Raw genomic sequence first — 69448 nt, forward strand, 5'->3', positions numbered from 1 at the left:
TGAGCCCACAGAGAAACAAACAAAGCCAAGAGCCTCCTTTGAGTCTTCTCCTTTGCAATATCCCTGAGAGCAGCTTCAGGAGAAGAGCTGAGCCTTCAGGCACTGCCCCGAGCAGATCCCCTTTTATGCTGGAGATGCTGGTACAGAGCCGGCTGTGCTAGAGAAGTGCCCCTGGCCTGTCCCTGCCTGTGGACACAGGACTGCCCCACAGCAGCACGGAGAGCAAGCGGTAAGAGCAATCAGTCCTCACAGCAACACAAGGGCTCCAAAGGAGAGCATGGGTGGTGAAGTAAAGCAGATCGGGACAGACCAATCCCTGGGACTCCCTGGCAGTGCTGCTGTGCCAGGACTCTTCTCTCCTTCCATCTCTGCACACAGCCAAGTGCCCCTGCAATTCCACCACAGGTCTCCAAGGAAGGATCTCAGGCAAGCAAGTCACTGCATGGTCCTTCCCTTTATTTAAATACACAGAAAGCCTGGCCCATGATATATACAAAGACCTGGTTTCAAAGAAAACAGGTACATAAAAAGAAGGAAGGGGATGAACAATTATATTTCTTTGTGGAAAACACTAAGGGAAGTAAAGCAAAGTAAAATGAAACAAATAAATAAATTAATAAGGAAAAAAAAGAAAAACAAACAAACAAACGTTTCTAGGTCTCTGCTGAGTAACATTAAGAATGCATTCAGTTTATTGCTTCTGAAAAACCTCCAGTCATCAGTTTCCAAACTGCATCCTTCAGCTCCTGGTTCCTCATGCTGTAGATGAGGGCTTCACTGTGGGAGGCACCACCGAGTACAGAAGTGCCAGCAAAAGATTCAGGGATGAGGAAGAGATGGAGGGGGGCTTCAGGTAGGTAAATGTGGCAGTACTAAGAAACAGGGAGACCACAACCAGGTGAGGGAGGCACGTGGAAAAGGCTTTGTGCCGTCCATGCACGGAGGAGATCCTCAGCACAACCCTGAAGATCTGCACATAGGACACCACAAGTAAAACAAAACAACCAAAGGATAAAGAGACACTAACCACAAGAAGCCCGACCTCTCTGAGGTAGGCATCTGAGCAGGAGAGCTTAAGGATCTGTGGAACTTCACAGAAGAACTGCTCCAGGGCACTGCCATGGCAGAGAGGGAGGGAAGTGGTATTGGCAGTGTGCAGCACAGCATAGAGAAAAGTACTGCCCCAGGCAGCTGCTGCCATGTTGACACAAGTCCTGCTGTTCATTATTGTCCCATAGTGCAGGGGTTTGCAGATGGCAATGTAGCGGTCATAAGCCATGATTATTAGAAGAAAAAACTCTGCTGAAAGGAAAAAGAAAAAGAAAAAAATCTGAGCAGCACATTCCAAGTAGGAGATGATTCTTGTGTCCCAGAGGGAATTGGCCATGGCTTTGGGAACAGTGGTGGTAATAGTGCCCAGGTCAAGGAGGGCGAGGTTGAGGAGGAAGAAGTACATGGGGGTGTGGAGGCGGTGGTCGCAGGCTACGGCTGTGAGGATGAGGCCGTTGCCCAGGAGGGCAGCCAGGTAGATGCCCAGGAAGAGCCCAAAGTGCAGGAGCTGCAGCTCGCGTGTGTCTGCGAATGGCAGGAGGAGGAACTCTGTGGGGAAGGTGCTGTTGGACATTTGCAGCCTCAGGGCATGGTTGCCTGTCCATGGAGGAAAAACACAAAGACAGTGAGGACAGGGTCTCTGAGCAGAATCCACTCCGTTTCTCATCTGGGCACCAGCAGGACCCTGCCCTGCCCCGCCCTGAGTGGGGGGGCTCCTTCCACCCACAGCTTCTCCCTGCAGCACCCTGGGCAGCTCCCTGGGCAGGCTGAGTGCTGAGCCTGGCAGGCGGCAGAGGCCCTGCCCTGGCACACAGCCCCTGGGGCACAGCAGGGACCCTGCTCTGCACCACAGCCCTGGCCACCCCTGCCTGCACCCCGGCTGCACAGCCTGCAGCCAGCCCTGTGAGAAGGAACCCTCATCTCCTGTAACTCTGACAGCTTTGGCTGATAATCCCTGCTCTGAAACTTGTATTTGCCTCTTATTCAAAAAAAAATGAGAGTTCTCCTGAAAGCTCCCAAAGGCTGTGGGATTTGCCAGCAAATCTGGAGATGGCACCAGGAACAACAGCTGTGCTGCCCTGCAGCCAGACACTTACCCTGTTCAGGGCTGGGAAGATTTCTCCCGCAGTGAGCTCTCAGCAGCCCCCATCCACACTGCCTTTAACATCTCCCTCCCTTCTCTCAGCCGCCCTTGTCCCCTGCAGGCAGTGCCCCCAGCCCTGCTGCGCTGTGCAGAGGAGCTGCTCCTGGGCAGAGCTGTCTCTCTGCAGTGCTGCCTGCTTGCCAGGAGCTCCCCTTGGGCCCAGGAGCCCAGCCCAGCTCAGCAGCACAGCTCCAGCTCAACACCTCTCTGTCTCTCCCCTCTCTCGTGTCCCTTGAGATGGCCCTGGTCCTCCAGGGGAACCAATTTTGAAACACACTGAATTAATCACTGATGTTCCTTCCCTCAACTGCTGAAGGAATCTCATTTCCAGCTCTGTCCTTCCTCATTTCAGAAAATGGATGAGGTCCAAGGATCACCTTTCCATGCCCTGTTTTTCGGCAGGACACTCATGCAAGGACAGGAAGGGATCTTCGTTCCTCCTGCTGAAGGAAGGGTTTCAACTGAGTCAACTAAGGCATCTCCTTCTTTGTTTGCTGTCCAGAGGCTAGAAGGGGGCTCAGCTCTCTCCCATGCCTCCCACAACCCACAGGAGTTGGGATTCCTCTTGCTTTGGCTCAGGTTGGCACAAACCAGGCTTCTGCATGTCAGCTGTTTGTGTCATCTCCCAAAAACTTGAATGGAGACAGAGGCCAGGAGAGAGCTGCTCAGATGCAGACACCTTTTGACACTGGAGGTGTAAGACTTGTTCAAAGACATTTCAGGTATCTGCATACTCTGTTGGATTAATTGTGGGAGTCAAGGAATATCTGGGGGCATCATTTTTAAGCGTAGGGAGATTTTATCTCAGAAACGGAAACGAGAGCAGATGCCTACATTTACAGATTCACAGATTCACAGATTTCTCTAGGTTGGAAGAGACCTCAAGATCATCGAGTCCAACCTCCGACCTAACACTAAGTACTCCACTAAACCATATCCCTAAGCTCTACATCTAAACGTCTTTTAAAGACCTCCAGGGATGGTGACTCCACCACCTCCCTGGGCAGCCCGTTCCAATGCTTAATAACCCTTTCGGTAAAGAAGTACTTCCTAACATCCAACCTAAAACTCCCCTGTCGCAACTTTAGCCCATTCCCCCTCGTCCTGTCACCAGGCACGTGGGAGAATAGCCCAACCCCCACCTCTCTACAGCTTCCTTTCAGGTAACTGTAGAGAGCGATGAGGTCGCCCCTGAGCCTCCTCTTCTCCAGGCTGAACAAGCCCAGCTCCCTCAGCCGCTCCTCGTAAGACTTGTTCTCCAGACCCCTCACAAGCTTGGTCGCCCTTCTCTGGACTCGCTCGAGCACGTCCATGTCCTTCCTGTAGCGAGGGGCCCAAAACTGAACACAGTACTCGAGGTGCGGCCTCACCAGAGCCGAGTACAGGGGCACAATCACTTCCCTCGACCTGCTGGCCACACTGCTTCTTATACAGGCCAGGATGCCATTGGCCTTCTTGGCCACCTGGGCACACTGCTGGCTCATATTCAGCCGACTATCCACCAATACTCCCAGGTCCTTCTCGGCCAGGCAGCTTTCCAGCCACTCATCTCCCAGCCTGTAGCTCTGCTTGGGGTTGTTGCAGCCCAGGTGCAGGACCCGGCACTTGGCCTTGTTGAACTTCATGCAGTTGACCTCAGCCCATCGCTCCAGCCTATCCAGATCCTCCTGCAGAGCCTTCCTGCCCTCGAGCAGATCGACACACGCACTTAGCTTGGTGTCATCTGCAAACTTACTGAGGGTGCACTGGACGCCCTCATCCAGATCATCAATAAAGATATTAAAGAGGACCGGCCCCAGTACCGAGCCCTGGGGGACTCCACTAGTGACCGGCCTCCAACCAGATTTGACTCCATTCACCACAACTCTCTGGGCCCGGCCATCCAGCCAGTTTCTAACCCAGCGAAGCGTACGCCAGTCCAAGCCCCGAGCAGCCAGTTTCTTGAGGAGAATGTTGTGGGGAACGGTGTCAAAAGCCTTACTGAGGTCAAGGTAGACCACGTCCACAGCCTTTCCCTCATCCACCAAGCGCGTCACTTGGTCATAGAAGGAGATCAGGTTCGTCAAGCAGGACCTGCCTTTCATAAACCCATGCTGACTGGGCCTGATCGCCTGCTTGCCCTGCAAGTGCCGCGTGATGACCCTCAAGATAATCTGCTCCATGAGCTTCCCCGGCACTGAGGTCAAACTGACAGGCCTATAGTTCCCCGGGTCTGCCCTGCGGCCCTTCTTATAGATAGGCGTCACATTGGCTAGCCGCCAGTCAACCGGGACCTCCCCCGATAGCCAGGACTGCCGATAAATGATGGAAAGCGGCTCAGTCAGCTCCTCCGCCAGTTCTCTCAGTACCCTTGGGTGGATCCCATCCGGCCCCATCGACTTGCGCACATCCAAGCTCCGTAGCAGGTCGCCAACCATTTCCTCATGGATAGCGAAGGCCACATCCAGCTCCCCATCCCCTTCCACCAGCTCAGGGCACTGGGTGTCCGGAGAACAACCGGTATTGCCGCTAAAGACTGAGGCAAAGGCGGCATTAAGCACCTCAGCCTTTTCCTCATCCTTAGTAACTAGGTTTCCCCTCGCATCCAGTAAAGGATGGAGATTCTCCCTAGTCCTCCGTTTCGCGTTGATGTATTTGTAAAAGGATTTTTTGTTGTCTTTAACGGCAGTAGCCAGATTGAGCTCCAGATGAGCTTTGGCCTTTCTAATTTTCTCCCTGCACAGCCTCGCTACATCCTTGTAGTCCTCCTCAGTGGCCCGCCCTTTTTTCCAAAGATTATAAACCCTCTTTTTTCTGCTAAGCTCCAGCCGCAACTCTCTGTTGAGCCAGGCCGGTCTTCTTCCACGCCGGCTCATCTTTGGGCACGTGGGGACGGACCGCTCCTGTGCCATCACGATTTCCTTCTTGAGGAGCGCCCAGCCTTCCTGGACTCCTCTGCCCTTCAGAACCGCCTCCCAAGGGACTCGGCCAACCAGCGTCCTGAGCAGCTCAAAGTCAGCCCTCCGGAAGTCCAAGACAGCAGTTTTACTGGTCCCCTTCCTGGCCTCGCCAAGAATAGAGAAGGACCACTGAATCTTTTTACTGGCCATTAGTATTTTCTGAGAAGCCCACACTGCTTGCACTGGAAAAAAAAAAAAAAAAGGAAAGAAAAAAAAGTGAAAAAAAGTTGAATCATGTACCATAAGGACAGCTCTCTTCTCTGTCAGCTGTGTTTACAATATCTCCATTACTGCTTAATGGCAGTGGCCTCGTGGATGTCTCCACATTGCCTAATCCAATTCAGGGCAGGTTCTGGATTTTGTTATGGCCAAATACAGGCCTGGAGTGCTACATCAGATGCCAGGACTCTCACACATGACTACCTGTGGCTGGTAGGGCCACACTGGTCCCGGGCAGGAAAACCATCCCCATCCAGAGTGAATGTGTGGCAGAAACCCAACACAGGAATTGCAGGCAGAGTCAAAGACTTTGTGCAAATGAGTGAGTGCTGTCCCTACGGTGAGGCAAGGTCTGTTCCTTCTCTACCCAGTAGGTGCAGGCAGCCCATGAAGAGGAAGCACATCACACTAGAGTCCCCACTTATGTGCCTACATTCTCAGCTGCTGTTTGTTCCCTCCCCCCAACTTTTACTCAACCCCTTGATGTCAAGGAACAAGCCAACAATTTTCACAGAGTGCCTGTCAGCAGCACCTGGGTGTTCCTGGAGATCAGTTTCACCTTTGCCAGAGGCCTTCAGGGGCTGCAGAGACACACCTGGCAGCAAACCTTTTTTCCTGCCAGGCCTGCCCAGGGCATCCCAGCTCTGATTCTCTCTGTCCTTGGGGACAGCAGGGTTTGCTCTCTCTGTTGTCATCTCGTTTCTTCCGTATATTTCCACCTGCTGTCCATTCTACCAAGTCTTTGGCTTCAAACAAAGCCTTTGCACATGCAGGGTCTTAGACATTTGTTACATGGCTTCCCAAAGGAAAAGTCACAGCTTGCCCTGGTGCCACAACTGTGGTGCTACAACACAAAGGTGCACCAATGCCCTCAGCCACAGACCAGAAGGAGCTGTTGCCTGTGCTTTTCAACAAAGGTGTCAAGACAGGAACACTCTTCACCACCGGTGAAAGGTCATGAAGGTGGCGTGGACTCCTTGAGCACTGGATAAAAGCAAAAATTACATGCAGCTTTCCAGAAGGTCCACGAGATCAGCTGGGGAGCTAAAGCTTGCTTAGCATTACTTTGGTAGAGGAGCCTGTTCCAGAGCGTGTCCTCTTGGATCTCATTGCTGGCAGTCTGAAGAAGGTGACTAAAAGTGAGGGTAGATCATAGCTGACCACCCTCATTATTTCCTAGGATGAAATGACCACATCTGTGGGTGAAACTAGAGCAGTGAATCTCATTTACCAGGATTCCAGCAAGGTTTTCAATACAATCCCCCACAGCAATCTCTTTTCCTATAAGAAGCAGGTTGGAGGGATAGGCCAATTGAAACTCTGTGATATCCAACAAGGATAAATCCGAAGTTGTGCCTCTGAGGTGGACAAGTTCCCTACAGTGACACAGGTAAGGGCTTGTATAGCGTTATATTATAGAATCTAAATGGATCATGACAAATTCAATCAAATGGTGTAGAATAGTTCATTTGTAAGGGATCTTCAAAAGTCATCCAGTTCAACTGCCTGACCTTTTCAGGGCTAATCAAAAGTTAGAAACTATGTATGAGAGTATTGTCCAAATGCCTGTTCAACACTGACAGGCCTGGGACATCAACCAAGTCTCTAGGAAAGCCTGTTCCTGTGTTTGATCAACCTCACAGAAGAGAAATGTTTCCTAATGTCCAGTGTGATCCTCCCCTGCTGCAGCTTTGTACCATTCCCATTCATCCTGTCATCAGTTTTCATGGAAAAGAGACTGGCACCTCCCTTTCCACTTCCCCTTCTCAGGAAGTTGTCAAGAGCAATGAGGCCTTCTGTCTGCCTTTTTTTCTCCAGACTACACAACCCAGGTGTCCTCAGGCTCTCCTCACAGGACATGCCTTCCAGCCTTTTGACCAGCTTTGTTGTCGTCCTCTGGATGCTTTCAACTCCACGTCTTTCTTCTGTTGTGGAGCCCAGAACTGTGTACATGATTCAAGGGGAGGCCTCACCAATGCTGAATATAGCAGAAGACTCAACTCTTTGACCATCTGGCTGTGCTGTGCTTAATGCATCCCAAGATGTGTTTTGCCCTCTTGGCTGCCAGGGCACCCTGCTGGCTGATGTTGAGCCTGCTGTCAGCCAGCACCCCCAGAGCCCTTTCTGCTGAGCTGCTCTCCAGCCACTTGTCTCCCAGCCTGTGCTGGACCTGTGTCCAGCACTACTCAATAATTCTTTGACTCTCTGAGGCGATCAGCTCCAGGAGGACATGTTCCACAGCACAGCAGGGGATTAGGGCCTACAAGAGGATTTCCTGAGCTTGGGCAGCCCCAGGGGCATGTAGAGACCTGCCTGGAGGTGGCAGCTCTTGCCAGAGTGGCTGACAAAGCATGGGAAGGGCCAGCATTGATGGTGGCCACCCCCCACCTCCACGAGTGCCAGTGACCAGGAGCATGGCCAGCAATGTAGGGAAACAGAATGGGCCTGGCCTCGTGCTGCCATTGGTGCAGCCATTGGCTCGGGAGGAGCAGGGAGGGCACCCAGTGAGGGAGGACCATCCCACAGCAAAGGGTGGGAGGCACCAGGTACACCTGCACCATGCACCTGGGCCTGCGCAGGATAAAGGCATGCACCCCACAGATCCTCAAGGCAGGACGGTGGCCACTCATCTCTGGGCAGAGGCTGCAGCTCCAACTGGGCCATCAGCACTGCCTGCCCCAGCAGTGGCCGATGCCTCCACCCAGACAGAGCTGCCGAGGTGTGAGGCTGCCATGCAGATCTCCGTCTGCTGGAAGTGCCCAGGCCTTTCCCCTGTGGCAGGGGCAGGCAGCAGACCTGCCTGCCAAAGGTGTGCCCAGCTGGAGGACCTCCTGCAGCAGGGGGCCGAGCTGCAGGAGGCAGGGAGAAGGCTGTGTAGCAGCAAGGAGGCTGATGAGGAGTTGGACAGCTGGATCCTGCACAGTCTGCAGGGCACCAACAGCCCACAGCCAAACAGCCCAAAACTCCCTCACTGCACTCACAGAAGGGAGGGGGGGCCAGTATCACCAGAGGATGGAAGGTGGCAACGACAAGGGAAGAAGAGTCTTCCCCCAAAGCCTGAGGTGCCCTTACAGAACGCGTCACCCGTCTGTTGATGGAAAAGGAAAGACCTGTGGCAGGGGGTTGGAGGTGGGTTAGACACACCGGTCTGTTCCCCACATAATGGTTGGGGCAATCCTAAGTACAAACACAGGCCGGAAAGAATGGATTGAGAGCAGCCCTGAGGAGAAGGACCTGGGGGTGCTGGTTGAGGAGAAGCTCAACATGAGACTGTAATGTCCACTTGGAGCCCAAAAAGCCTACAATATCCTGGGCTGCATCAAAAGCAGAGTGACCAGCAGGCTGAGGGAGGTGATTCTCCCTCTCTACTCTGCTCTTGTGAGACCCAACCTGGATTTCTGCATCCAGCTCCGGGGCCCCAGCACAATAGACATACAAGATTTCGGACATAGGACTTACAGAGTGGGACCAGAGCAGAGCCACAGAAATAATCAGTGGAGTGGAACACCTCTCATGTCAAGGCAGGCTGAGCCAGTTGGGTTTGCTGAGCCTAGAGAACAGAAGGCTCTGGGGGGAACTTTCTTCTTGCCTTCCAATACTTAAAGGGAACTTACAAGAAAGATGGGGAGAGACTCTTTCCAACTCCAACTAATTTGTGATTCAGTCTTTCTGTAATGTCTTGCAATGTTTCTGAGAACTTTTCTGTAGTATCATTGCACCAGCTGTGCTCCAGGTTCCCAAGGGGAGAGACTCATTTTGAGAATTACCCCACTCACCAGGTAACCTTGAGGACCATGGATTACAAGCACCAGCAAGGCCTCAAAACACACGATTGTCATGCATTCTAACTCCACAGTCCAGCCCCTTCTTTCCTGAGTCAGAAGGGATCTCTGGAGGTGTCCACTACCACCATCTTCTCTGAGCAGTGATAGCTCTACAGGTAGATCAGGTTAGTCAGTGCTTTCTGCAGCTGGGTTTTGAAAATCTCTGGGCCCATGACCCAGTGTTGATCCATTGTCTTGGTGGCTGTTCCCCCAGTACAGACACTGATGCCAGCAAAAGGATGGAGCTGGTCAAATTTCAAAGATCAGCTCCCCTTGGGCAGTGGGGAAAGACCATCTCTGTGATCCCCACAAGCTGTCCCCAAGCTGGTGGTGCTGTTGTGCAGAACAAACATGCTGTGGTGCTGTGCCAGACGGAGGTACTTCACAAAAGGGGAAATGAATCACTCCCCAGCTTCCCTCCCCTCTGCCCCCTGGGTGTCCACTCTCTTCTCTGAGATTGCAGAGTCACAGGTTCCCTGTGAATACCTGGCTTTAGTTCTTTCCCTGTGGCTGAGCCCACAGTGGGAGATCTCTCACATTCATGGGGGATGCAGTCACTGCCCACCCCAGGCTCAGCTATCCCTGGAGGTACCCTGGGCTGTGCAGGTAGCTCCAGATTCCCCTCCTGAAGGACATCATCTATGGGTCACATGTGGGAACAGCCCTGGCTATGTAATGCAGTGACCATTCGCTGTCTCTGCTGTGAGCAGACACCCATGGGTGAGTGTTAAATCTAGCCCTTGGTCTCTGACAAGTCACAATGCAACAATGAGCCATTCCCTTCTGAACTGAAGGAGGAACAGACCCTTGTGGAGAGCAATTCTTTGGGCCTATTCTTGACACTGTTTTTTGGGGGGAATGAAATCCCAACCTTCAGGCATTGCACTGGGGTAATGCCATTTTATTACAGAGATGCTAGTAGAGATTCTTCACCGACTCACAGTGTTAAATGCACATTTATACAGCCTCCATATGGGACAGAAGAAGTTCATTCATTCACAGCAGTGGGGGGAATCCAAATATTTATGTACAAATGCAAGGAACAGGAGCAGTAATAATGACAAAAAAAAAAAAAAGGAAAAAAATATATATAATAATAATGAGAACAAACAAAACAGAAGCTTGGAAAGCGATGTACTTAGATTCATTACTGGATAGTGAAGGGATATTTATAAGTACTGAAAAACATCCCCCAAATCTGTCTCCTAACTGCAGCCTTGAGCTCCCTGTTTTGCATGCTGTAGATGAGGGGGTTCACTGCTGGGGGCACCACCGAGTACAAAACTGCTAGCAAAAGGTTGAGGGATGGAGAAGAGATGGAGGGGGGCTTCAGGTAGGCAAACATGCCAGTGCTGATGAACAGGGAGACCACGGCCAGGTGAGGGAGGCATGTGGAAAAGGCTTTGTGCCGGCCCTGCATCGAGGGGATCCTCAGCACAGCCCTGAAGATCTGCACATAGGACAGCACAAGGAAAACAAAACACCCAAATAATAAACAGACACTAACCACAAGAAGCCCAACTTCTCTGAGGTAGGCATCTGAGCAGGAGAGCTTGAGAATCTGGGGAAGTTCACAGAAGAACTGATCCAGGGCATTGCCTTGGCAGAGAGGAAGTGAAAATGTATTGGCAGTGTGCAGCACAGCATAGAGAAAAGAACTGCCCCAGGTAGCTGCTATCATGTTGACACAAGTTCTGTTGGCCATTATTGTCCCTTAGTGCAGGGTTTTGCAGATGGCAATGTAGCGGTCATAGGCCATGATGGTGAGAAGATAAAACTCTGCTGCGACAAAGAGAACAAAGAAAAAGACCTGGGTAGCACAGCCTGCATAGGAAATGGTAGTGGTATCCCAGAGAGAACTGGCCATGGCTTTGGGAACAGTGGTGGTAATAGTGCCCACGTCCAGGAGGGTGAGGTTGAGGAGGAAGAAGTACATGGGGGTGTGGAGGTGGTGGTCGCAGGCTACGGCTGTGAGGATGAGGCCATTGCCCAGGAGGGCAGCCAGGTAGATGCCCTGGAAGAGCCCGAAGTGCAGGAGCTGCAGCTCCCGTGTGTCTGCGAATGGCAGGAGGAGGAACTCATTGGGGAAGGTGCTGTTGGACATTTGCTGCCTCTGGGCAGGGTTGCCTGTCCATGGAGGAAAAAAACAGAGACAAGTTATAGAGACTATTTTCAGCAAAATTCATGTTTTCTCCCACAGAATTTACCCTTCCCTGAGAAGAATGAGGAATGAGTGAGCTCTTTCTTCAACTCTCCCAACTGGATGACAGTGTGCCTGACAGTTTAATATGAAGCTCGGGCACCTTATTCCCAGGAAGACACCCTCAGGGCAGGGCCCCAACAGACTCTATCAGAACAGAAGCTTACACCCACCTGCACCCTAGACAAAGAGAGTAGGAGAACCACACACAGGTGGAGAAATAAGAAAGAATACCAAAATTCTGCAAACAGCTGACAGAGAGAAAGGCTGATGGGCATGCAGGGAAGCCTTCAGGTTACCAAGCTTGCATGCCACCTATGGAAGTGACACTGCAGGGCAGGGACTCTTACAATACTGATCACTGGGTATCACCTTGCAGGACACAGGCTCCTCTCCTCTTCTGGAGGTCCAGCTGAGGAGGAGGTGGCTCATGCCCTAAAGCCCCTGAGGGCAGAAGCTGTGCTGGGTGGCAGAGGAGGGCAGGGGTTTGCTGCAGAGAAGGTGCCTGCACTGCAGACCTGGCAGGCAGTACCTGTATCCCCCCTTCCTTGGTGTTTCAAGCAGCAGCCCCCTCTCCCTCCCTGCCCACGTCTCTGCTGCCTGGAGCTGCCTCTGCTGGCAGCTGCTTCCCTATCCCCACATCTCCTCCCTGCCATTGCTCACAGACCCCGTCCCACCCGCTGTGTGCTCAGCTCTGCCCTGCAGATACCTCTTGTCCGAGAGCACTTTTCAGGGACAACTCCCCATGTTCAGTGGCTAAGGAGCAGCTCTGACCTAACAGGAGGTAACTAGAACTGGTGACACAGGGCCTTTATAATAATATAGAAATAAATTCCCATCTCCTACTGCCATCCAGCAAAGCAAGAGGAGAGATCGCAAAGCATAAAATGCTTCCCTTCAGGTATCCCTTGCTCTGACCTCTAAGTTGAGGAGTCCACTCCGAGATGTTCTGGGGGTGCTGTAGATCTATGAGCAGCCTGCCCCAGGCAGCAGCCTCTGGGCACCAGGAGAACCCTGCCTTGCCCTGTCCTGCCTTGCTCCAGGGACTTCTTCCACCCACAGCTTCTCCCCACAGCGCCCTGGGCAGCTCCCTGGGCAGGCTGAGTGTTGAGCCTGGCAGGCGGCAAAGGCCCTGCCCCAGCACACAGCCCCTGGGGCACAGCAGGGACCCTGCTCTGAACCACAGCCCTGGGCACCCCTGCCTGCACCCCGGCTGCACAGCCTGCAGCCAGCCCCACGAGAAGAAACCCTCATCTCCTGTCCTTCTGTCGGCTTGGGCAGGTAATCCCTGCTCTGGAACTTGTATTCTCCTCTTATTGAAAAAAACTCTGACAGTTCTCCTGAAAGCTGCCATAGGCTGTGGGATTTGCCTGCAAATCTGGAGATGGCAACAGGCATTAGAGCTGCCTTGCCCTGCAGCCAGGCACTTACCCCGTTCAGGGCTGGGAAGATTTCTCCGTCAGTGAGCTCTCAGCAGCCCCCCTCCACACTGCCTTTAACATCTCCCTCCCTTCTCTCTGCCGCCCTTGTCCCCTGCAGGCAGTGCCCCCAGCCCTGCTGCGCTGTGCAGAGGAGCTGCTCCTGGGCAGAGCTGTCTCTCTGCAGCGCTGCCCGCTTGCCAGGAGCTCCCCTTGGGCCCAGGAGCCCGGCCCAGCTCAGCAGTACAGGGAACTGTTGACGAATTCCCGGGACTCTAGAGGAAACAACTTTTAAACAAACTGATTGACATCTTTCTCCTATTTTTCTTCCCCTGTTCTGTTAAGAATGGGGAGGGAGAGAGCTTCTGTGAGGTGCTTGGCTACCTCCTGGGGATAAAGCACAACACAGCCAGGGACACAAACCTGACCGACAAGTGCTAAAGGAAACAGTGAGGGAGCCAGTCCTGGTCAGTCACACTGACTGGTGGGAGCACGGGAGACAGAGAAAACATTTCTTCCAGCAAGGTTATCTGACCAGGAACCTTGTCAGTTGGGAAACCAAGGGAAAGGGGGGAATACTGGTAACAGGGGATGTCCTATGAGAGGCCTAGGACACTTTGGGTTGTCTAGTCTGGAGAAAAGAAGGCTGAGGGGTGACCTCATTGCTCTCAGCAACTTCATGAGGAGGGCAAGTGGAGAGGGAGGTGATGATCTTTTCTCCCTGGTAACTGATCACAGAATGTGTGGGAATGGAACATAGCTGTACCAGGGAATATTCAGAGTGGACAGCACGAAACATTTCCTGTACTGTGAGGGTGGTCAAACACTGGAACAGACTTCCTTGAGACCTAGTTCTTGTTCCAGGCCTGTCAGTGTTCAAGAAGCATTTGGACATTGCCCTCATTAATATGCTGTAACTTTTGTTTAGCCCTGGAGAGATCAGGCAGTTGGACTAGATGATCTTTGAAGGTCCCTTCCAAATGAACTCTCCTCTCCTCTCCTCTCCTCTCCTCTCCTCTCCTCTCCTCTCCTCTCCTCTCCTCTCCTCTCCTCTCCTCTCCTCTCCTCTCCTCTCCTCTCCTCTCCTCTCCTCTCCTCTCCTCTCCTCTCCTCTCCTCTCCTCTCCTCTCCTCTCCTCTCCTCTCCTCTCCTCTCCTCTCCTCTCCTCTCCTCTCCTCTCCTCTCCTCTCCTCTCCTCTCCTCTCCTCTTACTACACACATGGGCAGGTCCCATTTATGTACTGGAAGGCTACAATAATTTCTCATGGAGTCTTGTCTTCTCGATACTAAGCAATCCCAACTCTCTCAGCCACTCTTCACAGGAGGTGTGCTTGGTGTGCATGGCATGCTTTTGGTAGTGGGGTGGTAGGCTGCACAGGGTGCTGGATGGTGAGGAATATCAATTTGATCACTTTGGGTCAGCTCTTCTGGCTGTGTCCCATCACAATGTCTTGCACTCTCTCAACCCACATGTCACGGGGGGCAGTATGAGAAATAGAAACCCTTGTGTCCTGGTTCCAGTTAGGACAGAGTTAATTTTCCCTCCTAGTAGCTGGTAGGGTGCTATGTTTTGGATTAGGATGAGAAGAGCGCTGATAACATGCTGATGTTTTAATTGTTGCAGAGCAGTGTTTACACCAGGCCAAGGACTTTTCAGCTTCTCGCTCTGTCCTGCCAGCGAGCAGGCTGGGGGTGCAGCAGGAGCTGGGAGGGGACAGACCCAGGACAGCTGACCCCAACTGGCCAAAGGGGTATTCCATACCATCTGACGTCATGCTAAACAATATATAGGGGTGGCTGGCCGGGGTGGGGGGCCGGCTGCTCGGGGATAGGCTGGGCATCGGTCAGCGGGTGGTGAGCAATTGCATTGTACATCACTTGTTTTCTTACACATTATTATTGTTAATACTATTATCATTATCACTATTATTATTATTATTGTTATTATTATATTCCTGTCTTAATAAACTGTCTTTATCTCAACTCACCGGCTTCACTTTCCCGTTTCTCTCCCCCATCCCAGAGAGGGAGGGGGGAGGGTGAGCGAACGGCTGTGTGGTGTTTAGCTGCCAGCCGGGTTAAACCACAACAGTCCTTTTGGTGCCCAACGTGGGGCCCGAAGGGTTGAGATATCGACAAATCTGACCAGAGTGTGTTAAACTAAAATTGGTATAAGTATTGGACCTGCTTAATAGTTGCTAGTCACGATGTTGATTGCCTTAATCTCCAGTCTGCTGTACCTGTATTCCAAATTGAGTTTTATGGTGCGTTACTTTCTGTATGTGCTCCCTGTTGCACTGTTTATCCTTTCCGGGCCCTGGTTTAAGATTGTTATGGTACTGTGTGGTGTAGCAATGGCTTATGAAATGATGAAATATCTGGTCACGACTTTAACCTGGTATTTGTACTCAGCACTGTCGTCGACTCTATACTTTGGAAACCATATCTTGGAAACTATTAGCAATTACACCTATTGCCTGTTTTCATTAGGGAGCCAATCTGTGAAGGGGACAGGGGAAGACATGTTTCCCTCCCTGTTCACTCTCCCTTTCTCCTTCACCACCCTCTTATCCGCCGAGCTAGTTACGGTGGTTCTCCGAGATGTTGAATATCCTTGGGATACTCAGACCAGCCTGCTCTTGTTGTTATGTCTCCTGAATGCGCTTCAGGTTTTGTTGAGGGCTAAACAACTACTTAGGAATCTCATCCAGAGATCTGTCTTGAGGCGGGATAGTTGCGAGTGGCAAGGAGTGTGGGAGGATATGGGCAGGTTTCTAGAGCAGTGGTCACCTCCAGTGTTTTGGACATTCACCCTTGAACAACTGCAAAATCCGAAAAAGCTGGCAGAATGCTTGAAAAAAAGGTGTCATGACTCTGGCAGTTCCAAAGTGACACAAATCACTGTAGCGTGCTGGGGTCTGGCTTGTGCCTATCGAGCTGCAATTGATGCTACTATCAACCTAGCGACAGCTCCTTCAGCCGCTCCAGCTCCTGCAGCCACTCCAGCTCCAGCTCCTGCAGCCACTCCAGTTCCAGCTCCTGCAGCCACTCCAGCTCCAGCTCCTGCAGCCACTCCAGTTCCAGCTCCTGCAGCCGCTCCAGCTCCAGCTCCTGCAGCCGCTCCAGCTCCAGCTCCTGCAGCCACTCCAGCTCCTGCAGCCACTCCAGCTCCTGCAGCAGTGTTTAGCTGCCAGCCGGGTTAAACCACAACAACAGCCCACAGAGAAACTACTTCACTGCCTCGAACCCATCATCTCCTCCTCCACCTTTACGTTTTGAGGTGTTCTCTTTTTGTAGTCATCTGCTGTGATCCTTTCTATGTCTAAACACATAGGGAAAGGTGAAGGAGAAAATGTCTGTCTTTATTGAGTAAGTTTCTCTCTCTCTTTTTTTCTCTCTCCTTTTTTTTTTTTTTATTTTTTTTTCCTGTTAGAGGAGTAGTTTGATTTACAGAAGAGAGCAACTTACCAAAATCATCAGAGACTTGAGACTTCAGTAATGAGTTTCACCTACTTCACTCCTGGTGCCTGTGAGAACTTTTTCTCCCGAGGCTTCCCCAACAGTCAATGGAGACAAGAGAAAGTGCTCGTGGCTGGGTCGTCCCAGACTAGAACTGCCATGCAAAATAAAGGTGAGGGATCTCTTTCAGATGCTCTTCTGTCTCTCAGCATTGACAGGATGGGAGTAAGTTAAATTGCTCAGCCTCCAGGATATGACTTTTAGACAACTGAAATATAAGCCTACACAATAGTACTTGGCACTTTGCTTTTTTTAGGCGCTTCCTCTTTGTACAAGGACCATCCTTAAACTTTTGAAGATGACAAGATTTTTCCACCTCTCGGAGCACTAAGGCATTTAGGTGACACCATCTGACAGTAAGAGAGAAGAGCAACTGTTTGGAAACAACTGCATTTCCACGCAGAATGAGGTCAGATGAGATTGTGTGACAGATCCATTTCCATTGATCTGGTGGGACAATAATGAATTTTGTCCTTGATTTAGAGTACTGAAAAAGGCAAACTACACTTGCTACTGGTATTCCCTCTTTCCTAAAGAAACAAAGGAAGATGATGTAAAAGAAAGCAGGGCATGGCAAAAGAGGTACTTGAAATTTGCTTAATTTGAAATCAAGCAAGGGATCCCCAGCTGTTGCTAGTCCAAAAAGGCAAGTACTGAAGAGGAGAGAGAATAACTTTCAATGTACATATTTGAATTGATGGTTTAACACCTATGTAATAGAAAGTATTTGTGCAGTACATGATATTTCCTTTTGAAACGTTATGATGGATGTTTGCAATTGTTCTGAGTGAATGTAGACTTTCCCAGGAACAGGGTGCAATCACTAACAACCCCTTGTTAGCCCTGTGTTCTTGAGAAAGAATCATTTGTGGCTGATGGACAAAGATGGAAAGAAGACAAGAAATTCCCAGAGTACTCTAGCTGATATGTGAAACAGAAAAGTCAGTCTCTCTCTGTTGTATGGGAAGCCTGCAAGCAAGGAAAGAGAGAAGGAAGGAGATAGCCTTCTGTCCAGACCATGAAATTACTGTACTTGGTTTTGCCATGTTCCTGCCTCAGCAGGATGAATGGAAATTGGGCATGGGAACAGGCAATGGATCTGTCATTTCTGAATTCATCCTCTTAGGCTTCTCAGGGCTTGATCAAAGGCTACAGCTATTTCTCTGCCTGCTCCTTCTACTTACGTACCTGACAACAGTGATGGGGAATGCAGCCATCATTTTCCTGGTGTGTGTGGATAACCGCCTGCAAACCCCCATGTACTTTTTCATTGGCAATCTGGCATTCCTGGAAATCTGGTTTACGTCCTCCACAAGCACCAAACTGTTGGTGATTCTGAGCTCTGGCAGGAGAACAATCTCAGTAGGCGGCTGCTTTGCCCAGTCCTCTTTCTATTTTGCCCTGGGTGCTGCAGAGTTCGCTCTCCTTGTTGTCATGTCCTTTGACCGTTACGTTGCGATCTGTCAGCCTTTGCGCTATGCTGCCATCATGAAGCATCGGCTCTGCATCCACCTGGTTGCTGCTGTTTGGGTCATGGGCTTCACATTCTTGAGTTACCACTTGGTGCTGCTCTCCAAGCTCACTTTCTGTGGTTTGAACAAGATTGAGCATTTTTTCTGTGACAACACCCCATTATTCCAACTTTCCTGCTCTGACATCACCCTGCTTTGGAAAACAGAATCAGTTTTCATATTGTTTATCGTGCTGTCTTCCTTGTGTTTAACTCTGGCATCTTACACAAGCATCTTTTTCTGTATTCTGCAAATGCCAGCAGCCTCTGGGAGGAAAAAAGCTTTTGCTACATGCTCTTCCCATCTCACCACCTTGGCCATTGTCTATGGAAGCTGCATTGCTCTCTACGCATGTCCCTCAGGACATGTTTCTTTGGAGACCAACAGCATTGTAGCTTTGCTGAACACTGTCCTGTACCCATTCTTAAACCCCTTCATCTACAGTCTTAGAAACAAGGCCGTGATGCTGGCCCTGAAGGAAGCCATGGCCCGTGCAACAGCACAGCTTTTCCCCTAATCATAATGCATTTCTGAAGAGCAATTTGAGTTCTCTCCTGCCATATCTTATGTAATACCACCATCACATATATGTGACCTCCACATGCAGATGTCTCTGGAGGTTTATGTTCCTTCTGGATTGTGTTAGGCTGCATGATAAGAAGTACATCTGCACACAAAATGAATGCCCAAGGAAGTGATGGCAGGACGAGTAATTCAGTTCATGCCCTGCCCTCGCTTCTTCCAAGCCCAGCACAGGAGAGACCCCAGCTCTTCAAGGGCCCATTTCCACGAGCCCAGAAGAGCACGAAGAAAAATGGCAAGTGGGAACCCAAGTCACAGGCTCCTGTGGAACCAAGATCTTGTCCCAGCTCCTTCCGGGGCTGCCCTAGGAGGGCTGTCAGCCCAGTGTCCAGGCAGAAACCCATCAAGATGCATCACTGGCAGCAGCTCTCCGCATCACCATTTGGACTAAGGGGATTGCTGCCTAGGGCTGTAGGTCACCTGATGGTTGTACAGAGGGCTAAGTGCAGCAGCTGGACTAGAACCAGGCTGTCAGACGGCCCATGTGTTGTTGTAGTCTGGAACAGGAGAGATGGGAGTGTGTGGACTTACTATGTGTGTGCCTGTGTCTGTGAATATGTGTGAGATTGGGGTGGTGTGTGCCAGCAGCTGGAGTGGGACTGTGCCCACGGGGGCTCATATGTCCACGTGCCTTCAACTGGGGAGGCTGGGAGCCAGGAACTTGTCCTGGGCAGGCTGAGTGTCTGATCACAACTGCTGGAGGGATCTACCTTGCACCCACACACATGCACATGCATTTGTGCTCACAAGCACTTTATATTTCCCAATAATGGGCCTCTGTCTTGCTCAGCCAGAGAGGGGATCAGGATAATGCTGCTGCTGCTGTTTTGTTTGTGTGAATGCTGAGTGTGCCTGCCTGCATTCACCTGTGTCCTGTGTCATTGTGGACTGCACTCTGCTGATAAAGGGATTGAGAAAAACACATTAGTGATATCAGTCGTGGCATACCTCTTGGCTGGCTTTGATTCTAGTTCATATTGGAGTTCTACCACGTCCAGCACTGCAGCACTCAGTAGTGGCATGATTTCATTCAGGCCATGATAGTCCACTGTTAGTCTCTACTCTCCGTCAGCCATTCACACTGGCCATATGGGACTATTAAAGGGTGAGCGAGTCTTGCTATTCACTTCTCGGCTCTGCAGTCAATAAACCAGCTCATGAATGTGAATCAGGGAGTCTCAGTTAGTGCAATATTGCTCCCTGTGCACCACTTAGGTAGTGATCAGCATCTGCTGCTCTTCGACCCTCAGCAGCCCCACAACAGAAGGGTCCTCCAAGAGACCAGGCAAGGCAAACAGCTGTTTAATGTCATCGTCTTAATGAAGCTCCACTTCAGCCTCCAATACAGTTAACTGTAAGGATTCCCCTGTCACTCCAGAAATAAAAATGGGTTCTGCCCCTTTATAGCTGGATGGCATTGCAGTACACTGTGCAGTGGTGTCCACTAGAGCCTTATACTTCTGTGGGTCTGATGTGTCAGGCCATCGAACCCACACAGTCCAATAAACTCAGTTGTCCCTCCACCTGATTGGAGGCAGAGCACCTCTGGTCCTGGTCATAGTATTCATGGAAATTGGAGCAGCAATTTTCCTGGAAGAAACACCTGCCCCCACCCCCACCCCCACCCCCCCACCCCCCTTTGCAATTGTTTTTCCTTGTAACATACATACCCATGCCTCTAGGGTTGAGGTAGATTTCCCATCCCATTTTCTCATGTCCCCTCCATGGTCACGTGGGTAAAACCACAGAGTGGTATGTTGTGTGGACCCACCATATCCCCTTTCTTGAGCAGAGGGATGCTTACTCCTAATAGCTGAGGTACTGGTTCATACATGTGGGGGGAGGAAGGTATATGCTCTTTGAGTTGGTGGACCTCTCGGGAAAGTTTCTCCACAACCAAGACACAGGCAAATAGTGAAGAAGAAATGCCAGTCATGACCACACTGCACCTAAGGGGATCTACTTTCCATTAGGGCTATCTGCACAAGAAAAGTCTTAGAAAAACAGACTATAATAAGATAAATACTGTAAAGGAGTTGACTAAAGAGTTCATTAGAGTTCTGGGAGATGGGGCAAGTTTCTAACTCCCTGACGCTCCTACAGCAACTGGGCAGAATAGAATGATAGAATCATTAAGGTTGGATAGACCTCCAAGGTCATCTGGTCCAATCATGCCTGGTCCTACCAATGTCACCCACTAAATCATGTACCTAAGCGCCAGGTCCAACCTCTCCTTAAACACCCCCAGGGATGGTGATGCCACCACCTCCCTGGGGAACCCATTCCAATGCCTGACCACTCTTTCTGAGAAATGTCTCCTGATTTCCAAACTAAACTTCCCCTGGAGCAACTTGAGGCCATTCCCTGTAGTCCTGTCACTAGTTATCTGCAAGAAGAGGCTGACCCCCAGCTCCCCACAACTTCCTTTTGGTAGCTGGAGGGAGCAATAAGGTCTCCCCTGAGCCTCCTCTTCTCCAGACTAAACAACCCCAGTTCCCTCAGCCACTCCTCACAGGACTTGTGTTCCAGACCCTTCAACGCCATCGCAGCCCTTCTCTGGACATGCTCCAGGGCCTCAATGTCCTCCTTGTAGTGAGGGATCCAAAGCTGAACACAATACTCGAGGTGCGGCCTCACCAGAGTAGAGTACAGGGGGATGATCACCTCCCTGGTCCTGCTGGCCGCACTATTCCTTACACAAGGCAGGATGCCATTGGCCTTCTTGGGCACCTGGGCACACTGCTGGCTCATGTTCAGGTGAGCATCAATCAGCATCACTAGATCTTTTTCCTGTGCACAGCTTTCCAAACACTGTGCCACAAGCCTGTAGCATTGCATGAGGTTGTTGTGGCCAAAGTGCAGGACCCAGCACTTAGCCAAGTTGAACCTCATCCCATTGGCCTCTGCCCATTGATCCATCTTGTCCAGGTCCCTCTGTGGGGCCTTCATACCCTCTGACAGATCGACACTTCTCCCCAACTTGGTATCGTCTACAAACCTACTGAGGGTGCACTCAATTCCCTCATCCAAGTCATCAATAAAGATATTAAAGAGGATGGGCCCCAACACCGACCCCTGGGGAACACCACTGGTGACCGGTTGCAGTGGGATTTCACTCCTTTCACCACCTCTCTCTGGGCCTGGCCGTCCGGCCAGTTTTTAACCCAGCAAAGAGTGTACCTGTCCAAGCCATGGGCTGCCAGCTTCTCCAGGAGAATTCTGTGGGAGACTGTGTCAAAGGCCTTGCTGAAGTCTAGGTAAACTACGTCAACAGCCTTTCCCTCATCCACCAAGCAGGTCACCCGGTCATAGAAGGAAATGAGGTTGGTCAGGCAGGTTCATGCCTTTCATGAACCCATGCTGACTGGGCCTGATCCCCCCATTGTCCCACATATGCTGCGTGATTGCCTTCAAGATGACCTCTTCCCTCACCTTTCCTGGCACTGTAGTTAGGCTGACAAGCCTGGAGTTCCCTGGGTGTCTGTGATCCTGTAGCTGAAGACAATTGTCTCCCACATAGAACCCCAGTTCTGGGAAACACTGACCTTTAACAAGAAAGAAACAAATGAACAAACAAAATGTCAATAGACACAGAATCTCCTTAACGACTACTACATAAAACCAAAAGAAAACAAACCCCCAAAGAACTGTAGAAACTGAAAAGTGTGTGGACATATTTTCTTAGATTTTAATCTTACAGTTTCTTGTTTCATTTTTAATTGATATTAATTGACATCAATTGACATCTTTCAGGCCCAGAGCTTGAAAGAATAAGACGGACTGACGCCTTGCACATAGCCTTGGACCCCCCATACTTTTCCTGCCCAGGATTACCTGTGACACCCCTCACTCTCTGCACAGAGCAAGTCACACTGAGGTGTTGACCTCTCTTCACTGGTTTAGATTGTTAGGGGATCCTGTTGTTTCCCCTAGCAGAATGGGTCTCCCCAGGCATCTGGAATTCACTCAAAGGTTCGACTCTTACTTAATGCAGAGAGAATTTAATTGTACCCATATACTCAGAGTATACTATACTATATACATTTATATATATACTATACTCTACATAGCATGACTATATATATACTATATATATTTACTATTTTTAAGCTATATATATTATATCTAATATATATATACACATATATGTGTGTGTGTGTTCGCTCAGAGTGAGCAGGCAGTGCTGGGAATAGCCAATGTCAGAGGCTGGGGGTGATGAAAGTCCTGGGTCACCTTCCTGGGCTCTTCATGCCACCAAGTGCTCAGACTGGCAACCTGCCTCCTCTGCATGCACTTCTTGTCTCCTGTCCATGAGCTCTGGCTCTGCACCACAAATCCCCTGCTGTGAGTCCTCACCCAGCATGGCCACACAACTCAGACAACATCCGAGTTTTCCTCTGCCAGGCACCTTCCAGCCCACCTCCTCCCCAGCTTTTCCACCCTCCCCTGTCTCCAACCAGCCCAGCAGCACACTCAGGGCTGGCCCCACTGCAGTGCCCACCGTGGGGTGTTGCAGAGCTCTGGGTGCTCAGCACAGCCCCAGCCCCTCCAAAGGGCACAGCCGCTCCAAGCTCAAGTGCTTGGCTCCAAGAGATCCTTAACCCTGACTGCCTGAATCCCTTCTGTGACTGTCCCTGTCCCCAGCACAGGACTCCTGGACCTGGAGCTCCGTGGGCTGTTGCTCCTGTCCCAGTGACAGACCAGCCTGCCCCGAGCTGGTACATGCAGAAAAAGTGTTTCCTTACTCATTTATTCCTCCCTGTAAGCACAGAACTGCTCCTTTTCTCTTCCCTAGGGATGTACTTGACTTCAGAGAGACTTTCCCTAGGGGACTGTGTCCATGCAGCCCCCACCTGCCATTCCTGTCCCCTCCCTGTGCTTCCTGCAGGACCCAGAGCTGGTGGTGATGCTCTGCAGACTGAGAGGCCTAGTTTAAAACCATTTCCTCTTGTCCTGTCAATAATGGCCCAAGCAAAAGTTGCTCTCCATCTTTTTTTATAAGCCCCCTTTAAGTATTGAAAAGCTTCAATGAGGTCACCCCAGAGCCTTCTATTCTCCAGGCTGAACAATCCCAGCTCTCTCAGCCTTTCTTCACAGGAGATGTGTTCCAGCCCTCTGATCAACTTTGTGGCCCTCGTCTGGACACACTCTAACAGATCAACATCCTTCTTGTGCTGGGGACCCTGCAATCGAAATGAGGCCTCACAAGGGCAACCAGAGAGGCACAATCACCTCCCTTGACCTGCTGGCTACTCCTCTGTTGATGCAGCCCAGGGGGCGTTTTGTCTTCTGGGCTGCAAGTGCACACTGCTGGCTCATGTCAAACATTTTGTCCACCAGAACCCCCAAGTCCTTCTCAGCAAGGCTGCTCTCAATGAGTTCTTCTCCCAGTCTGGCCACTTGTCTGGGATTGCCCTGGACCAGGTGCAGTACCTTGCACTTGGACTTGTTGAACCTCATTATGTTAACATTGGGCCCACTTCTCAAGCTTGTCCAGGTCCCTTTGGATGGCATCCCTTCCTTCTGTTGTATCAACTGCACCACTCAGCTTGGTGTCATCTACAAACTTGCTGAGGGTGCGCGTAATCCCACTGTCTATGTCAATGATAATAATACTAAACAGTACTGGTCCCAAGAGAGACCCCTGAGGGGCACCACTTGTTGCCGGACTACGCCTGGACATGGAGCCATTGAGAGTGATTCCATAGAGCAATGTCCTCCACCTGAAGATAACATAATTTCCTCCAGATAAAACAAGTTATCCTCCAGATAAAACACTTTCTTTAGCCTGTTTCTGACCTCAGCTGTGGAAGAAAAGCCAACCTCCAGGCACCAGCACTGAGGAAATCCCCTTTTATTACAGAGATGTGACAGAGCTGTGCCATAACACCAGATATATGTACATGGGCGTCTGGTTGTGACAGAGTGTGTTCAGACCTCTGCAGAAGTGGAGTGAATGCAGAAATTCCTGGACAAACAAGATCATCACAGACAAAAAGCCCAGAGACCAGGAGTTTCCAGAGATCAACCGGAAATACTTTGTGAAGGACATGGTCATATTATTGCTGCTGAAGGACTGCTGATTGGGTCAGCTTCTTCAACGCATCCTTCAGCTCCTTGTTCCTCATGCTGTAGATGAGGGGGTTCACTGCTGGAGGCACCACCGAGTACAGAACTGTCACCACCAGGTCCAGAGATGGGGAGGAGATGGAAGGGGACTTCAGGTAGGCAAACATGCCAGTGCAGGAAAAGATGGAGACAACAGCCAGGTGAGGGAGGCACGTGGAAAAGGCTTTGTGCCGGCCCTGTTCTGAGGGGATCCTGAGCACTGCCCTGATTATCTGAATGTACGAGAAAAGAATGAAAACAAAACAGCCGAGTACTAAACAGACACTAACCACAAGAAGGCCAGCTTCTCTGAGGTAGGCATCTGAGCAGGAGAGCTTGAGGATCTGGGGAATATCACAGAAGAACTGGTCCAGGACATTGCCTTGGCAGAGGGGGAGGGAAAACGTAATGGCAGTGTGCAGGATAGTGTTGAGAAAACCACTGCCCCAGGCAGCTGCTACCATGATGACACAAGTTCTGCTGTCCATGAGCGTCCCATAGTGCAGGGGCTTGCAGATGGCAACGTAGCGGTCGTAGGCCATGACAGTGAGGATGGAATATTCTGCTCCAAGCATGAAGAAGAGAAAAAAGACCTGGGTAGCACAACCTGAGTAGGAGATGGTCCTGGTGTCCCAGAGGGAGTTGGCCATGGCTTTGGGGACAGTGGTGGAAATGGAGCCCAGGTCGAGGAGGGAGAGGTTGAGGAGGAAGAAGTACATGGGGGTGTGGAGGTGGTGGTCGCAGGCTACGGCTGTGAGGATGAGGCCGTTGCCCAGGAGGGCAGCCAGGTAGATGCCCAGGAAGAGCCCAAAGTGCAGGAGCTGCAGTTCACATGTTTCCACGAATGGCAGGAGGAGGAACTCTGTGGGGAAGCTGCTGTTGGACATTTGCTGCCTTGGGGCATGGTTGGCTGTCCATGGAGGAAAACACACAGACAGTCAGGACAGGGTCTCTGAGCAGAGTCCACTCCATTTCTCAGTGACCCATTGAACTCTCACTTCCATTTTCAAATGATCAGGATGGCATACTTCCAGCTCCCCAGCTAGCACTCTGCCCTGTGCTGGGTGAGTGCACTCAAAGGAAGAAAATTCCCTGCCTGGGGACTCCTTCACAGGATGCTGAGTGCCAAAATCTGCTCCTCAGCTGAACCCTATCTTGCTGCCCAAGAGAGCTGACATACCCGAGAGCCGCAGCGTAAGAGAAAGAGCAACACAGAGGGGTGGAGGGAAAAGAACAAGCAGTATGACCAAGAGAGGGGAGGGACAGATGAGCAAGCAGAAAGGGGTCACCCTGCCCAGCCGTGCCTGCTGCTTGCCAGGCAGCACCATGGAGAGCAGTGGCTCTCAGCCCTTTGCCAGGCAGTAGGACAGGGCACATGGTAGGAGGGACAGACCTTCCTTCTTCTGGGGTTCCCAGGCCTTCTTCTGGCTACCCAGGAGGCAGCTTCTGCCTGGGTCCCTGCAAGTTAGGAGGGCAAAGGCTCTGCAGGGTGGGAGAGGAGAGCTGAGTGGAGTAGCTCAGGGGGTTGCACCTCTGCAGCAGGGTTTCCCTTTGCAGGTCCCTTTCTCCCTGCCCATTTTTGCTGCCTCTGCAGCAGAAATGTTCCTGCCAGGAGCTGATCTCTGTCCCCATGTCTGTGCCCTGCCAGTGCTCCCAGACACCGTCCCATCTGCTGTGTGCTCAGCTCTGCCCTGCACCCTCTCAGTGTGTGCAGGTGCTGAAGAGCAGGTCACACAAGCCCTGATGAAACTGGGAAGGTGACACTGCTGCCTTCTGAAGGCTTGTGGGTGCTGAAGGCCCTTTCTGAGGTTCCTCATAAAATCTGAGGTGACAGAAACTCAAAATCTTCTCCACTCTGTACAGCTCTGTTTCCATTCCCATCCTGATAAACCAAAGAGAGGTGACAGTGCAGTTTCAGGAAAGCCCAGACCACAGCAGGCAGCCTTAGCCTTGAACTTCCTTCTGAACCCTCTGACAGGGTCTAGGGGTGTTGTGGACCTGTGAGCAGCCTACCCAATGTAGCAGCCCCCTGCCAGAAGCAGGACCCTGCCCTGCTGGAGGGGGCTCCTTCCACCCACAGCTTCTCCCTGCATCTCCCTGGGCAGCTCCCTGGGCAGGCTGAGTGCTGAGCCTGGCAGGTGGCAGAGGCCCTGCCCCGGCACACAGCCCCTGGGGCACAGCAGGGACCCTGCTCTGCACCACAGCCCTGACCACCCCTGCCTGCACAGCCTGGCTGCACAACATGCAGCCGGCCCCTCTAGAAGGAAACCTCATGTCCTGTCCCTCTGACAGCTTTGGCAGGTGATCCCTGCTCTGGAACTTGTCGTTCTCCTCTACAGTAGAGAAACTCTGAGAGTCCTCCTGAAAGATGCCATAGGCTGTGGGATTTGTCTGCAAATCTGGAGATGGCACCAGGAACAACAGCTGTGCTGCCTTGCAGCCAGAGACTTACCCTGTTCAGGGCTGTGAAGATTTCTCCCACTGTGAGCTCTCAGCATCCCCCCTCCACTCTGCCTTTAACATCTCCCTCCCTTCTCTCAGCCGCAGAGCTTTCTCTCTGCGGCGCTGCCCGCTTGCCAGGAGCTCCCATGGGGCCCAGGAGCCCAGCCCAGCTCAGCAGCACAGGGAGCTCTTGACAAGTCCCTGGGCCTCCAGGGGAATCAGCTTTGAATCAAACTGATGCAGTCACTTTTCTTCCTTATGTCAGCTAGAGACAGACCCCTACTTCCAGTGCTATCTTTTCTCCTATATCACAATAGGAATTCCTTATGGGAATCATCTTTTCCTGTCCTTTTATTAGTTAGGACACCCACAAATTGACAGACAGCTGTATTCCATTTCTTCCAATCACTTATTAATACTCAGGAGAAGCAATCTTTTTCACAGCACAGGAAATCGCTCTGTCTACACAGACTACACAACCCAGCAAGCTCATAGAATCATAGAATATTTGGGGTTGGAAGGGACCTTAAGGTCTAATTCCAGTCACTGTGAAATGGGCAGAGTCACTTCCCACTAGACCAGTTTGCTCAAGGTCCCAACCAACTTGACCTTGGACACTACCAGGGATGATGCATCCACCAGTTCTCTGGGCAACCTGTTCCAGGGCCTCGCCACCCACTGCATGAACAATTTCTTCTTTAGATCTGATCTAAATCTACTCTCTTCTAGCTTAAAAGCACTGCCCCTTGTCCTATTGCTACACTCCCTGATAGGGTCTCTCCACATCTTTCTTCTCTTTTTCTCCCTCTGTTCTGTTAAGAATGGGGAGGGAGAGAGCTTCTGTGAGGTGCTTGGCAACCTCCTGGGGATAAAGCACAACACAGCCAGGGACACAAACCTGACCGACAAGTGATAAAGGAGACAGTGAGGGAGCCAGTCCTGGTCAATCACACTGCCTGGTGAGAGCACGGGAGACAGAGAAAATATTTCTTCCAGCAAGGTTATCTGACCAGGAACCTTGTCAGTTGGGAAACCAAGGGAAAAGGGGGAATACTAGTAACAGGGGATGTCCTATGTGAGGCCTAGGACACTTTGGGTTGTCTAGTCTGGAGAAAAGAAGGCTGAGGGGTGACCTCATTGCTCTCAGCAACTTCATGAGGAGGGCAAGTGGAGAGGGAGGTGATGATCTTTTCTCCCTGGTAACTGATCACAGAATGTGTGGGAATGGCATGTAGATGCACCAGGGGATATTCAGAGTGGACAGCAGGACATATTTTCTGTACTGTGAGGGTGGTCAAACACTGGAACAGGCTTCCTTGAGACCTGCTTCTTGTTCCAGGCCTGTCAGTGTTCAAGAAGCATTTGGACATTGCCCTCATTAATATGCTGTAACTTTTCTTTAGCCCTGAAGAAGTCAGGCAGTTGGACTAGATGATCTTTGAAGGTCCCTTCCAAATGAACTCTTCTCTTCTCTTCTCTTCTCTTCTCTTCTCTTCTCTTCTCTTCTCTTCTCTTCTCTTCTCTTCTCTTCTCAGCACAGCAAATGGCTGTGTGGTGTTCAGCTGCCAACCGTGTTAAACCACAACAGACAGACATTCTGCTATTCACCAGGATTGGTTTAAGTTGACCAAGAGTGGCCTTGCAAGGACATCAGCCAGCTCCCTCTGCTCTCATGGGTGAACCCCATTGGGTCCCGTAGACTTGTGTCATTTGGTCAAATATGCCCTGACTTGATCCACTCCCACCAAGTGTATATCTTCCTTGCACCCGACTTTTTCCTGTTCTCTGTGACCTGGGTTTCCAAAAGGACAATCTTGACTGTAGGGACTGAGGTGAAGAAGGAATTCAGCACCTCAGCCTTTTCCCTGTTCTGTGTCAACAGTTCCAGGACCACATTCAGTAGTGGGTCCACATATTCCTGAGCCTTTCTTTAGCCACCTACATACTTCTAGAAGCCCTTCCGTTGTGGTTTAATCCAGCCGGCAGCTAAGCACCACACAGCCGTTTGCTCACCCTCCCCCCTCCCTCTCTGGGATGGGGGAGAGAAACGGGAAAGTGAAGCCTGTGGATTGAGATAGAGACAGTTTATTAGGACAGGAAAATAATAATAATAATAATAATAATAATAATAATAATAATAATAGTACTACTAATAATGTGTACGGAACAAGTGATGCACAATGAGATTGCTCACCACCCGCTGACCGATGCCCAGCCTATCCCCAAGCAGCCAGCCCCCCACCCCGGCCAGCCACCCCTATATATTGTTTAGCATGACGTCAGATGGTATGGAATACCCCTTTGGCCAGTTTGGGTCAGCTGTCCTGGGTCTGTCCCCTCCCAGCTCCTGCTGTACCCCCAGCCTGCCCGCTGGCAGGACAGAGCCAGAAGCTGAAAAGTCCTTGGCCTGGTGTAAACACTGCTCTGCAACAATTAAAACATGTTATCAGCACTCTTCTCATCCTAATCCAAAACACAGTACCCTACAGCTACTAGGAGGAAAATTAACTCTAGCCTAACTGAAACCAGGACACCTTCTTACTCTCTTAGACATCCTTGGCCAAATTCCTTTAGAGCTGGGCTTTAGATTTCCAACATTCAACCCTACAGACTCAGACAAGACCTCTGTATTCTTCCCAGGTTATTAGAGGCCTTCTGAGGTCTCTATGCTTCTTTCTGTGTTGGAGTTTGCCCGGAAGCTCCTGGTTCATCCATGCAGGCCTCTTGCCATTTTTGCTTTATTTCGTCTTTCTTGGGATGGATTGCTCTTGATGTTGGAGGAGGTGATCCTCGAATATTAACCACCTTTCTGGGACTGCTTTTCTCCCCAGAGCCTTATCCCACAGTTTTCTTCCAAGCAGATGTTGAAGAAGCCAAAGACGGCTCTCCTGAAGACCTGAGTTGTGAGCTTCCTATTTGTCCGCTATGCTGCCCTCCCACAGGATCAACTCCACCATGGTCACTGCAGAGAACATTGTTGACTCATCCAGAGCTTACCATGAGCCACAGCCCCCAGATCCCCTTCTGCAGGGTTATGCTCCATCCACTTGTCCCTCAATCTGCATGTACGTCCTGGAATACGCAGTCTGATGTGCACAATCTGACATCAGTTCTTGTTAGATTTTAAATGGTGGGCAACTGACCAGCATTCAAATCTATCAAGATGTCTCTGTAAGGCCCCTCTACCGTAAAGGAAATCGACAGAGCCTCCTAGTTTAGTAGATGTCGGGCAGTCCACTCGTGCCAACACTCTCAAACTCCTGTTTTTTCTCTCCTCCATCCTTTACTTATCCCTTGGTATATCCATCAAGGAACAGACCAACCATTTTCAGAGTGTGCCTCTCAGCAGTACCATGAGATTCTTGGAGAGCAGCTTCACCACCAGCAACGACCCTCAGGGGCTGCAGAGATAGATAGACTGAAAGCAAACCCATCTCTTGCCAGAGCTGCTTGTTCCAGCTCTGTTTCTCATTGTCACTGCAGACAGCAGGCAGAGCTTGGCATGGTCCCACAGCTGAGGTGTGACAGCCCAAAGATGTACCAACGCCCTCAGTCAGGTGCACAGACCAGAACAAGCTGGAGCCTGTGATTTCTGACATCCATGGAGTCACTGCCAAGGCATGGTGGGACAGGACATGCAGTTACGGGATGCTTCAATGGGTGGATAGAGACTTCAGGACAGACAGGCTAGAATGATCCAGAGTTAGATTTCCTCACTTTAATTGCCTGGATATATGGAGCTCCTCTATGTGACCTGTGAAACGTTCCGTGAGCCCTTGTGGGTGCCAATCAGAGAGGGGGTCACTAAGGGTGCTATCATAATGGGAGAAAAAGAACTTCCAGCCAGGGTGAGGAAGTAGACATAGTCATTGTTAAGCACCCCAAAGAAGTCTCTGGATGTAGGAGTCTGGGTCTCCCTGAGGGCTTTTTAATGTCTGTGCCATTTTAAACAAGGGGAACAGAGCTATGTGCAAACAATCCAGGTCGTTTCTAGAGTGTCTTGGGATAGCTTCTTGGTCCAGCTGCCAGATGGGCCAACAGAGGTAATACAAACCTGGATCTGATACCTGCATGACAGAAAGAGCTGGTCAGGGGTCATAGATTCATTAAGGTTTTAAAAGACCTTCAAGATCATCTGGTCCATCCATCACCCTTCTACTAATGAGGCTGTCGTGCCCCTGAAATTGTTGGGTCACAGATCCCAAGGGGCATGAGGAAAGAGAGTAGAAGACAGCAGATGTCACACCTCAGAGGAGCAGACTTGGGCCTATTCTGGGGACTTGTAGTGAGGAACTCAGGTGTGAGAAACGATCTGTAGCCAATAACACAGGCTCTGGAGAGGATCTCAGTGAAGCAGCATTTTTATTCATGACTGCAATGGCAGGCATCCTGTAAGCAGGAGCTCAAAGCAAAAGTATATCATAACCTTATATTCCCTATTACTTGATGCTTGATTCCTCTCCTGTTTCCTCATTGGCTGAGTACTACAGGTTCACAAACTACTGATGCTTATTACTGTACCATATATGAACAATTTTATTTGACCAACTGTTAGTTTCTCCTTTTTTTTCTCTTTTTTTTTTTCCTTCTTCTCTCATGACTAGAGGGCCTGTGATTTATTGTTTTACCAATTTCACACTGCTCATCTTGTTTTTCTTAGCTATCCTCCTTATTTGGGGAGACTGGGACTTTCCACTGTCCCCTTATCTGCCAAACATACTCCCCACTATTAAGCCACTGTTATGCCTGCACAGTCACTTTTGAATATGCAAGGTTAGTGGAGTTTTCCATTGCAAAAACACAACCTGAATTCCCACACAGGTGAGCAGCACACAAGAGCAGCAGAGCTCAGTACAGCTGTTCTTCAAGGACAGCATCTTCCAAGCACAGCACTAGTCCAAATCATAACCAGTTGCAACTTGAAAGGGAATTCAAGAGCACCAGAATGTATTGTTGCTCTTTCTAGTGCCAAGATCCTGAACAGCAGAGGCTGAAGGATTGAATAAACCTCTGAAAAAGTAAAAGTCAGGAGCAATCCTCCAAGTTTCTGAGGCTGTTAGCAGGCCTGACTGAAGCCCATCACCAAAGAGAGCATGAGGAGAACAAGCAGACCAGGTGCCCACCCCTGAGAATGAAGGAGGAATTTGGATGTACTAAATCCAAGTGGAAAACAAAAACGTTGAGGTGGCTCTGATGCCACCAGAGCCCTTGCTGAGTTTCAACAAGGGCTGGATCATGACCAAGCCCTGCTCCCCATCCCCTGGGAAGGGGGAGCCTTTCCCTCACAGGAGTCTCAGGGCTCTTGCTGGAGGCAGTGTGATGTGGGGGTGTGCAATGGCAAGTGCAGAACAGTGGATGGACACCTCACGAGTTCTGTGCAGGGGTGAGGATTCGAGGAGGCCCTGGGGCTGGTGTCTCCTCATGGTCCTCAGTGGAAGAGATGGCAGCCCTAGAGGATCACATCCAGGCGGATTTTGAATACCTCCAGAGAAGGAGACTCCCCAGTCTGTCATGGCCACCTGTTCCAGTGCTCTCTTACCTTCACAGTAAAGAAGTGTTTTCTCATATTCAGATGGAACTCCCTGTTTTTCAGTTTGTGCCCGTTGCCTCTTGTCCTGTCACTGGGCTCCACTGAAAAGAGTCTGATTCCATCATCTTGACACCCTCCTTCAGATACTTATACACATTGATGAGATCCTCTCTCTGTCTTCTCCGCTGAAGAAAGCCAACGTCACCACTGTCTTCAGAAAGGACAAGAAGCAGGGTGCAAAAAACCTACAGGCCAGTCAGCCTCACCTCCATCCCTGGAAAGGGGATGGAGCAGCTCATCCTGGAGGTCAGCTCCAAGCACGTGCAGGGCTAAGAAGGTGATCAGGAATAGTCATCATGGAGTCGTCAAGGGGAAATCATAGAATGGCTTAGGTTGGAAAGGAACCTTTAAGGGCATCTAGTTCCAAGCCCCCTGCCATGGGCAGGGATGCCACGCATTAGATCAGGTTGCCAGGGCCTCAGCCAACCTGGGTTTGAACACATCCAGGGATGGGGCATCCACAGCCTCTCTGGGCAACCTGTTCCAGTGCCTCACCACATTCTGAGGGAAGAATTTCCTCCTTACCTACCTAAATCTCCCTTCTTTTAATTTAGAACCATTCCCCCTTCTCCTGTCATTAAATGATTGAGAAAAAAAAAAAAAAAAAAAGTTGCTCTCCATCTTTTTTATAAGCCCTCTTTAAGTACTGAAAATTTGCAATGAGGTCACCCCCGAGCATTCTCTTCTCCAGGCTGAACATCCCCAGCTGTCCCCCAGGGGTCAGTACTGGGTCCAGTCTTGTTTAACTTACTCATCCTAGAGGATGCAACAGAATGCACCCTTAGCAAATGTGCTGAAGACATAAAACCGTGAGGAGTGGCTGATACAGCATAGGTCTGTGCCACCATTCGGAGGGACCTCGGTAGGCTGTAGAGCTGGGCAGTGAGGAACCTCATGAATTTCAACAGAGGCAAGTGCAAGGTCCTTCTCCTAGGAAGGAATAACCCCATGCACCAGGACACGTTGGGGGGTGACCTGCTATAAAGCAGCTCTGCAGAGAAGGACAAGGCAGTCCTGGTAGACAACATGTTAGCCGTGAGTCAGCAATGTTTCCTTGTGGCCAAGAAGGCCCACGGTATCCTGGGGTGCATTTGGAAGAGTGTTGCCTGCAGGTCAAGGGAGGTGATCCTCCCCCTCTACTCAGCCCTGGTGAGGCCTCAGCTGGAGTATTGTATCCAGTTCTGGGCCTCCCAGTACAGAAGGGACATGGAACTACTGGAGAGAGTGCAGAGGAGGGCTACAAAGATGATGAGGAGACTGGAACATCTCTTATACGAGGATAGGCTGAGAGAGCTGGGCTTGTTTAGCTTGGAGAAGAGAAGTCAGATAGGGGATCTCCCTTATAGGGGGATGAGAGAGATATGTTAAAGGGGAGTTTTATATTTTTTTTTTTTAGCTAAAGGTAAAGGGAAAGATCCCATGTTAGGGAAAAGGCAAAAAGGAAGGCAATATTTTTTGGAGGCATACCCTGGCAAAATGCTAATACTTACCTTTCCAATCTCTGAAGTTCTCATGGAATCTATCTTACACAACATCTGGCACCTCAGAGGTGCTGTACGTGAGAAGACGTTAGAGAAATCCCAACTTGTGTGAGTTTGTGACTGGTATTGAAGGCTCTGGGCCTCATTTGAGCCCAAGGACATCAAACTCAGGATGAGATGCCTCAGCTGAGTCCTTGTGACCTCTTACCTCAGCTTGGGAAAATGTGATTCCTGCCAGTCACAGTCTGGGTGTCCTGCCTAAAACTGAAAGAGGACAAGGTGATTCTTTGATGAAGCTTCTCCTGATAGGAGAAATGGCACTGCTGGAAGTAAGTGTCTCTCCCCAGCTGTGGGAGGGAACTTCAGGGATTGCGTCAGTCTGTTTCAAAGTTGGTTCCCTGGAGGCCCAGTGACAGACATGTCAAGGGACACAAGAGAGGGCAGAGAGAGCGAGGCCTTGGGCTGGAGCTGTGCTGCTGAGCTGGGCCAGGCTCCTGGGACCAATGGGAGCTCCTGGCAAGTGGGCAGCGCTGCAGAGAGACAGCTCTGCCCACGAGCAGCTCCTCTGCACAGCACAGCAGGGCTGGGGGCACTGCCTGCAGGGGACAAGGGCAGCTGAGAGAAGGGAGGGGGATGTTAAAGGCAGTGTGGAGGGGGGATGCTGAGAGCTCACTGCAGGACAAATCTTCCCAGCCCTAAACAGGGTAAGTCTAAGGCTTAAGGGCAAGGCAGATGAAAGTATCCTAGGGGTCTCTTCTACAGTTGCCAGTTCCATGGCTGGTAGTCACCGGGGATGTGTGGCTCTAAACTGGAAGAATATACGTTTCCTGGCTTATATACTGGCTTGTCCAGTGCAGAGGATGGGGATGTTTCCTGAATCAATGATTTCCTGCCAAAGCTGTCAGAGGGGAAGGACATGAGGGTTCCTTCTTGCAGGGCCGGCTGCAGGCTGTGCAGCCAGGTTGCAGGCAGGGATGCCCAGGGCTGTGGTGCAGACCAGGGTCCCTGCTGTGCCCCAGGGGCTGTGTGCCGGGGCAGGGCCTCTGCCGCCTTCCAGGCTCAGCACTCAGCCTGCCCAGGGAGCTGCCCAGGGTGCTGTGGGGCAAAGCTGTGGGTGGAAGGAGCCCCCTCAGCAGGACAGGGTCCTGCTGGTGCCCAGAGGCTGCTGCCTGGGGCAGTTTGCTCACAGATCCACAGCACCCCAGGGACAACTTTAGGGGAGAATGAAAGGAAAGGCCAGGCTTTCACTGAGGCTTTCACAGCATGACACTGAAAGAGAGCTGTAGGTCTGTGAAAAGCCTCAGATTTTCTCTTCACACCCCTCTGTCTACAGAGAACACCAAAACCACCTTCAGTGTTTCTCATGGGATTGTTGGATGTCCTTCTTGGAGCCTGAAAATAGTGATGCCTCTGGCCTTTGGGCACCATAGATCCATCCCCAGCGCTCTTCACTGGATATTGTAGGGCAGTACTGACTTCTGCTGAGCCCACAGAGGGATCTGCCTGGACATTGAGGCACCTCAGACAGAATAAAACAGACGTCATAAGGAAGACACTGTGTCTTGTTGAGGAGGAATCTGTGAAACACGGTAGCGGTTTTGCTGAGAGAAGTCTTGCTAACTTGACTTTGCTTTTCCTCCATGGAAAGACATCCATGCCCGGAGGCAGCAAATGTCCAACAGCAGCTTCCCCACAGAGTTCCTCCTCCTGCCATTCACAGACACACGCGAGCTGCAGCTCCTGCACTTCGGGCTCTTCCTGGGCATCTACCTGGCTGCCCTCCTGGGCAACGGCCTCATCCTCACAGCCGTAGCCTGCAACCACCGCCTCCACACCCCCATGTACTTCTTCCTCCTCAACCTCGCCCTCCTCGACCTGGGCTCCATCTCCACCACAGTCCCCAAAGCCATGGCCAATTCCCTGTGGGACACCAGGACCATTTCCTATGCAGGCTGTGCTACCCAGGTCTTTTTCTTTGTTGTCTTTGTCACAGAAGAATTTTACCTTCTCACCATCATGGCCTATGACCGCTACATTGCCATCTGCAAACCCCTGCACTATGGGATAATAATGACCAGCAGAACTTGTGTCAACATGGCAGCAGCTGCCTGGGGCAGTACTTTTCTCTATGCTGTGCTGCACACTGCCAATACCTTTTCCCTCCCCATCTGCCAAGGCAATGCCCTGGACCAGTTCTTCTGTGAAATTCCCCAGATCCTCAAGCTCTCCTGCTCAGATGCCTACCTTAGAGAATCTGGGCTTCTTGTGGCTAGTGTCTGTTTATTATTTGGGTGTTTTGTCTTCCTTGTGCTGTCTTATGTGCAGATCTTCAGGGCTGTGCTGAGGATCCCCTCCCATCAAGGCCGGCACAAAGCCTTTTCCACGTGCCTCCCTCACCTGGCTGTGGTCTCCCTGTTCATCGCCACTGCAATATTTGCCTACCTGAAACCCTCCTCCATGTCCTTCTCATTCCTGAATCTTTTGCTGGCAGTTCTGTACTCGGTGGTGCCTCCAGCAGTGAACCCCCTCGTCTACAGCATGAGGAACCAGGAGCTGAAGGATGCAGTGTGGAAAGTGATGACTGGAGGTTTTTGAGAAGCAATTAACTGCATGTCCATTGCATATCACTCATAATGTAACTCATTAAAGGCCAAGACATATATTATGGTTATTTTTTGTTTGTTTGTTTGTTTGTTTGTTTTGCTTTTTGCTTTACTTATGTAGTGATATATTTGTCCCCCCCCCCCAAAAAAATCTTCTTTCTTTCCCTTCCAGTTCACTACCTAATGTTTCATCTGACTCTGAGACTTGGTGTAAATGAGGTGTATTTACAGGCCAAATAATATATTTAATGTGTATTTAAATAAAAATATGGTTCCTGCAGTGACTTGCTTGCCTGAGATCCATCCTCAGAGAAATGTGGTGGCACTTGGCTGTGTGCAGAGGTTGAGGGGAACAGAGTCCTGGCACATTAGCAATGCCAGGGAGCCCCAGGGCTTGGTCTGTCCCTAGCTGCTCTCCCTTTCACCTCCCACACTCTCCTACGGAGCCCTTGTGTTGCTGTGAGGACTGATTGCTCTTGTCGCTTGCTCACCATGCTGCTGTGTGGCAGTCCTGTGTCCACAGGCAGGGACAGGCCAGGGGCACTTCTCTAACACAGCTGGCTCCGTACCAGCATCTGCAGCATAAAAGGAGATCTGCTTGGGGCAGTGTCTGAAGACTCCGCTCTTCTCCCAGACCTGCTGTCATGGATATTTCAAAGGAACTGACTTGAAAGAGGCTCCTTGCTTTGCTTGTTTCTCTGTGGGCTCAGGCAGATAAGCTAGGAATCCCAGGATCATATTTTTTGCAGGGAGGGATGATTCCATTCCTGCCTGTTGGTGCCCAGCACCTATGAGATATTGACTTCACTGGCCTGTGTCCACAGCATTCAAGGCTGTCCTCCTGGGAGAGTCAGGGAGGATCAGCAGAGCAGGGGTGTTGTGGTTTAACCCGGCCGGCAGCTAAACACCACACAGCCTTTCGATCACCCTCCCCCCTCTCTCTCTGGGATGGGGGAGAGAAATGGGAAAGTGAAGCCTGTGAGTTGAGATAAAGACAGTTTATTAAGACAGGAAAATAATAATAATAATAACAATAATAATAATAGTAATAATGATAATAGTATTAATAATAATAATGTGTATGAAACAAGTGATGCACAATGCAATTGCTCACCACCCGCTGACCGATGCCCAGCCTATCCCTGGGCAGCCGGCCCCCCACCCCGGCCAGCCACCCCTATATATTGTTTAGCATGATGTCAGATGGTATGGAATACCCCTTTGGCCAGTTTGGGTCAGCTGTCCTGGGTCTGTCCCCTCCCAGCTCCTGCTGCACCCCTAGCCTGCTCGCTGGCAGGACAGAGCCAGAAGCTGAAAAGTCCTTGGCTTAGTGTAAGCACTACTCTGCAACAATTAAAACATCAGCATGTTATCAGCGCTCTTCTCATCCTAATCCAAAACATAGCACCCTACCAGCTACTAGGAGGAAAATTAACTCTAGCCTAACTGGAACCAGGACAGATATCCACCCCTTATTCCATACCATTTATGTCGTGCTCAGGTTACACTCTTTCCAATACATTCTAATTAATCACCATTTTCATCTATGATATATAGCAATCATGGTAGTGATGACATACAGTATTATATAATAATTAACATAGTACAATTCAACTCATGGGCTATTCTCACCCAGTATTAAATCCCCTTGAGGTACACACTGGACCTCCCCATTCTTTTGCATTACCCACCAAGTGCATCCAGGTCCCTGAGCAAAAGCAATTCCACGAATGGGTTTGCCTTTTCCTGAGGCAGGAGTAGCCCAGACTGTCTTACCCAGCATGTTTCTTACGTGCACTACAGGAACTTTATCCCCTTCTACAGTGCGTAACAGGTTTGATTGGGCAGGTCCAGCTCGGTTGGCAGATCCCCTGGTATTGACTAACCAGGTGGCCTTTGCCAAATGTGTATCCCAATTTTTGAATGTCCCAGCACCCATTGCTTTCAGTGTAGTCTTCAACAGTCCATTGTATCGTTCAACTTTTCCAGAGGCTGGTGCATGATAGGGGATGTGATACACCCACTCAATACCATGTTCTTTGGCCCAAGTGTCTATAAGGTTGTTTCGGAAATGAGTCCCATTGTCTGACTCAATTCTTTCTGGGGTGCCATGTCGCCATAGGACTTGCTTTTCAAGGCCCAGGATAGTGTTCCGGGCAGTGGCATGGGGCACAGGATATGTTTCCAGCCATCCGGTGGTTGCTTCCACCATTGTAAGTACGTGGCGCTTGCCGTTGCGGGTTTGAGGGAGTGCGATGTAATCAATCTGCCAGGCCTCTCCATATTTATATTTCAGCCATCGTCCTCCATACCAAAGAGGCTTTGACCGTTTGGCTTGCTTGATTGCAGCACGTTTCACAATCATGAATAACCTGTGCTATAGTGTCCATGGTCAGGTCCACCCCTCAATCACGAGCCCATCTGTATGTTGCATCTCTACCTTGATGGCCTGAGGTGTCATGGGCCCATCGGGCTATAAATAATTCATTATTTATAAATCATTCATTCACAGAGCAAGAAGCTGAGAAGTCCTTGGCTTGGTGTAAGCACTGCTCTGCAACAATTAAAACATCAGCATGTTATCAGCGCTCTTCTCATCCTAATCCAAAACATAGCACCCTACCAGCTACTAGGAAGAAAATTAACTCTGTCCTAACTGGAACCAGGACAAGGGGCTTGGCTTGGACCTTGTACTCTGGACACCCTGGCAGATGCTGCTCCAGGGCAATGGTCCAAGAGCAGCCCCTTGCAACCACTCTTCCCAGCACTGGGCTCTCACCCCATTTCACACAGGTGGTTTCTTCCTCTGGATATGGACACTGAATGACTACATTGGGAGTCCATGTTTCCCTTGTCCATATGAGACTGCACACAGTATGGTTGTGGTGAGATGAACCTGAGTAAGTCCAGGTGCCAGAAACTGTTCCCTAAGGGTGACATAAATTCCAGTGGGACAGAGAGAGTCTGAAGTTCACTTCCCATTGGAGGTATGGTCCCCTAGAATAGCAGCTGAATAAAGCAATCCTAGTCATCATAACTGTCACACCAACTCCTTCTCTGCAGAGTTTGCCTAAAACGTATATTTTCCTAAAGCATATATTCAGTTCTTGAATCACTTTTCCACACATGGGTGGACATTTCCTTCAGGATGCCCTGGAGTTGCTAAAGGCTGCATGAGGAAACCTGAGTCGGGACACATGGGAGGCCTTCTGAAGCATAAGCTGGTCGGCAGGCAGAGTACCTGAGGGGTTGTGCACCCGGTGCTCCTGGGTGGGCTGGGAAGATGCCTCCTGAGTACAACAGTTCCTTGTAGCCCTCTGGATGCTGGCTGTGAGGTCACTTCTGTCCCAGCCCCTGGCTGGCCAACAGCAGGGAGGCAGAGCCTCTGAGGTCATAAAGGCCATCAGAAAGCTGTCCCCAAGAGGGTGACACATTTGGGGAGGTCAGGGGAAATCTGGGAGAATAAAGGTGGGAGATTTGGGGGAGAGAAGAGGGACTTGGCTAACAGACGGAAAGATCTGGAAGAGGTGAGAGGGGTTCAGGTAAGGCTGTGCTGTTGCAACACTGACTAGGAAAACATTCATGTCAAGCCCTGGCAATATTTCTAAGCAGTAACCATAAGCCCTATCCCTACATCTAAATGCTATCCCTCTCTCTGCAAGGAATCCACTACTCTTACCCCTAACCTCAAATGTCACCTGGCATGGGTTAGCCAAGTCCCAAACCCATAAGGCCTTACCATACACTCTTAGCTCAGTTCTCACCCTATTCCTCAGCCTTTTGTCCCTAACATTGAATTCCAGCCTTAACATGATTCCTCAACAGAGCCCTGAAGAAAATCCCAACAAATAACCTAGTCTCTACACTAGACACAGACTAGAAACCAAGGCAGAAAACACAAGCCTCCCTCTAATACTCTTCCCAACCACTAACTGTGGAAGGCAAGATCTAATCCCTAAACCCTAACCTGATCACCTGATCCCCAAATCCTGCATTGCTGTGGTCTAGTCCCTTACTGAAGCAGTCTGGCCTCATGAATCTGAGAGAAACAGCCCTGCAGACACCAAGGTCAGTGAAGAAAGAGGGTGAGGTGGTGCTGCAGGTGCTGGAGAAGAAGTTCCCCTGCAGCCCTTGGTGCACCATGTTGGAGCAGATCTCCACACCGCAACTGATGGAAGACCCCATGTGGGAGCAGGTGGATGTGGCCTGAAGGAGTCTGCAGTCCATGAAGAGTCCCTGCAGGAGAAGACTGCGTCAGAACTGTGGAGAGGAGCCCAGCTCTAGGCAGCCCCTCATGGTGGGGCCTTTCTTCTGAGGAGAAACTTATATCGACCCTTTGACCGGTGCTGCACAGACAAGGACAGGACTCAGGATGGCATCGCCCTTCAAGAAGGAACTACCTTTGGGATTCCCTCAAAGTGTGCAACTCCTGGCTGTGTCACAGCTTGAGTCACTGCACTGTGAATGCTGACCAAAGTCCTACCATGACAGATGCAACCTCATGCGTCCCCTGCAGCCACTCCCTCTGGTCTTCCTGAACTACCATTGACAATGCAGACTCAAGCAAAGAGAGACAAAAGGGAATGTAAGAATGCCCATGCTGTACAAACTCAACGACAATGATACATGCTAGCAAGTAACTGGAACAGGAGCTGAGCACCAGCTCATCACAAGCACCAGATTCATGCTTAGTTGGTTTGAAAGGACTGAGCACAGGGCATTAGAAAAAGCATAAAAGAAGGAGCTACATCTTCTCCATGTGGACTCAGCAGCAGCAGCCCTGCAGAATGACAACCCATCTGGCTGCTCATGGCTTGGACAAGTGTACAGTTTGCTGCTTGAAGAATTGTCTGGAAGGCCATGCTCAAAGAGTCTGAGTGAAGAGAGATCAGTCCAGTTGGTGGACGGTCACCGGTGGCACTCCCCAGGACTCAGTACTGGGTCCAGTTTTGTTTACTATTTTGATGGATGATCTGAATGAGAGAAATAAGTGCACCCTCAGTACATTTGCAGATGATAACAAGTTAGGTGGGACAGTTGATCTTCTTGTGGGTAGGAAAGGTTTGCAGAGGGACCTGGAAAGAGGGACCTGGATTGATGGACTGAGTCCAATCACATGACATTCAACAACAATTAAGTGCCAGCTCCTGCACTTGGATCATAACAACCCCGTGCAGCAGCATAGGCTTGGGGAAGAGTGGCTGGAAAGCTGCCCAGCAGAAAAGCACCTGGGGATGTTGGTCAACAGCCAGCTGAACATGAGCACCCACCCCCTGTCATGGACAGGGACACTGACATCTTCCAATAGATCATCTCTGCTTTTGAGGTCACTGTCAGCTGAAGATCTGATAGGCCAGGAGCAGGCCCATGGCAGGTGGTGCCTGAGTAGCTGACAGGCCGAGAGCAAACATGGCCTGTGCTAGACACTGTGAGGACCCTGGTGCCTGAGAAGCTTGTAGGCCAGGAATAAGCACATGGCTTGTGTGGGTCTTTGGGAGCTTATGATATCATGTCGGCGATGGCATCCCATGCTTGATTACTCCTGCCATCCAACAGAAACCCCAGGCACCTGTCTACTGGTGCATCACACTTGTTCATAGGTGAGCTTTCTGCTCAAATAGGTGTCTATGTGGTGCTCAGGTCAGTGGCTGCATGGATGTCAGAGAATCACAGAATCATGGAATGGTTTGGGTTGTAAGAACCCTAGTGACCATCTAGTCCCACCCCCCTTGCTACAGGCAGGGACACCTTCCATTAGGCAACATGTGCTTATGAGGTCATGGTCAGCTGAGGAGTTGATAGGCCAGGAGCAGGCCCCTGGCCTGTGAATGTCGTTTGGATGCCAGTGGTGCCTGTGTAACTAACTGGCTGAGAGCAAACATGGCCTGTGCTAGATGCTGTGAGGACCCTGGTGCCTGAGAAGCCAGTAGGCCAGGAATAAGCACATGGCTTGTGTGGGTCTGTGGGGAGCTACAGGCCAAGAACTTGTGTAGGTGTTTGTGAGGTCTTTGCTCTCTGAATACAGGCCAGGAGCAGGCCTGTGACAGGTGAAGATGCTATGGCATCACCTGGAGCTGGGTTGGACAGAAACATCAAATATCTAGATTAAAAAATGAACTATTTGTATCTAAAAAACTATAAAGAGTATAAATATATATTAAAAATATTAAAAATAATAAAAAATATAAAACATATTTATAAAAACTAAAAATTATATATATAATAATATAACATAAAATAACATAAAATAACATAAACTATAATATATAAAAATATAATGTATTATAATATATAATAATATAATATAATTAATATATTATGCAATATAATAATAATACATATAATATAAAATAATATATATAATCTAACCTGATATATTATGTATAATAATATACTATATATAATATAGTATATATAAAATGTAATATAAATATATATTATAAAGATAAAATCTATAATATAAAATAATAATATAATGTAATGTAATGTAATACAATACAATATAATATAATAATATATAATGTAATAATATATAATATAATGATATATATCATATTTTATATATTTATTAAATGTACATATATTTAAAAATTATATGTGTATATATACATATAAAATAAGCTATATGTCTGAGAGCATTGTCCAAGCACTTCTTGAACCCTGCCAGGCTTGGTGCTGTGAGGAGGCTGGGAGGCAGCGCAGGGCCAGGCCTGGGCACGGGGCCAGGAGGAAACCACCGCCTTCCTGCCCGGGCGCCATGTCACGTGGGCTGCGGTTTGTGCACCTGCAGTGGCAGGCAGGCTCCAGCTCCCGACCCGCCGCGGGGAATAACGGCCCCTGGGTGACACGCTGAGAGCCGGGGAGACGCCTGAGGCTCTGGGCTGCAGCTCTGCTGCCAGGGCAGGCCCTGGACCAGCTCTGGCTGCTGCCAGGACCCCACAGGAGGCTCCCTGGGGAGGGACGGGCCAGCCAGCGCTCCCGGCATGGGGCTCGGGCCCTGCCCAAGGGCCTTTCCCAGCTGCTGCTGCCAGCACAGCGGGGGCTGTAGCAGGGGCAGGGGCTGGGCCCTTCCCAGCCTGACACAGCCCCGCTGCAGGCCCAGCCCCGTGGATCCCATGGCGCAGGGACGGCCGGACAATCGCACCTTGGGCTCTTGGACGCTACAGCTCAGGAGATGCTCCGTGCTCCCGGTCCCCACAGCGGGCTGCAAGGGGTGTCAGACCCATCTGCCCCCACACCCAGCCCTACCCCACGATGATCTCCCACCGCAGTGACGTGAGACCCGCAGCGGAGCCGTCCCTCATATATGGTCATGAAGAGCGCTGGAGAAGTTCATTGGAGAGCTGGGCTGCGTCGGAGGGGAGATAAGTGCCGATAACGTCTAAAAAGGTGCCTGCTGCTTCGATTGGCTCCTCCTGCAGCTGGGACAGCATCTGCACAGATATATTGCCCTCCCATCATCACCATTGCCCTGTCGGTCCCCAGGAACTCCAGCAGCAGGGCCGTGCAGTGAGGGCAGGAGCCTCAGGATGGGGACAGAGGGACTCCTGTCCCCTTGGGTGCTGTGGCTGCTCCTCTGGTTGCAGCCTTGCAGAGGTAAGTGCCAGCTGCTTTTTTCAACAGCCTGGGGCCAGCGGGCAGCAGTGGGGTCATTGGGATCCTTCTGGGATTGGGTTTGCTTTCCAGGCACCACTGAAATGAGAGGCAGAAGGTTCTCAGTCCCTCAGCCCTGTGCTTTAATCTGTGCCTGTCTGGGTGGGAGAGGGTAATCCATTTCTACAGCTCCCATGATTATGGCAGGCCATGCCTGTCTGCATTTCCAGACACCTTGTCTTTCAGGTACCCTTTTGAGACCCCTTGTTCCCCAAGACTTTACCTCTGGAGCTGGAGGAGGCCCAGGTAGTGACAGTGGCTCTTAGCGATCTCCAGGGCACATCTATTGCCTGGGGTCCCCCAGAGGGGTTGTGTGCCACTCCCTGACCCTGGGATCAGAGGAAACCCTGACCCCAGGAGGGCAGGTTGTGCCCCATAGAGAGAAGGGGACTGGGGCGTCTACATCCAGAGGTGTCAGAGAGGTGTCCTTCCTTGGGGGCCCTGGCCAAGTGCAGAAGCTGGGCTGAAAGCAGGGATAAGGAGGGGATACAGGTAGGGGGGGGAGCCTTGTGTTTGACTCGGTGCCCCCAGGACAGACAGGAAGCCCCAGAGGTTTTGGTGTGTTTTGGAAGTTTCTGGGGCAGGTGATGGACAAGGAGAAGTATGGGCCTAGGGCCATGGGGCTTTTCAGAGGGTGCTGGGCTGGGGAGGAGTGGGAGCCCTGTGCAGGACTGGGGGTGGTGTGTGGGTGGGCATGGGCAAGGCAGGGAGCCACTGGGATGGGAGGAGGTGCTGAGGGCTGTGGGGCAGTGAATGTCCCAGGAGGGACAGAGCTGTGCAATCTCAGCCCAGCTCTGCCCCAAGGGAAAGGATGAACCCCCACCACCACCTAGGACAGCATGCAGGACAGGGCTCGCACCCTGGGAACTGTGAGTCTGCTTGGGCAGGGGGCAGGAGACCCGCAGTGTGGGGCTTGCAGCTCTCCTGACCCTTCCTGTGTTGGTGTTTGAAGGGGCTGCAGAGGTGAGGCTGGCGGATGGCAGCAGGCGCTGTGCTGGGAGAGTGGAGGTGAAACACCAGGGCCAGTGGGGGACCGTGTGTGATGACTACTGGGACATCTTCGATGCTGCAGTGGTTTGCAGGCAGCTGGGCTGTGGGGTTGCTCTTGAAGCTCTTCAGAAAGCACACTTTGGGCCAGGGTCTGGTTCCATTTGGATGGATGATGTTCACTGTAATGGCACTGAGTCTGCCCTGTCTGACTGCACACACAGCGGATGGGGGCAAACAAACTGCCATCACAGGGAGGACGCTGGAGTGACATGTTCAGGTAAGGAATGAACTTGTTCCCTACCTCTGGGACGAGGACACTTCTAAGGGACCTGGCTGTGACCTCAGGAAACAACAAGTGGACACCGGAACATGGCTCTGTGTGTCAAGTTGCACTCTGAGCTGGCTCTGTCACTGCTGGTGTCCCTTGTCCCTGGGGAAAGCCCAGTGGGAGCGCACCCAGCCTGGCCCTGAAGCTGGAGCAGCCAACCTGGGGAGGTGCCCGGGGCTGGGAGAGGAAAGCCCCCACCCTTCCCCATCGTGCTGGCTGGTTCCCATCTTTCTCCTCCCATTTGCCCAGGCCCTGTCTGGCAGGATGGTCCCTATGCCAGGGGAATCTAGAGCAACTCCCCCAGCCACCAGCAGCCTCAGGGAAGGGTGTGCAATGGCCCAGGAACTTTGGGTTGTGCCCCCAGCAGACAAGAGAACCTCGGCCAAAGCAGGGGGGCTGCTCAGAGGAGAGGAGCACTGGGCTTGGACAGAGGGGCAGGGTGGCAAGCAGCACCATGTTACTCTGCCAGGGTCACGCTATGAGAGCCAAACCCTGGAGACATGGCCCCTCCAGGCTGTGCTGACCCACTGCCCAGCATCTCCTGCCTGCCCTGTGCCCCTGGGGCTGTGCCAGCACCTCCTGGCTCTCCTTGGTGCCGGTCAGCCCAGGGGCTCCTGGCAGCAGCAGTTTGTCTGAGAGGTGCCTGCGTCTTAGGGTTTGGAGAGAGGATAGCCCATGGGTCCTGGGCTAGTTTCTGAGGAGCAGCAAGGTGGCCCTGACCTGTTTGTGCCATCGGCACCCACTGAGTGCTGCTGGGCTGGCCGAGGGGCTCTGCATGTGGCCACTTTAGGGATGAGGTGGGAGGTGGGCATGGAAGTGCCAGAGGGCTCCGGGAACTCACAGGTCTCCTTGGTTGCTCCAGGATTTGTCCGGCTGGTCGGAGGGGACAGCCCCTGCTCAGGAAGTGTGGAGGTCTACGACAGGGACCAGTGGAAAGCTGTCTGTGACTCCCAGTTTGGTGCCAAAGCTGCCGAGGTGGTCTGCAGGGAGCTGCAGTGTGGCACAGCCCTGTCTGTCCATGGGGCAGCTCACCTGGGAGAAGGGGCTGGTCCTTTCTGGGACAGAGAGCCGCAGTGTGTGGGGAACGAATCCACCATCCTCTTCTGCCCCTGGGGGGCCCCCAGGGACCAGCACTGCACCCATGGCAATAGCACCCACGTCACCTGCACACGTAAGGACTCGGTGTGGGATGGTGCCCACGGGGTCTGTGGTAGGGGCAGGAAAGCAGGGTGGGCACTGGGCTATGCTGGGTGGGGGGCAGGTGGGGTGAGGTGGTGGTCTGCAGCCGTAAAAGAGTGCTGCAGGAGGAGAAAGGCACGTTGTCCCTTTGGCCTCACCTGCAGCTCCTGTGGGAGCAAGAGCACAAATGTGGCCTCTCTCACCCTCCTTTGTCCCCAGAGTACACAGGGTTCAGGCTGGTGAACGGCAGCACAGCGTGTGCGGGCAGGGTGCAGGTGGAGGTGCTGGGGACGTGGGGGACCCTCTGTGCCTCCCGCTGGGACCTCTTGGACGCCCACGTTCTCTGTCGGCACCTCGGCTGTGGCTTTGCTGAGTCCATTCCTGGAGGAGGGCATTTTGGGAGAGGAACTGGCCCCGTCTGGAGAGACTCGTTCCACTGTGACGGGACTGAAGCCCACCTGGGGCAGTGCCCGGTGACTGCCCTGGGGGCCTCGCCGTGCGCTCACGAGAACGCTGCTGTTGTCATTTGCTCAGGTGAGTGCTGGGCAGTGCTGCAAAGTCCATTTGCCCCTGGTGCATGACACGGCCACCCAGAGCTGGGGACCCCATGGCAGCGCCTGGCTGAATTTCTTCTCTCACCAGGCCCGGCTCGCCCCATGTCTCTGCGGCTGGTGGGCGGAGGGAGCCGGTGCGATGGGCGCGTGGAGGTCTTCCAGCACGGGACGTGGGGCAGAGTCCTGGATGAACAGTGGGACATGCAGGAGGCCAGCGTGGTGTGCCGGCAGCTGCAGTGCGGAGAGGCAGAGGCAGCCTACACCCCTGTGAGGGCCGAGCGAGGGCTGGGCCCCGTGGGGCTGCACGGGGTGCAGTGCACAGGGCAAGAGGCTGACCTGAGCCTCTGCAACACCTCTCTGCCCGAAAAGGCAAGGGCAGCAGGGATCATGGAGGACGTGGGGGCCGTGTGCCGGGGTGAGTGGTGCTGCACGTCCCCCAGGTGTGGGGCCGGGGGGGCAGCCAGCCCCTGATGGCCGGGGCTTCTCCCCGCTGCAGGGAGCCGGCGGGTCCGGCTGGCGGACGGGGCTGGGCGCTGTGCCGGGAGAGTGGAGATCTACTACCAGGGGCGCTGGGGCACCGTCTGCGACAACGCCTGGGACCTGGCCGATGCCGCCGTCGTTTGCCGCCAGCTGGGCTGTGGAGGGGCCCTGGAGGCAGCCAGCTCCGCTCGGTTCAGGGAGGGCTCCGGGCAGATCTGGCTGGATGGCGTCAACTGCTCTGGGGCTGAAGCTGCTCTCTGGGACTGCCCTGCTGAGGCCTGGGGGCAGCACGACTGCGGGCACAAGGAGGACGTGGGAGTCGTCTGCTCAGGTCTGTGCTGGGAGCTGGGCTGGGAGCTGGGGCCTGGGAGGCTGGGGTGAGGGCAGAGCCAGTTAGGGCCAAGGCCATCAGTGGCTGATGTCCAAGGACGTCGCTGGGGCCTTTCCTCCTTCCAGAGTTCATGGCCCTGAGGCTGGAGAACAGCGACGGCTGCTCCGGGCGCCTGCAGGTTTTCTACAACGGGACGTGGGGCAGCGTTTGCTCCAATTCGATGACTACCCAGACAGTTTCCCTGGTGTGCAAGGAGCTGGGCTGTGGGGACAGAGGGCAGCTGGAAACATCCTCAGTCTATGCCAAGCTGTCTGGCACCGCATGGCTGGATCATGTGGAGTGTGGGAAGAGCAACAGCTCCTTCTGGCAGTGTCCCTCTACTCCCTGGCATCCGCAGTCGTGTGATGACCTCCGAGAAGAGGCCCACATCACCTGCAATGGTAACTCTAATTCATCAGGCCCCCAGGTCATCTTCCCCACTGGGTATGGTCAAATGCAGAGAAGGAACCCAGAGGGGCTTTGACTTTCTTATATTAGACCCTGTTGCTGTTGGTGACACAAAGGTGACTTCAGCTCTCAGAGCCACCCATGTCCACCAGCAGCTGTCAACAGGAGGGCTGCCAGCAGCCCCTGGGGTTTTGTTGCATTTGAGAGGTGCCTGGGACAGGTGATGGACAGGAGGAAGTATGGGCCTACGTCCAAGGGGCTTTTCAGAGGGTGCTGGGCTGGGGAGGAGTGGGAGCCCTGTGAAGGACTGGGGGTGGTGTGTGGGCGGGCATGGGCAGGGAGCCACTGGGGTGGGAAGAGTGGGTTATGAGGGCTGTGGGGCAGAAAAAAGGCCCAGGAGAAATAGAGCTGTGCACCCCCAAACCAGTGCAGCCCATGGGGAGAGGAAAGACGCCCCCAAAACCCCAGTATCAGCCTGTGGGGAAAGGCCTCCCACCCTGGGAACTGTGAGTCTGCCTGAGCAGGGGGCACTCAGACACCTGAAGTGTGGGGCTCGAAGCTCTCCTGACGCTTCCTGTGTTGGTGTTTGAAGGGGCTGCGGAGGTGAGGCTGGCGGATGGCAGCAGGCGCTGTGCTGGGAGAGTGGAGGTGAAACACCAGGGCCAGTGGGGGACCGTGTGCAGTGACCGCTGGGACATGTCCGATGCTGCAGTGGTTTGCAGGCAGCTGGGCTGTGGGGTTGCTCTTGAAGCTCTTCAGAAAGCACACTTTGGGCCAGGATCTGGTTCCGTTTGGATGGATGATGTACACTGTAATGGCACTGAGTCTGCCCTGTCTGACTGCACACACAGCGGATGGGGGCAAACAGGCTGCTCTCACAGCTGGGATGCTGGAGTGACATGCTCAGGTAAGGAATGAACTTGTTCCCTACCTCTGGGACGAGGACACTTCTAAGGGACCTGGCTGTGACCTCAGGAAACAACAAGTGGACACCAGAACATGGCTCTGTGTGTCAAGTTGCACTCTGAGCTGGCTCTGTCACTGCTGGTGTCCCTTGTCCCTGGGGAAAGCCCAGTGGGAGCGCACCCAGCCTGGCCCTGAAGCTGGAGCAGCCAACCTGGGGAGGTGCCCGGGGCTGGGAGAGGAAAGCCCCCACCCTTCCCCATCGTGCTGGCTGGTTCCCATCTTTCTCCTCCCATTTGCCCAGGCCCTGTCTGGCAGGCTGGTCCCTATGCCAGGGGAATCTAGAGCAACTCCCCCAGCCACCAGCAGCCTCAGGGAAGGGCGTGCCATGGCCCAGGCCTTTTGGGTTGTGCCCCCAGCAGACAAGAGAACCTCGGCCAAAGCAGGGGGGCTGCTCAGAGGAGAGGAGCACTGGGCTTGGACAGAGGGGCAGGGTGGCAAGCAGCACCATGTTACTCTGCCAGGGTCACGCTATGAGAGCCAAACCCTGGAGACATGGCCCCTCCAGGCTGTGCTGACCCACTGCCCAGCATCTCCTGCCTGCCCTGTGCCCCTGGGGCTGTGCCAGCACCTCCTGGCTCTCCTCGGTGCCTGCCTTTGCACCAGGAGCTCGTGTCAGCCCAGGGCTGCTCTCTGCCTGCTCTTTTGCCCCATGTCTGGCTGGTGGCTGGGGACGTGCATACCTGACACCACACTCTGTCCCTGCCTGAGGACCCCCCTTTACCTGCTCCCCAGATGTGCCCCATCAAACAGCAGCTCCCCAAGAGCCCCAGCAGCCCCCGGGAACAGGGGGCTTTTCTGGCAGCTCCAAGGGGTTCCTCAGCCTGGCCTGAGCCCGGTGGGGCAGAGCAGGCTGCAGCAGCCCCCAGTGCCTGGGCCCATTTCCTTGGGCCCACGTGCTGCGGGTGCTGCAGTGCTGGGTCTGGGGCCAGGCAGCCCAGGGGCTCCTGGCAGCAGCAGTTTTTCTGAGAGGTGCCTGCGGCTTAGGTCTTGGAGAGAGGCAGGGCTGGGAGCTGGGGCCTGGGAGGCTGGGGTGAGGGCAGAGCCAGTTAGAGCCAAGGCTGTAAGTGACTGACGTCCAAGGCCATCCTTGCGACCTTTCCTCCTTCCAGAGTTCATGGCCCTGAGGCTGGAGAACAGCGACGGCTGCTCCGGGCGCCTGCAGGTTTTCTACAATGGGACGTGGGGCAGCGTTTGCTCCAACTTGATGACTACCGAGACGGTGTCACTGGTGTGCAAGGAGCTGGGCTGTGGGAATGAAGGGAACCAGGAAACAACCTCAGTCTATGCCAAGCTGTCTGGCACTGCGTGGCTGGATCATGTGGAATGTGGGAAGAGCAACAGCTCCTTCTGGCAGTGTCCCTCTACTCCCTGGCATCCGCAGTCGTGTGATGACCTCCGAGAAGAGACCCACATCACCTGCAATGGTAAATCTGATTCATCAAGGAACCGGGTCCTGCTCCCCACTGGGTATGGTCAAATGCAGGAAAGGAACCCAGAGGGGCTTTGACTTTCTGCATTAGACCCTGTTGCTGCTGGTGGCACAAAGGTGACTTTAACTCTCAGAGCCATCCACGTCCACCAGCAGCAGTCAACAGTCAGGCTTTCAGCAGCTCCTGGGGGATGCAGAGGCATCTCCAGGCAAGGTCTCAGAGGAGACCATGCAGGGCTTGCAGGAGTCCTCCATCCACGGACAGCCTCCTGCTGCTCTGTGAACCAGGGACCCTGTGGGGATGCGCACTCAGGTCCCCCTTCAGTGCCGTGCATGTCCCCTGAATGAACGGGGTTCTGCTGCTGCCCTGACCCAGGCAGCATGGGGACGTGCGAGCAGAGGTCAGCCCTGATCTCTCCTGCACGACCCCCCAAAGCAGTCCCTTCAGCCCAACTTCTCTTTCTTTTGGGACATGGACAGAAAGGCCACAGGTGGCTGCATGCCCCAACTCCACGAGGTGCACAGGTAGGGAGCTGCCCCTGCGCGTGCCCCCCTCACCTGGCAGGGCTGTCCCAGCTGTCCCGGTGCAATGGGAGGTCGCTGCCTCCCCAGACAGGGAGAAGATCCGCACCGTGGGAGGCAAGGACGGCTGCTCAGGCAGAGTGGAGGTCTGGCAGCGCGGCGCCTGGGGGACGCTGTGTGACAATGCCTGGGACGTGCGGGACGCCGAGGTGGCATGCAGGCAGCTGGGCTGTGGCCCCGCGGTCTATGCCCTGGGCCAGGCTGCCTTTGGAGAGGGGACGGGCCCCATCTGGCTGATGGAGTGCGGGGGAACGGAGCTGTCTCTGCAGGACTGCTGGGCCCAGCCAGGGGACAGCGGTGCCTGCCAGCATAAGGCAGATGCGGCTGTGCATTGCTCAGGTGAGCAGTGGGGCTGGGAGACATCGCTGGGGGCTTGGCAAGGAGCTGGCTTGGGCGTCTGCCCTGCTGGATCCTGGCATGGCCCCACTGCGGGCCTGAGCAAGGGTGTCCCTGCAGACTTGGAGGCTGGTGGTGGGTGGGGAGCAGCCTCTGTGGGGCTGGATGTCCCAGCACATCCCCTGGGCTGCCTGCACTGTCCTGTGAGCAGCCCAGAGCAGTGGTGCTGGGCCCTGTCCCTGCCACCCTGCCCAGCCCCGCAGGAGGGACAATTCAGGTGGCACATGTTGGGGCCTTCTGCCAGGGAGGCTGCCTGGCCTCTCAGCCTGGCTCTCCTTCTGCTCCCCTGCAGCTGCACCCAGGACAGCAACATCCTCCCCACAAGCAGGTAAGTTGTCCTTCCCCTGGGGCTGGGTCTACCCATGTCCAGGCTGTGACCCACAGCCAGGGGAAGGGGCTCCCTGCTGGGCTGTGAATCTCCCAGGAAATCGAGGGAGCTAGAAGTCTGTGATGTACCCAGAAGGCTGGGAGCTGCCCCATCACCCAGCCCTGTCCCCCCCAGCACCTGCAGCACCTGCTGCCTTATGTGGTCAGGAGTGGCGTGTCCCACCCCCAACCTCTCCCAGGCCTGATGCTGCCCCTGCCATGTTTCTGCCCATGCAGATCCCCCCCGGGGCCCTCTGACCACCACCAGTGAGAGACTCTCGGTGCCTGTCATCATCTGCATCATCCTGGGGGCACTCCTCTGCCTGCTCCTGGCCCTCCTGGCTGGGCAGGTGCAAAGCGCCAGGGCTCGGCGCAGAGGTGGGTCCTTCCCCAGTGGTCCTGGGGGGGAGATACCTCCTGGAAGGGCTGGGTGTGCTGGGGGTGTTGGTGTCCTGGGGCACAGAAACAGAGCTATGTGCTGCCTCTTGCCCCATGTGCTGCCCCACCTACTGACAGACCATGGGGCACCAACATCAAGGGATGGAGAGAGCCCAGACCCTGGGGCATCAGTCCTGGGGTGAGAAGAGAAATGTGAGAGCTGGGCTGGGGGAGACAGGGAGGATGCACTGCTGGCAGTGCTCTGGGCAGCACTGGCAGGAGGAGTGTGGGGCAGCAGGGTCCATCAATGTGGTTCCAGCCACCCCCCAACAGGTCACAGGCTGTGCTATTGACGCGTGGGGCAGAGATGGAGCAGCTCCATGGGGAGGGGAAATGCAGGAGCTGGTGCAGGGTCTGCACTGGGACGTGACCCAGGGAACAAAGCGGCACAAGGGCTGTCTCCAAAGAGATGGTGCAAGGCTGACGCTGCCCCAGACCATCTCCATGGGGATACTGCCATCCCCGGGGTTGTGGCCGCAGTGCCAACACAACACAGTGGGGCTGTGCTGTGGGGACAGCCCTGTGCTGGCCCAGGGAATGGGCCTGGGGGACCCCAGTGGGGTCCCGTCCCTCTCTGCCCATCCCCAGACCAGCCCTGCCTCTGTCCCCAGGTTCCGGGAGAGCTGGGGAGCCCTTCCCTGAGGCCGTGTATGAGGAGATCACTTACAGCCTGGCATTGCAGAAGCAGCCGAGGTTCAGTCTCTCAGGTCGGTGCAGGTCCCTGCAGGGGCACATCTGCAGGGCCCTTTCTCCCTGTCCCAGAGCAGGGCTGTGCCCTGCAGCTCCTGCCCATGGTCCCTGAAATGGTTGGGCCGTGAGGTCTGTGGGAGAACATCCAGGTGCTGGTCCCCACAGAGGAGCTTCCTCCCCACCAGCTCTGCCCATCCCAGAGGGGACAGCCCCCCTCTGCCTGGCCCTGCACCCAGGGCACAGCCAAGGGCTGAGTGAAGGTGCTGTCTTAGGGCAGGTCTGGGAGCCTCTCTGAAAAATGCCTCGTCCCAAGGGAACTGGTCTCCCCCCATGGTGCCCATCCCCAGCAGTGCTGACCACAAGTCAGGGCAGCAGGGCTCATCCCAGAGCACCCGCTGCAGCTCTCTGCAGGCTCCTCTTCAGAGGGGTTCCTGACCCAGCTGCAGCCCTACCCCAGGCACAGTGAGGAGGAGGATGGTCTGGAGCCACCCCAGGGATCAGAGCTCGGGTGGGGGGAGAAAGAGCTCCATGTCTCCTGCCTGCAGACAGACAGACAGCAGTGCCACTGAGTGCCATCATCAGAGCTGGAAGGACGAGGGCTCTGCTTTGGCCCTGACACCAGCAGCGTGTCAGCCCTGTGTCCCCGCACACCCTCCCATCCTCTGCTCTGCACGACATCTCTTCTCACTGCCACCACCTACTCTCGTTTCAGATGTCCCTGTACTGCCCAGAGGTGACCCAGCGGATGGCTACGACGATGCTGGGGAGGTTTCTGACCCTGGGGAGGATCCTGTCCCTGGGCAGGGGGACTGGGAAGTGCCCAGGATACCAGAGGAAGGAGATGGGCCCAGGGATGCAGCCACAGGTGAGAGGGTAATGCAGCGCTGCCGCTTCCTAGGTGACAACCCCAGGGCCAGACAGGTCCATGCTGTATCGAGAGCCTGACCTCCCAACATGGAGAACCTGCCCTGGGATATTTCCGGGGGCCTGGAGAATGGGCTGAATGTCTCAGAGCTGGCAAGGAGGAGGAAGGTGATGTACAGCCCCGAGGGACACCCCACAGACCCAATCACAGCAGCCTGCCTTGATGCTTACAGGGGGAAGCCTGCGCTCCCAGAGAAGTGCTGGGAACCCTGGAGCTGAGGGAGACACCTCGTCCCCTTTCCTGGGACGCATGGGCTATGACGATGCTGAAGAGGTGTCCCTGGCATGTCCCCACGAGGACACCCAGGATGTGTCACCGGAGCCCCATGCACAAGGGTCCCAGAGCCCCAGGCCAGCAGAGCCCAGCCCTGCTGAGCAGCTGGGTGCAGCCGGGAGGGAGGAGAGCTCAGTGCCACTGGGAGAGCTGTGAGCCCCAGGGAATGGTCTCCCTTTTCCAGAAGGCAGCAGACACACACGGGTATTTCCCCTCTTGGTATTCCCCTGTTTTTATGCTGTGTGTTGGCAAATGTTAATATTAAAACCCTCTGGGGGCTTTGCCCCAGATCCAGTGCTTCCTTGCCCAGGTGTCGGGGTGTCTCTCTGAGGCTAACCAATTGGAGTAGAGCTCAAAGCTGTAATAGTGGGGAACGGGCATGTCTTGGGACCAATGGGATTGGGGTCTGGCTGGGGGGATGCCAGAACCCCCAGTCCCTGGATTATATTCCTGCTGACGGAGACATTTCCATCCCGCCAGCCACAGGCAGTTTCCAGCAAAAGTGGCTCTGTGTGATGCCTCATGATGCACTCACTGGTAGCACCCATCTTCTACAGCCTTGGGCCCCCAAGGAGCCCAAGGATGCCTGCCCAGCACCCACAGACAGAGTAACCTCTCCTGCAGGATCTAAGTGGAGAGAAGGTTTGGACCCCTGGGCAGGAACTGGCACCCAAACTGCCCTCCCTGATCCTGCTGGTAGGTCCTCCCCAGCTCTTCCCCAGCAGACTCCTCTGCTGCAGGCTGAGAGATGCTTTTGGTAGTGGGGTGGTGGGCTGCAGGGGCTGCTGGATGGTCTGGAACGTCTGTTTAGTCCCTTTGGGTCAGCTGTCCTGGCTGTGTCAGGGACACCTTCCTCAAAATCAGGTTGCTTAAAGCCCCATCCAGCCTGGCCTTGAAGGCTTCCAGGGATGGGGCACCATCCGACAACCTTTCTGGGCAACCTGCTCCAGTGCCTCACCACTCTCAGAGTAAATGATTTCTTCTGAATATCTAATTTCAATCTACCTTCTTTGAGTTTAAAGCCATTACCCCTTGTCCTATTACTACATCCTCTAATTAATTGCCTCTCCAGCTTTCCTTTAGGCCCCCTGTAGCTACTGGAAGGTTGCTCTAAGTTCTTCCCAGGGCATTCTGTTCTTAATTCCCCACTTCTCCCTCTTCATAGGAGAGATGCTCCAGCCCTCTTACCGTTTTTGTGGCCATCCTCTGGACTGGCTCCAACATGTTCATGTCTTTCTCATGTTGGGGGCCCCAGAGTTGAACACAATATTTTAAGTGGGGTCTCACAAGTGCAGAAGAGAGAGTGAGAATCACCTCCCCTGACCTGCTGGCTATGCTTATTCTGATGCAGTCCAGGATTTTGCTTTCAGGGCTACAAGTGCATATTGCCTGTTCGTGTTGAGTTTTTCAAACACCAACACCCCCAGGATCCTCTCCACGCGGCTGCTCTCACTCCCTTCTCCACCCAGCTTGTATTTATGCACAGGACTGCTTCAACCCATGTGTGGGACTTTACACTCAGCCTTGTTGAAGTTCATGAGTTTCACACAGGCCCACCTCTCAAGCCTGTCATGGCCCCTCTAGATGACACCCCTTCCCTCCAGCATGTCAACCTCACCACACTGCTTGCTGTCATCAGCAAATTTGCTGAGGGTGCACTTGATCCCATTGCCCATGTCACCAACAAAGGTGTGAAATAGTGCCGGTCCCAGTACCAACCCCTGAAGCACACCTTTTGTAACTGATCTCCACTTGGACATTGAGCTGTTGACCACAACCCTTTGAGTGCAACCATCCAGACAATTCCTTATATCCACTGAGTGGACAACTGTCAGATCCATGTCTCTCCAGTTTAGAGACAGGAATGCCACATAGGATGTGTCAAATACTTTGCACAAATCAGGTAGATGGCGTCAGTTCCTCTTCTCTTACCCACAAACACTGTAACCCCATTGCAGTAGGCCAACAGATCTGTCAGGCACGATCTGCCCTTAGTGAAGACATGTTGGCTGTCACCAATCACCTCTTTATTTGTCATGTGCCTTAGCAGAGTTTCCAGAAGGATCTGTTCCATGATCTTGATGGGCTCAGAGGTGGGTCTGACTGGGCTAGAGTTCCCCGGGCCTGCTTTTATTCCCTTTTAAAAAGTGGGGGTTATGTTCTCTGTTTTACAGTCAGTAGGAACTTCACTGGACAGCCACCACTTTTCAAATATTATGAGTAGTGTCTTTGCAACTTCATCTGCCAGTTCCCTCAAGACTCTGGGATTCATCTCACCTGGTCCCATGGACTTGTGCACCTTCAGATTCCTTAGATACTCCTGAACCTGATCTTCTGCAATAAGTGGTTCTTCTCTCTCCCAGTCCCTGCCTTTGCCTTCTGGGACTTGGATGGTGTGGCTAGAGCTCTTCCAGTGAAGACTGAGGCAAAGAAGTCATTGCGTACCTCAGTCTTCTCCATATCCTGGGTAACCAGGTCTCCTGTTTCCTTCTGGAGAGGGTCCATGTTTTCCCTAGTCTTCCTTTTATCACTGGCATACTTATAGAAACCCTTCTTGTTGCCCTTGAACTTCCTGTCTAGATTCAATTTTACCAGGGCCTTAGCTTTCCTGACTTGATCCCTGGCAGCTCAGACAGTGTCCCTGTATTCCTCTCAGGTTACCTGTCCTCGCTTCCACTTTCTGCAGCCTTCTGTGGTGGTTTTATTCAGGTGGGCATCTGAGCTCCAGCACAGCTGCTCTATCACTCCCCCTCCTCAAAGGCAAAGGGGGAGAAAATATGATGAAACCGGCTCAAAGGTTGAGATAAGGACAGGGAGATCGCTCAATAATTATCATCATGGGCAAAACAGACTCAGAGTAGGAAGATATTAAAATTTACTGTCTATTACTAACAAGCTAGAAAAGTGAGAAACAAAGGAGAGAAACCCAAAACACCTTCCCCCCAACCACCCTCTTTTATCTCCTCCGCTTAATGGAGGAATGGGGCTTATGGTCACTCTATAGCACTTCGTCTCTGCCGCTCCTTCTCAGTCACTCTCTGCCCGTGCTCTAAAATTGGGTCCCTCCCATGGGATGCTGTCCTTGTTGAACTGATCCTGAGTGGGCTTCCCACAGGCAGCAGCTCTTCAAGAACTGCTCCAGATATGGGTCCGCACCACAGGGTCCATCCCTCAGGAGCAAACTGCTCCAACCTGGGTCCCCCACGGGCAGCAGCTCCTGCCAGGTCACCTGCTCCTGCATGGGCTCCTCTCCACAGGCTACAGCTCCATCCCGGAATCTGCTCTGGTGGGGGTCCTCCAGAGGTTGCAGCCTCCTTCAGTGCAGGTCCACCTGCTCCACCGTGGTCTCCTCCATAGGCTGCAGCATGGAGATCTGCTCCACCGTGGTACACCATGGGCTGCAGGGAGACAACCTGCTCCACCACGGTCCTCAACACAGGCTGCAAGAGAACTTCTGCTCTGGAACCTGGAGCACCTCCTTTCCCTCCATCTTCACTGATCTTGGCCTCTGCCAGGCTATTTATCACTCCTCTCTCCCCCAGCTGCTGTGTAGCAGCATTTTTTTTTTCCCCTTTTCCCTTTTCTCAAATATTCTCTCAGAGAGGTGCAGACAACATCACTTATTGGCTCAGCTCTGGCCAGTGGCAGGCCCCTTGTCTAACATGGGACAGCTTTTGGATTCTTCTCACAGAAGCAACCCCTGAAGCCCCCCACTAACAAAACCTTGCCACGTAAACCCACTACACCTTCTTTTTTGTGTTTGACTTTGGCGAGCTTCTCCTTGATCATCCATGCAGACGACCTGTCATTTTTGCCTGACTTTCTCTTTTCTGGGATGCCCCTCAGCTCTGCTTTTGTGAGACCCCACCTGCAGTACTGCATCCAGTTCAGGGGCCCCCAGTGCAAGAAAGACATAGACCTGTTAGAGTGGTTACAGTAGAGGGCAATTATTAGAGGGAAGAAATAGCTGACCTAGAAAGAAATAGCTAAGAGTGTTGCAGTTGTTCAACATGAAGAAGAGAAATCTCCAGAGACTTTATTGATTCCTTTCAGTATTTCAATGGAGCTTATGAGAAAGACAAACATTTTTATGTATTTATTTATTTATTTATTTATCATTGGGGCCTGAAGTGACAGAACAAGTGGTCATGCTTTTGAACCAAAAGGGTGTAGATATAGATTAGATATAAAGAAGAGAGATCTTAGGATGAGAGTAGTGCAGCACTGGAACATGTTTCCCAGAGAAGTTGTGGATGACCCATCACTGGAAGTATCGAAAGCTGGGTTGGAAGGGCCTTTCAGCAACCTGATGTAGAGAGAGATCTCCCTGGCCATGGCAGGGGCATTGGACTAGATGACCCTAGAGTCCTGTTCCAGCCTAAACTGTTCCTAGATTGTATCATTCTTTGATTCTAAGCTGTGCCCTGAAACACAAACCCGTGGACTGATAACAGATTCCCTCCAGATGGCTTTTAACCCTATAGCACATCCCTTCCACTAACTTATCTTCCTTCTCATGCCCACCCCCCACCACCAAAGCTTCCCTTTGAGGCAGGTTTTCCCTCCCATGCAGTATCGCATTACCAAGAAAACTTCCAACGTCTCAGAAACCATCCTTCACACAGACATCCACACTCATCAGCCTTCCAGTGGCCTGTCAGCTGACCAGATAAAAGGAACTTCACCACGATCTTCCAAGCCATGTGGCCTTCCTGCTGGCCTTTCAGCTCTTCAGATAGACACAACCAAGCCACATGCCTGCTGTTCTCCTGCTATGTACTTAGGTGCAAGAATCTTGACAACCCACAGCTAGGCCACTATTGCATGGGCTTTTCAGGGACTTGGGCAGAGGATGTCACACAAGCACCATGCTACACAGGTGCCTTCTGCTGACCTGTGAGAGATGCTGGGAGATGAGAGCCTAAAAGCCCATCTGCCAGCCACGAGGAAAGGGTTAACCTGGCAGCTACTTCAGAAAGATGGGACTTCCCAGTCCCTTGTCCAGCCATGCTCCTGCTGCTGGCCTAACAGCTCCAGAGGCAGAAGTGACCTTGCAGTCCCCACCAAAGCCAATTGCTTCCTACTGGATTCAGTGTTTCCAAGGCACTACTGACACCCAATAAGAACATACCCACCTAGCACACTCCTTGGCATGCAGCATGTAACTAAATAAAAGCAAGACCGTTGTCATCTTCAAAGGCCGTGTACCTGTTGATGGCCTTTCTCAATGGGTAGGGGACAGCTATGTGCAAACTCTGTTAGGTATTCTGGCAGGAACGACCTTAAAGGAAATAATCACACCACCTGCATTTTGGTGCCTTCTCAATTCCTTCTGCACAGTTAAAATGACACATGTTTACACCAGCCATCGGCCTGAAGGTGGCACATCAGGTCCTCAGGCAGAAGTGCCCCGACACCCACCTGCACAGCCAAGGGCCTCCTTCTGCCTCCTGAGATCCTGAGGCACAGCTGACCTCAGCAGAGCATCCCTACCCATCTCCTCCTTGAGTCCTGTGACCTCACCAGATCCATATCACCTCACCTGCCTCCTCCAAGACCAAGTGATTGATCCAGGACCTCTCAAGCCCTGCCTAGCCTCATGGGGCCAAACCCCTTCATTTACATGATAAGAGTGGAGGAATGAGGGATTTGAGGTTTGGTTGCTCAGTTTAGGGTCTAGAGATTGTATCTTACCTTCCAGGTTTAGGAACTGGGCAAGGTCTTAGAGGGAGGCTTGTGAGTTCAGTTTTGGGTAGACAGTCAGTGTTTAGGGTATGAGCTAGATGTCCGGTTAGGGTTTAATTACATACCTTGTTACGGGATGATATCTGGCAATATAATGCAAGTGACTAAGAACTAGGGATTAGCGAGAGCGATATGTTAAGACTAATGGTAACAAGTAATGTGTTTGGGGTTTGACTTCAAGGTAGGAAATGAGGTTGGAGTTTAGAGCAGTGGATTCCTTTTGGGGTGAGGGATAGCATTTAGTTCTAGGTTAGCACTAGGTTTTCGGGTTACTGGTTAGAAATTTTGCCAGGGCCTAACGTGAATGCTTTCCCAGTGAGTGTTGCAGCAGCAGCAGCCTTATCTGAACCCCTCTCACCTCCTCCAAATCTTTCCTTTCTCTTAGCCAAGTCCCTCTTCTCTCACAAAGGTCTCGCACCTTTACTCTCCCAGATTTCTCCTGGCTTCCCCAAATGTGTCACCCTGTTGGGGGCAGCTTTCCGATGGCTTTTATGACCTCAGAGGCTCTGCCTCCCTGCTGTTGGCCAGCCAGGGGCTGGGACAGAGGTGACCTCACAGCCAGCACCCACAGGGCTACAAGGAGCTGTTGTGCTCAGGAGGCCTCTTCCCAGCCCCCCCAGGAGCAGTGGGTGCAGGGGATGCCCTGCACAATCCCTCAGGTACTCTGCCTGCCAACCAGCTCATGCTTCAGAAGGCCTCCCGCACATCCAGCCTCGTTTCCTCATGCAGCCTTTAGTTCCTCCAGGGCATCCTGAAGGAAATGGCCACCTCTGTGTGGAAAATTGAATCAAGAACTGAATATATATTTTAGAAAAACGTTGGGAAATTTGCAGAGAAGGAATTAGTGTGAAAGTCACTATGACTAGCATTGCTTTATTCAGCTGGTTTCCCAGCAGACCATACCTCCAAAAAGAAGTGATCTTTAGACTCTGTATGTCCCGCTGCACATAATGGCACCCTGCAGAAACAGCTTATGGCACTTGGGCTCATTCAGGTTCATCTCACCACACCCACACTGTGGGCAGTCTCAGATGGACATGGCAAACATGGACTTCAGATGTAGCCATTTAGTGTCCATAGCTGGAGGAACAATAAACTGTGTGAGCTGGGAGGACAGCCCAGTGCTGGGAGCAGTGGTTGCGAGGGGCTGCTCTGGGACCATTGCAGTGGAGCAGCATCTGCCTGGTTGTACAGAGAAGAAGGACCCAGCCCAGCCCCTGCTCTGCTGGTCCTCCCTGTCTCTGCCAGGAGGCCAGCCCAGCTCAGCCCCTCCCCAGTTCTCCACACCTCCCTCTCCTCTGTCCAGACCAGCCCAGCCTGGGCTGGCCCCAAAGCAGCAAATGGAGAAGTGGAGGGCAGTGTCCCTGCTCCTGCCATCTTCAGGAGATGTCCTGCCACTTCCGCCCCCCACCCCACCCCCAACCCCGCCCAGGCCCTGGGGGTCCTCAGGCAGCACCACTGCACACACACAGTGCCCTGCTCTGCTCCCGGGACACCCCATGTCCCACACAGCTTCTCCCCAGCCCACCACGTCTGGGCTGGCCTGAGCAGCCATTCCTGCAGCCCCTGCCCATGCTGCCCATGCTGCCCCCGATCTGGTGGTGCTGCTCTGCAGAGCGAGGGGGCTGTGGTGCGTGGGGCCGTGGGGGCATTCTGCAGGGCCGTGCTGGTCAGGCTGGGAAGGCAGAGCCAGCTTGTGGAGGGCATTGCCACTGGCTGCCTCCCACACAAGTGGTTCTTTGGCCATGGAGGGTGCGCACGGATAGCCGGCCTTCTTCAGAGTCAGAGACTCATGGAAGAGAAACAAGGAAATCAAGGAGCCTCCTTCGAGTCTACTCCTTTGCAGTATCCATGAGAGCAGCTTTGGAAGAAGAGCTGAGCCTTCAGGCACTGCCCTCAGCACATCCCCTTTTATGCTGGAGATGCTGGTGTGGAGCCAGCTGTGTTAGAGAAGTGCCCCTGGCCTGTCCCTGCCTGTGGACACAGGACTGCCCCACAGCAGCACGATGAGCAAGTGACAAGAGCAATCAGTCCTCACAGCAACACAAGGGCTCTGAAGGAGAGTGTGGGAGGTGAAATGGAGAGCAGCTTGGGACAGACCAAGCCCTGGGGTTCCCTGGCAGTGCTGCTGTGCCAGGACACTTCTCCCCTCCACCTCTGCACACAGCCAAGTGCGCCTGCAGCTCCACCACAGGTCTCTGAGGAAGGATCTCAGGCAAGCATGTCACTGCAGGGTTCTTTCTTGTATTTAAATACAAAGAGAGACTGGTTCCTTGTTTACACCAAGACTTTGAGTCACACAAGACAAGTAGATACTTGAATAGAAAGGGGTAGAAGAATAAACTTTCTTTCCAGAAAACACTATTGGAAGAAAAAGAAAATAAAGAAGAAATACATACACACAAAATAAATAAATAAAATAAATAAATAAATAAACAGCATCTGCACCTCTAATCAGTTACATTATGAGTAATATGCTGAAGATAACAAGCAGTTTATTCATTCTGAAATACGTCCAGTCACCAGTTTCCCCAGTGAATCCTTGAGCTCCTGGTTCCTCATGCTGTAGATGAGGGGGTTCACTGCTGGAGGTACCACCGAGTACAGAACTGCCAGTAAAAGATTCAGGGATGAGGAGGACGTGGAGGGAGGCTTCAAGTAGGAAAATGTGCCAGTGCTGATGAACAGGGAGACCACAGCCAGGTGAGGGAGGCATGTGGAAAAGGCTTTGTGCTGTCCCTGCTGGGAGGGGATCCTCAGCACTGCCCTGAAGATCTGCACATAGGACAGCACAATGAAAACAAAACACCCAAATGCTAAAATGGCACTAAACGCAAGAAGCCCAACTTCTCTGAGGTAGGCATCTGAGCAGGAGAGCTTGAGGATCTGGGGAATTTCACAGAAGAACTGGTCCAGGGCATTGCCTTGGCAGAGGGGGAGGGAAAAGGTATTGGCAGTGTGCAGCACAGCATAGAGAAAAGTACTGCCCCAGGCAGCTGCTGCCATGTTGACACAAGTTCTGCTGGCCATTATTGTCCCATAGTGCAGGGGCTTGCAGATGGCAATGTAACGGTCATAAGCCATGATGGTGAGAAGAGAAAATTCTGCTGAAAGAAAAAAGACTAACAGAAAGGCTTGGGTAGCACAACCTGCATAGGTAATGGCCCAGTATTCCCAGAGGGAGTTGGCCATGGTTTTGGGGACAGTGGTGGAGATGGAGCCCAGGTCGAGGAGGGCGAGGTTGAGGAGGAAGAAGTACATGGGGGTGTGGAGGCGGTGGTCGCAGGCTACGGCTGTGAGGATGAGGCCATTGCCCAGGAGGGCAGCCAGGTAGATACCCGGGAAGAGCCCGAAGTGCAGGAGCTGCAGCTTGCGTGTGTCTGCGAATGCCAGGAGGAGGAACTCAGTGGGGAAGGTGCTGTTGGGCATTTGCTGTCTCTGGTACCTGTCCATTGAGAAAAAAACAGAGACAACTTACCAAAACTTCTCTGAGTAAAACCCCCTGCTTCTCTACAGAAATCACCATTCCCTGAGCTTGCATTTCAGCTATGGACGTGACACTGCAGGGAAGGCACTCTTAGTCTCCTCGTTGTGTATCATCTTGCAGGACACAGGTACCTCTCCTCTTCTGGAGGTCCAGATGAGGAGGAGGTGGCTCATGCCCCAAAGCCCCTGAAGGCAGAGGCCGTGCTGGGTGGCAGAGGAGAGCAGGGGGTTGCTGCAGAGAAGGTGCCTGCACTGAAGGCCTGGCAGGGAGTGCCTGAATCCCCCCTCCCTTGGTGTTTCAGGCAGCAGCTCTCTCTCCCTCCCTGCCCAGGTCTCTGCTGCCTGGAGCTGTCCCTGCTGGGAGCTGCTTCCCTGTCCCCACATCTCCTCCCTGCCATTGCTCACAGACCCCGTCCCACCTGCTGTGTGCTCTGCTCTTCCCTGCAGACACCACCTATTTCAGGGCACTTTACAGGGACATCTTCCTTTGTTCGGTGGCTAGGGAGCAGCTCTGACCTGTCCTGAAAGCCCTTCAGGGCAGGAAAGTGAAAGAAGAGACTCTCAAGAGTGCCTTCCCTTCATGTAGTGCAGGACTTGGTCTTCCATTTAAAGAATCAAGCCCAGAGATGTCCTGTTGATGTTCTGGAGCTGGGAGCAGCCTGTCCCAGGAAGAAGCCTCTGGGCACCAGCAGGAACCTGCCCTGCTCTGCCCTGCCATGCTGGGGGGGCTCCTTCCACCCACAGCTTCTCCCCGCAGCGCCCTGGCCAGCTCCCCAGGCAGGCTGAATGCTGAGCCTGGCAGGCGGCAGAGGCGACAGCCCCTGGGGCACAGCAGGGACCCTGCTCTGCACCACAGCCCTGGCCACCCCTGCCTGCACCCCTGCATCTGGCCCCACAAGAAGGAACCCTCATGTCCTGTCCCTCTGATAATATGGACAAGTAATCCCTGCTCTGGAACTTGTCATTCTCCTCTACTCCAAAGAACCTCCGAGAGTCCTCCTGAAAGCTCCCAGAGGCTGTGGGATTTGCCAGCAAATCTGGAGATGGCACCAGGAACAACAGCTGCCCTGCCCTGCAGCCAGAGACTTACCCTGTTCAGGGCTGGGAAGATTTCTCCCGCAGTGAGCTCTCAGCAGCCCCCCTCCACACTGCCTTTAACATCTCCCTCCCTTCTCTCAGCCGCCCTTGTCCCCTGCAGGCAGTGTCCCCAGCCCTGCTGCACTGTGCAGAGGAGCTGCTCGTGGGCAGAGCTGTCTCTCTGCAGCGCTGCCCGCTTGCCAGGAGCTCCCGTTGGGCCCAGGAGCCCGGCCCAGCTCAGCAGCACAGGGAGCTCTTGACAAGTCCCTGGGCTTCCAGGGGAGCTACAAGGCCTACCGGAGAGCTACAAGGTGAAAGGCAGGCTGCATCCCATCTCTTCCAAGCACATATTATTATTCAGACGGAGGAAACATTTTCACAGAAACTGAAATCACTCTGTCTACATAAGCTACGCACCCAATTGCCGGCCTGCAGGATCACCATATAATAGAATGCTCTGAGTCTGAAGGGACCTTAAAGACCATTTTGTTCCAGCCCCCCTGCCATGGGCAAGGACACTTGTCCCTAGACCTGGCTACTCAAGGTCTCATCCACCCTGACCTTGAACACTACCGGGGGGGATGAGGCATCCACCACTTCTCTGAGCAACCTGTTCCAGTGACTCACCACCGTTTGTGTGAAGAATTTCTTCTTTAGATCTGATCTAAATCTACTCTTTTTTTTTCTTTTTTTTTTTTTTAACTGTTGCCCCTTGTCCTACTGCTACTCTCCCTGATAAATAGTCTCTCCCCATCTCCTGTTTATCTCCCCCTGTTTCTTATGAAGGGGGAAGGAGAGAGTGGCTGTGTGTGTGTGGTGCTTTACTGCTTCCTGGGGATAAACCACAACGTATCCAGGGACACAAACCTGACTGACAAATGATAAAGGAAGCAGTGAAGGGAGCCAGACATGGTCAGTCACACTGACTGGTGAGAGCATGGGAGAGAGAGAAAATGTTTATTCCAGGGAGGTTATCTGATTAGGGACCTTTTTAGATGGGAAACCAAGGGAAAAGGGGGAATGCTGGTAAAAGGCACGTCCTATGAAGACAGCCTGTGGACTGCTGGGTAGTCTGCAGAAAAGAAGGCTGAAGGGCGACCTCATTGTTCTCAATAACTTCCTTAGGAGGGGAAGTGGAGAGGGTCGTGCCGGTCTCTTCTCCGTGGTAACCAATGGCAGGACATGTGGAAAAGGCACAAAGCTGCATCAGGGTCTCTTCTTCTGAGAAAATTGCTACTCCTGTTTCCATCACAGTCCCTGAGACACACGGAAAACTACTATGAATAGGGCTATAGGGGCCCTGCTTCCAGCCAGATGGAGGGAAGGGACAATCATGTTTATTGGACTGTGTGGATTTAATGGCCTGGAATCATAGAAGCATAGAATCATAGAATAGTCCAAGTTGGAAGGGAAACTGGGCATTAGGAAAATTTTCTCTATTGTGAGGATGGTCAAAAACTGGAATGGTCTTTCCAGTGACCTGGTTGATGTCCCATGACTGTCAGTGTTCAAGAGGCATTTGGATCATAGAAATATAGGATCAACGAACGGCTTGGTGAGGAAGAGACCTTAAAGATCATCCAGTTCCAAGCCCCCTGCCATGGGCAGGGATGCCACCCACTAGATCAGGTTACCTGCTGCCTCAGCCAGCCTGGTCTTGAACACTTCCAGGAACAAGGCATCCACAACCTCTCTGGGCATCCTCTTCCAGTGCCTCACCACCCTCTGAGTGAAGAATTTCCTCCTAACCTCTAATCTAAATCTCCCCGCTTTTAGTTTGAAACCATTCCCCCTTGTCCTCTCATTATCTGATTGAGCAAGGAGTCTCTCTCCATTTTTTTATAAGCCCCTTTAAATACTGAAAAGCCACAATGAGGTCCCCTCAGAGCCTTCTCTTCCGTAGGCAGAACAGCCCCAGCTCTCTCAGCCTTTCTTTGTAGAAGAGATGCTGCAGCCCTCTGACCGACTTCATGACTCTCCTCTAGATCCGCTAACAGGTCAACATCTTTCTTGTGCTGGGGGCCCCAGACCTGGACACAGTATTCCAAGTGGGGCCTCACAAGAGCAGAGTAGAGGGGGACAATCACCTCCCTCGACCTGATGGCCAGTCCTCTTTTGATGCAGCATAGGATGCTCTTGGACTTCCAGACTGCAAGCTCGCACTGCTGGCTCATGTCAAGCTTTTTGTCCACCAGAAGCCCCAAGTCCTTCTGCGCAGGGCTGCTCTCAATCAGTTCTTCTCTCAGTCTGTACTCATGTCTGGGATTGCCCTGGCCCAGGTGCAGCACCTTGCACTTGGACTTGTTAAACTTCTTTAGGTTCACATTGGCCCGAATCTCAACCTTGTCCAAGTCCTTTGGATGCCATCCCTTTCTTCTATTGTATCAACTGCAACACTCAGCTTGGTGTCATCTGCAAACTTGCTAAGGGTGTATTCACAGTATCACAGTATCACAGATTTCTAGGTTGGAAGAGACCTCAAGATCATCGAGTCCAACCTCCGACCTAACACTAAGTACTCCACTAAACCATATCCCTAAGCTCTACATCTAAACGTCTTTTAAAGACCTCCAGGGATGGTGACTCCACCACCTCCCTGGGCAGCCCATTCCAATGCTTAATAACCCTTTCGGTAAAGAAGTACTTCCTAACATCCAACCTAAAACTCCCCTGTCGCAACTTTCGCCCATTCCCCCTCGTCCTGTCACCAGGCACGTAGGAGAACAGACCAACCCCCACCTCTTTACAGCCTCCTTTAAGATAACTGTAGGGAGCGATAAGGTCGCCCCTGAGCCTCCTCTTCTCCAGGCTGAACAAGCCCAGCTCCCTCAGCCGCTCCTCGTAAGACTTGTTCTCCAGACCCCTCACCAGCTTGGTCGCCCTTCTCTGGACTCGCTCGAGCACGTCCATGTCCTTCCTGTAGCGAGGGGCCCAAAACTGAACACAGTACTCGAGGTGCGGCCTCACCAGAGCCGAGTACAGGGGCACAATCACTTCCCTAGACCTGCTGGCCACACTGCTTCTTATACAGGCCAGGATGCCGTTGGCCTTCTTGGCCACCTGGGCACACTGCTGGCTCATATTCAGCCGACTATCAACCAATACTCCCAGGTCCCTCTCGGCCAGGCAGCTTTCCAGCCACTCATCTCCCAGCCTGTAGCTCTGCTTGGGGTTGTTGCGCCCCAGGTGCAGGACCCGGCACTTGGCCTTGTTGAACTTCATAGAGTTGACCTCAGTCCATCGCTCCAGCCTATCCAGATCCTCCTGCAGAGCCTTCCTGCCCACGAGCAGATCGACACACGCACTTAACTTGGTGTCATCTGCAAACTTACTGAGGGTGCACTGGACGCCCTCATCCAGATCATCGATAAAGATATTAAAGAGGACCGGCCCCAGTACCGAGCCCTGGGGGACACCACTAGTGACTGGCCTCCAACCAGATTTGACTCCATTCACCACAACTCTCTGGGCCCGGCTATCCAGCCAGTTTCTAACCCAGCGAAGCGTACGCCAGTCCAAGCCCCGAGCAGCCAGTTTCTTGAGGAGAATGTTGTGGGGAACTGTGTCAAAAGCCTTACTGAGGTCAAGGTAAACCACATCCACAGCCTTTCCCTCATCCACCAAGCGCGTCACTTGGTCATAGAAGGAGATCAGGTTCGTCAAGCAGGACCTGCCTTTCATAAACCCATGCTGACTGGGCCTGATCGCCTGCTTGCCCTGCAAGTGCCGCGTGATGACCCTCAAGATAATCTGCTCCATGAGCTTTCCTGGCACTGAGGTCAAACTGACAGGCCTATAGTTCCCCGGGTCTGCCCTGCGGCCCTTCTTATAGATGGGCGTCACATTGGCTACATGTCACATGTCACATTCGATCCCACTGTCTATGTCACCGGCCTCCAGTCTGCTCAAGAAAGGGGATATGGTGGGTACACACCACATGACACCCAATGGTTTTACCTGCATGACCATGGAGAGGACATGAAAAAAATGGGATGGGAAATCTACCTTGACCCTAGAGGCATGGGTATGTGAGTTGCAAGGAAAAACAATGGCCAAAGGGGGGTCTTCTGAGAAAATTGCTACTCCTGTTTCCATCACAGTCCCTGAGACACACGGAAAACTACTATGAATAGGGCTATAGGGGCCCTGCTTCCAGCCAGATGGAGGGAAGGGACAATCATGTTTATTGGACTGTGTGGATTTAATGGCCTGGAATCATAGAAGCATAGAATCATAGAATAGTCCAAGTTGGAAGGGAAACAGAAGGATCATTGGGTCCAACTCCTGGTACCACACAGGTCTACCCAAAAATTCAGACCATGTGACTAAGTGCACAGTCCAAATGCTTCTTAAACTCTGACAGGCTTGGTGCAGTGACTACTTCCCTGGGGAGCCTGTTCCAGTGCGCGATAACCCTCTCAGTGAAGAACCTCTTCCTGATGCTTAGCCTAAACCTCCCCTGCCTCAGCTTGACACCATTCCC

The 69448-nt window shown here is 52.6% G+C and overlaps 6 protein-coding genes and 1 pseudogene across 7 annotated transcripts; 4 read left to right on the forward strand and 3 right to left on the reverse strand.

Annotated features, from left to right (window-relative positions):
* Positions 1 to 10160: 10160 nt before the first annotated feature.
* LOC310887789 (olfactory receptor 14C36-like) lies at positions 10161 to 11280 on the reverse strand (annotated as a pseudogene). Its single transcript has one exon. The product of its transcript is annotated as an olfactory receptor 14C36-like (transcript).
* Positions 11281 to 17393: 6113 nt separating this feature from the next.
* Positions 17394 to 18341, forward strand: LOC310887897 (olfactory receptor 6E1-like; the record flags this gene model as incomplete). The annotated part of the gene is made up of 1 exon (XM_083814071.1): positions 17394 to 18341. One exon carries the CDS (start codon positions 17394 to 17396, stop codon positions 18339 to 18341), a length of 948 nt encoding a protein of 315 aa, XP_083670197.1.
* Positions 18342 to 24465: 6124 nt separating this feature from the next.
* LOC310887790 (olfactory receptor 14A16-like) lies at positions 24466 to 25401 on the reverse strand (the record flags this gene model as incomplete). Its single annotated transcript, XM_083813953.1, has 1 exon — positions 24466 to 25401. One exon carries the CDS (start codon positions 25399 to 25401, stop codon positions 24466 to 24468), a length of 936 nt encoding a protein of 311 aa, XP_083670079.1.
* Positions 25402 to 35698: 10297 nt separating this feature from the next.
* On the forward strand, positions 35699 to 36762 carry LOC310887809 (olfactory receptor 14I1-like; the record flags this gene model as incomplete). The annotated part of the gene is made up of 1 exon (XM_083813983.1): positions 35699 to 36762. The coding sequence occupies one exon, from the start codon at positions 35699 to 35701 to the stop codon at positions 36620 to 36622; it is 924 nt and encodes a 307-aa protein (XP_083670109.1). The 3' UTR covers positions 36623 to 36762.
* A 9649-nt stretch (positions 36763 to 46411) lies between these two features.
* On the forward strand, positions 46412 to 48640 carry LOC310887800 (scavenger receptor cysteine-rich type 1 protein M130-like; the record flags this gene model as incomplete). The annotated part of the gene is made up of 4 exons (XM_083813960.1): positions 46412 to 46772; positions 47000 to 47314; positions 47423 to 47749; positions 47831 to 48640. The coding sequence occupies 4 exons, from the start codon at positions 46412 to 46414 to the stop codon at positions 48193 to 48195; spliced, it is 1368 nt and encodes a 455-aa protein (XP_083670086.1). The 3' UTR covers positions 48196 to 48640.
* A 1729-nt stretch (positions 48641 to 50369) lies between these two features.
* LOC310887799 (antigen WC1.1-like) lies at positions 50370 to 55039 on the forward strand. Its single transcript, XM_083813959.1, has 7 exons — positions 50370 to 51512; positions 51600 to 51908; positions 52258 to 52293; positions 52569 to 52709; positions 53381 to 53476; positions 54172 to 54324; positions 54557 to 55039. Exons 2-7 carry the CDS (start codon positions 51806 to 51808, stop codon positions 54811 to 54813), a joined length of 786 nt encoding a protein of 261 aa, XP_083670085.1. The 5' UTR covers positions 50370 to 51512; positions 51600 to 51805; the 3' UTR covers positions 54814 to 55039.
* A 7862-nt stretch (positions 55040 to 62901) lies between these two features.
* LOC310887791 (olfactory receptor 14A16-like) lies at positions 62902 to 63982 on the reverse strand (the record flags this gene model as incomplete). Its single annotated transcript, XM_083813954.1, has 1 exon — positions 62902 to 63982. The coding sequence occupies exon 1, from the start codon at positions 63853 to 63855 to the stop codon at positions 62902 to 62904; it is 954 nt and encodes a 317-aa protein (XP_083670080.1). The 5' UTR covers positions 63856 to 63982.
* Positions 63983 to 69448: the final 5466 nt, after the last annotated feature.

This window comes from Anser anser, assembly GCF_964211835.1.
Source record: "Anser anser genome assembly, chromosome: 29".
Lineage (NCBI taxonomy): Eukaryota > Metazoa > Chordata > Aves > Anseriformes > Anatidae > Anser > Anser anser.

Bases quoted from the DNA above. Each gene is read 5' to 3' on its own strand.
- LOC310887799 (XM_083813959.1), top strand. From the start codon at position 51,806: ATGGAGTGCGGGGGAACGGAGCTGTCTCTGCAGGACTGCTGGGCCCAG. The intron at 52,294-52,568 runs GTAAGTTGTCCT...CTGCCCATGCAG, and splicing joins AACATCCTCCCCACAAGCAG to ATCCCCCCCGGGGCCCTCTG. The intron at 53,477-54,171 runs GTCGGTGCAGGT...CTCTCGTTTCAG, and splicing joins GCCGAGGTTCAGTCTCTCAG to ATGTCCCTGTACTGCCCAGA.